This window comes from Medicago truncatula, chromosome 4, assembly GCF_003473485.1.
Source record: "Medicago truncatula cultivar Jemalong A17 chromosome 4, MtrunA17r5.0-ANR, whole genome shotgun sequence".
Classification (NCBI taxonomy): domain Eukaryota; kingdom Viridiplantae; phylum Streptophyta; class Magnoliopsida; order Fabales; family Fabaceae; genus Medicago; species Medicago truncatula.
Genome location: NC_053045.1, coordinates 45,893,587 through 45,965,675, shown reverse-complemented (window position 1 = coordinate 45,965,675; position 72,089 = coordinate 45,893,587). Strand labels below are relative to the sequence as shown.

At 31.3% G+C, this 72,089-nt stretch overlaps 9 protein-coding genes, 1 non-coding gene and 1 pseudogene across 10 annotated transcripts; 4 read left to right on the top strand and 7 right to left on the bottom strand.

Annotated features, from left to right (window-relative positions):
* Positions 1 to 479: 479 nt before the first annotated feature.
* Positions 480 to 2,406, top strand: LOC25493353 (tetrahydrocannabinolic acid synthase). The gene has a single exon (XM_013601835.3). It carries the CDS (start codon positions 553 to 555, stop codon positions 2,176 to 2,178), a length of 1,626 nt encoding a protein of 541 aa, XP_013457289.3. The 5' UTR covers positions 480 to 552; the 3' UTR covers positions 2,179 to 2,406.
* A 570-nt stretch (positions 2,407 to 2,976) lies between these two features.
* On the bottom strand, positions 2,977 to 5,520 carry LOC25493352 (tetrahydrocannabinolic acid synthase). Its single transcript, XM_013601834.3, has one exon. The coding sequence runs from the start codon at positions 5,215 to 5,217 to the stop codon at positions 3,580 to 3,582; it is 1,638 nt and encodes a 545-aa protein (XP_013457288.1). The 5' UTR covers positions 5,218 to 5,520; the 3' UTR covers positions 2,977 to 3,579.
* Positions 5,521 to 11,159: 5,639 nt separating this feature from the next.
* On the bottom strand, positions 11,160 to 11,319 carry LOC112421425 (U1 spliceosomal RNA). Its single transcript, XR_003011758.1, has one exon. It is a non-coding gene; the product is annotated as a U1 spliceosomal RNA (small nuclear RNA).
* Positions 11,320 to 15,045: 3,726 nt separating this feature from the next.
* Positions 15,046 to 15,861, top strand: LOC25493351 (uncharacterized). The gene has a single exon (XM_013601833.3). It carries the CDS (start codon positions 15,178 to 15,180, stop codon positions 15,580 to 15,582), a length of 405 nt encoding a protein of 134 aa, XP_013457287.1. The 5' UTR covers positions 15,046 to 15,177; the 3' UTR covers positions 15,583 to 15,861.
* A 4,540-nt stretch (positions 15,862 to 20,401) lies between these two features.
* LOC25493350 (E3 ubiquitin-protein ligase SINA-like 10) lies at positions 20,402 to 23,401 on the bottom strand. The gene is made up of 2 exons (XM_013601832.3): positions 22,947 to 23,401; positions 20,402 to 21,335 (listed from the first exon to the last, which is right to left on the bottom strand). The coding sequence occupies exons 1-2, from the start codon at positions 23,283 to 23,285 to the stop codon at positions 20,691 to 20,693; spliced, it is 984 nt and encodes a 327-aa protein (XP_013457286.1). The 5' UTR covers positions 23,286 to 23,401; the 3' UTR covers positions 20,402 to 20,690.
* Positions 23,402 to 24,684: 1,283 nt separating this feature from the next.
* LOC25493349 (DNA polymerase delta subunit 4) lies at positions 24,685 to 25,510 on the bottom strand. The gene is made up of 2 exons (XM_013601831.3): positions 25,285 to 25,510; positions 24,685 to 25,181 (listed from the first exon to the last, which is right to left on the bottom strand). Exons 1-2 carry the CDS (start codon positions 25,433 to 25,435, stop codon positions 24,988 to 24,990), a joined length of 345 nt encoding a protein of 114 aa, XP_013457285.1. The 5' UTR covers positions 25,436 to 25,510; the 3' UTR covers positions 24,685 to 24,987.
* A 2,996-nt stretch (positions 25,511 to 28,506) lies between these two features.
* On the top strand, positions 28,507 to 30,427 carry LOC25493348 (LRR receptor-like serine/threonine-protein kinase FLS2). The gene is made up of 2 exons (XM_013601830.1): positions 28,507 to 29,767; positions 30,069 to 30,427. Exons 1-2 carry the CDS (start codon positions 28,507 to 28,509, stop codon positions 30,425 to 30,427), a joined length of 1,620 nt encoding a protein of 539 aa, XP_013457284.1.
* Positions 30,428 to 33,304: 2,877 nt separating this feature from the next.
* On the bottom strand, positions 33,305 to 33,592 carry LOC25493347 (DNA polymerase delta subunit 4). The gene has a single exon (XM_013601829.2). The coding sequence runs from the start codon at positions 33,590 to 33,592 to the stop codon at positions 33,305 to 33,307; it is 288 nt and encodes a 95-aa protein (XP_013457283.1).
* Positions 33,593 to 41,450: 7,858 nt separating this feature from the next.
* Positions 41,451 to 48,387, top strand: LOC25493345 (alpha N-terminal protein methyltransferase 1). The gene is made up of 8 exons (XM_013601827.3): positions 41,451 to 41,698; positions 41,799 to 41,943; positions 42,019 to 42,077; positions 43,633 to 43,752; positions 44,444 to 44,545; positions 45,351 to 45,405; positions 46,721 to 46,818; positions 48,063 to 48,387. Exons 1-8 carry the CDS (start codon positions 41,477 to 41,479, stop codon positions 48,189 to 48,191), a joined length of 930 nt encoding a protein of 309 aa, XP_013457281.2. The 5' UTR covers positions 41,451 to 41,476; the 3' UTR covers positions 48,192 to 48,387.
* A 748-nt stretch (positions 48,388 to 49,135) lies between these two features.
* Positions 49,136 to 50,340, bottom strand: LOC25493344 (polygalacturonase inhibitor 2-like; annotated as a pseudogene).
* Positions 50,341 to 68,434: 18,094 nt separating this feature from the next.
* Positions 68,435 to 69,786, bottom strand: LOC25493342 (polygalacturonase inhibitor 2). The gene has a single exon (XM_013601824.3). It carries the CDS (start codon positions 69,727 to 69,729, stop codon positions 68,704 to 68,706), a length of 1,026 nt encoding a protein of 341 aa, XP_013457278.1. The 5' UTR covers positions 69,730 to 69,786; the 3' UTR covers positions 68,435 to 68,703.
* Between the last annotated feature and the right edge of the window lie 2,303 nt (positions 69,787 to 72,089).

The window sequence follows — 72,089 nt, the reverse complement described above, 5'->3', positions numbered from 1 at the left end:
GAATTATTTCTAAAAATAAATTATGAACGGTTTCAAAAAATAAAAACAATTTTATGAACTATTTTCCGATAAAAATTATTACTTTTTTAGTATTCAATATTTTTATTATTTTTACGTAATATTTTTTTCATAAATGAATCTATGCAATTCTATTACTGTTAGACACCATAAGGCAAATACCAACAATTGAACACCAGACTCATTAAACAAGTAACCATTCTTCAATCTTGGCCATTCAATTATTTAATAATATATTAATGGTGAAAAACTCATTTGTGTATGATACACAAAAAGTTTCACTTGTGCATTCTAAATGCCACCCAAATTAAAACCTAATCACAAATGATTTGGTTACAACTAAGTTTCAAAAAAATTATTTTCCAATTTGAAGTAAAGTTGATAACGAACTCATACCCTGCCCGACTTGTCTACCATATTAGATTTAATTAGCACGCTTTAATTTAATTAATCTATTATCCACACTACTACTAGAGAGAAATTATTTTATAAATTAATTTTCTAGCAGCATATGCATAACATAACCAACAAAAAATGATTCCTCTAAGATCATATTTGATTATTGTACTAATTGCTGTTTTCTTTTCATTCACATATTCTGCAATTGATACTACTAAACATGAAGAAAATTTCCTACAATGTCTCTATAGTTATTCACATAACTCAACTTCAATGTCTAAACTTGTGTACACCAAAACCAATTCCTCTTACTCATCAATACTCCAATTTACCACTCAAAATCTCAGATTTGCATCCAAAACAACACCGAAACCTCTTGTCATTATCACACCTAAACATATTTCCCAAATTCAAACAACCATAATCTGTTCCCAAAGACATGACCTGCAGATTCGAATCCGAAGCGGCGGCCACGACTTCGAGGGTCGGTCCTATGTTTCTGAAGTCCCATTTGTCATCATTGATTTCACATACTTCAGAGAAATTACAATAGATGTAGAAAAAAGAACTGCTTGGGTTCAATCTGGTGCAACACTTGGTGAACTTTACTACACAATTAGCCGAAAAAGCCGAAATCTTGGTTTTCCTGCCGGTGCTTGTCCTACTGTAGGTGTTGGTGGACACTTCAGTGGTGGTGGCTATGGAAACTTGGTGCGTAAATTCGGTCTTGCAGCTGATAATATTATTGATGCTCACATAATTGATGTGAAGGGTAGGTTTCTTGACAGAGAAGCAATGGGTGAGGATTTTTTTTGGGCTATTAGAGGAGGTGGAGGAGCAAGTTTTGGAGTCATAATTTCATGGAAGGTTAAACTTGTTCAAGTTCCATCAAGTGTGTCAGTGTTCAATGTGCCAAAAACATTGGATCAAAATGCAACAAAGCTTGTTCACAAGTGGCAGTTTGTGACAAGTACAATTGATGAAAACATAGCCATTTATGTTATCTTGCAAAGGGTAAATTTAAGTAAAAAAGGTAAGTCAAATTCAACAGTACAAGCTTTATTTCAAGCCTTGTTTCTTGGAAGTGTAGATAAACTCATTCCCTTGATGAAAGAAAAGTTTCCAGAACTTGGTTTGGTTAGAGAAGATTGTATTGAGATGAGTTGGATTGAATCGGTTCTTTACCTTTATGGATTTCCGAAAGGCGAATCACCTGAAATGTTGCTCAACAGAACACAAGCTGCAAAGGATATTTTCAAAGTAAAGTCTGATTTTGTGAGAATTCCCATTTCTGAAATTGGATTAGAAAGAATGTGGCGTATGTTTCATGAAGATGGTGCCAAAGATTCAATGGTGTATTTTTTTCCTTATGGTGGCATAATGAATAATATTTCAGAGTCTAAAATTCCATTTCCACATAGATATGGAAATTTATACCAAATTTTGTACTCGGTTCATTGGCATCAAGAAAGTGATGAGGTGGAAAAAATTAAAATGAATTGGATTAGAAAACTGTATAGTTTTATGGAACCTTTTGTTTCAAAGTCACCAAGAGCTGCATATATCAATTATAGAGATCTTGATATTGGGGTGAATAATAACAATGGATACACAAGCTACAAGCAAGCTAGTATTTGGGGTGTTAAGTACTTCAAGAACAACTTCAAAAGATTGGTAAAAGTGAAGACCAAAGTTGATCCTCTAAACTTCTTCAGAAATGAACAAAGTATACCTTCACATTTGTCCAAGGGACACAGATAGAATTCCTTGAAGCATCTAAGTTCATAATAGAGTAATGTAATATGCTTCGTTATTTCTCTTTTATGTGGTGAGTTTAATTCAAATTAGTTAAGAATAATAGTTTTCTTGTAGCGCAAGTAACTGTGTCGATAGAGTTAGTTTTCTGTTATAACAACTAGTTTGTTCGTGTTTTATTTCTGTTATGTACTTGAGCAATTATAGCTCTTTCAAGTGTTGAATAAATTGATGATGTCGATAAGAAAATTACAACTTAGTGATTCATTGAATATGACCGTGCATCCTATTTCTCCTTCATAAAACTCTCTAAAATTTTCTCCCTTTTTCTAATCTTCTTCATCTCTGGTGACAAAACCAGAAAGTGAAAAACAAGTGTGTCTGTGTGTAAGTGTAAAAGTGATTGATTGTGCTCTAACATTTTATATGTGTATTTTTTTTAATAAATAGAAGTTTAGGCAGTTTGTTTAGTTTTGAGTTTGTCATACAACCGCGTGTCCAACAGTGTGACCATCCCAATCAGTATTACCAACCGAGAACGATCATCTACGGCTCAAGATGATTCCTAAATCATGGGAATCATCTTGACCATCCATCTTATAATAGTTATACAAAATATTTAGAAATGAAGGAAATTTTTAATTTTTTATTAGTCTGTCCAAATAAACATATTTAGAAATGTAGGCAAATCAATTTAATCATTTGAAATGCCTACAATTTTAAACTCTCTAAAATTTTCAATTACACCATCCAAACATACTCTATGGGATACGATCAAACAGCAATAGACTAACAAAATCTATATTCAGGTAAACTCAATCTATTTCTTATGAAAGCATTTAAAATAGTCGGAGGAATGCTATCCCATCGATGATAAATGTCCATTTGCAGGCCAAGATTGGCAAGCCTATCAACACATTGATTTACTTCTCTGAAATTGTGAGATATAATAAATTGCGTACTACTAGTAATAGTGATATAAATGAGCCAACTGTTTCTTAAGTTCCAAGGAACTATAGAGCGAGATTTGAAGGCCATAGTCACCAATTGTAAGTATGTTTCAATCCACAGACAATGTCAACATTTTTTGTGAGCAAACTCAATTGCTAGCATAACACCCACCAATTCAGCATAGAAAGCATTATTGACATCTAGATTGCAAGCAAACTCAATTACTAGCATAACACCCATGGATTTTATTTTTTTGCTGTGTTACATCTTTTGTTTTACGGAAATTGATTCCTCAATTTTATTTTCCGCGGTCCATACCCGCACGCTCACCCACCTAAAACGTACTAAACGTTTTTGTGTAGCATTTTTGTGCCAAACTTTTATTTTTTAAAAACAATACAGAAATAAAAGAAAAATAAAAAAGCATATTGCATTATTCTATTATGACCTTATCTGCTACAAGGATTTCTTTATGTCCCTTGAACACATGAGAGAAGGTATACTCTGTTCATTTCTGAAGAAGTTTAGAGGATCAACTTTAGTCTTCACTTTTATCAATCTTTTGAAGTTGTTCTTAAAGTATTTAACACCCCAAACACTAGCTTGCTTGTAGCTTGTGTATCCATTAATATTATTCACCCCAATATCAAGATCTCTATAGTTAATATATGCAGCTCTTGGAGACTTTGAAACAAAAGGTTCCATATAACTGTACAATTTTCCAATCCAATTCATTTTCATTTTTTCTACCTCATCACTTTCTTGATGCCAATGAACTGAGTAATAAATTTGATATAAATTTCCATGTCTGTGTGGAAATGGAATTTCAGACTCTGAAATATTATCCATTATGCCACCATAAGGAAAACATATCACCATGGCATCTTTGGCACCATCTTCATGAAACATAGGCCATATTCCTTCTAATCCAACTTCAGGAATGGGAATTTTGACAAAATCAGATTTTACTTTGTAAATATCCTTTGCAGCAAGTGTTCTGTTGAGCAACGTTTCAAGTGGTTCGTCTTTCGGAAACCCGTAAAGGTAAAGAACTGATTCAACCCAACTCATCTCAACACAATCTTCTCTAACCAAACCAAGCTCAGGAAACTTCTCTTGCATCAAGTGTATGAGCTTATCTACTCCTCCAAGAAACAAGGCTTGAAATATAGCTTGTACTGTTGATTTTGACTTCCCCTTTATACTTGAATTTACCCTTTGTAAGATAACAGTAATTTCTAAGTTTTCATCAATTCTACTTGTCAAAAACTGCCACTTGTGAATAAGCTTTGTTGCATTGTGTTCCAATGTTTTTGGAACATTGAAGACTGTCACAATTGATGGAACTTGAACAAGTTTAATCTTCCATGAAATTATGACTCCAAAACTTGCTCCTCCACCACCTCTAATAGCCCAAAACAAATCTTCACCCATTGCTTCTCTGTCAAGAAACCTACCCTTCACATCAATTATGTGAGCATCAATTATATTATCAGCTGCAAGCCCGAATTTACGAACCAAGGTTCCATAGCCACCGCCACTGATGTGTCCACCAACACCTATAGTAGGACATTCACCACCCGGAAAACCAAGATTTTGGTTTTTTCGGTAAATTGTGTAGTAAAGTTCACCAATTGTTGCACCAGATTGAACCCAAGCTGTCCTGTTTTCTACATCTACTTCAATTTCTCTGAAGTTTGTGAGATCAAGGATGATAAATGGGACTTCAGAAACATAGGACCGACCCTCAAAATCATGGCCACCGCTTCGGATTCGAATCTGCAGGTTGTGGATTTGTGAACAGATTATGGTTGTTTGAATTTGGGAAATCTGTTTAGGTGTGATAATGAAAAGAGGTTTAGGTGTTGTGTTGGATGCAAATCTGAGATTTTGAGTTGTAAATTTGAGTATCGATGAGTAAGAGGAATTGGTTTTGGTGTACACAACTTCAGAGATTGAAGTTGAGTTATGTGAATAACTATAGAGACATTCAAGGAAATTTTCTTCATGTGTACTAGTATCAATTGAAGAAGATGTATATGAAAATAAGAGAGCAATTAGTAGAATAGTAAAATATGAGTTTAGAGGCATCATTTTTTTGTTTATGATGTTGTGTATATGATGCTGCAAATTTATAAACGATTTTGTAGTTTGTACTGTACTAGTAGGAGTGTAGGGAAATAGATTGACTGAAGTGTGCTAAATCAACTATAGTAAACTAGTCAGGCAAAATTTATAAGAAGTGAAGTTGCTAAAGTGGCATAAAGAAAGTGGACGACATCAATTATTTTGGGATCATACGTTTCATCCATGTTGTCATCTATAAGAAACATGTTTTAATCCTTAAAAACATGTTTTAGTTCGTAAAGACGACTAACTCAACTGACAATATTGATAATATAGAGTTGGACACCTTCACTCGGAACATTACAATATAAACATGTTTCCTATTTCAGCTATTGCTAGTGCAAATAAAAAAAATATGTTTCATATTCCATATTTTTTTCTTTCTTTCTAAACGTACATGTTTCATATTTTATATTAGTTATTATTGTTGAAACATCGTAATCCAATCCAATCAAATTCAGAAAAAAGGAAATAAATGTGTTTGTGATGTTTGATAATTTTGTCCGCCTCTTTAATCAACATCACTATACATAGTACGACAACGGTGTTATAATAAGAGACAAATGGGTAATTAACTGCAATTATTTTACCATCATATGTTTCATATTTCATGTTATCATCTATAAGAAACATGTTTTATTCAACAATGTCTAGCTTAATTGGCAATGCAATTATATTTTAGTTTGACATTGTCAGTCAGGTTCTTACTGTTATGTACGTGAGTTTTAGATGACACATATCCCTTCATTTATAGAAACAAACATGTTTCATATTTAAGAAGTTAAATTAAGCCACTCAAAATTAACATCAGAGAGAATCAAATTCAAAATCTCGAGAAAGAATACACTCTAAAGTCTCAAAGTCAATACCACTAAACAAACCTAAGTGAGTTAAAAGGCATCATTTTTAGTCGGTTATGTTCTGCGAATGATGCTACAAATTTGTAAAAGAATTTCTTTTTTTGGTAGGATTATAAAAGAATTTCTAGTTGTGGGGAATAGATAGATTAACTAAAGTGTGCTAATTAAATCTACTATGGGAGACAAGTTAGGCAAGAGTGGGTGTGAGTTGTTTTCAACTTTAATTCAAATAAAAAATAAATTTCTTTTAACTTAATTGTAACCAAATCAAATCACTTGTGGTTTAGTTTTTTATTGGGTTAGGTTAGTAACAACATATTGTTCATTGTGAGTGGACATTGTTATTTTGCTTTAAAGAGCTAATAATTGTGTGATTGTGGCCATGATGATGATGTTCATATCCAGGAGCTGATACCGTATATTTTTGGGGCCAAAGGTTTTCATGTCCTATAGTGAAACGTGTTTCTGTACTTGAGAACTAAAATCCTTTTTATAATGTATTTTTGTCCGTGATCACGCAACTACCAAATATGCACGTACATATTTGGTAGTATCTTTTTGTTTCTGTTTCTATAATTTGATTTGTAGTTCACGTTTGTCAAAGAAAAATTTTGCGGTCTTGCTTTGTGCAGATTAGCTAATGAACAAGAAATTAAAAGAAGGACCTTCAAAAAAGAAATATTGAAAGAAGCAGAAGATGAAGAAGAATTAAGACGAAGGAAGAATATTAGAACCCTAATTTGGAGATGAAAAGAGAAAATGAGATTTGCTCAATCCTAATGACTCAAAATTAATGTCACTTAGACTAAGTTAAGAGAGAACCATATAAAATAGTAACTAGTGTATTTATCCGGCGTTGCCCGGGTTAGACTTTGGCCCCGTTTGGATAAACAGCTTATATAGATGCTTAAAGCATTAGGGCTTATAACATTAGAACTTACATCATAAGCTCTTATACTTGATAAGCTATTTATGTTTGAATATGTACACTAAAAAGTACTTACATAAATTGAAGTGTTTGGATGTGACATTACATAAGCAATTATCAAAATCTTAAATATTTTTAATTTAACGAAAAAATCAAAGAATCGAACCACAATTATCAAGATTTTTTTTGATAAAATTAATCAAGATGTAAAAAACAATATTATAATATATTAATTATAATTATATATATAGTATAATCAATATTCGTCCTTAAAAAAATATCAATATTCATATAAGACAAAATTAACATTCGAGGTGTAAATAAATAGTCTAAACATCATTATACACAAGTATAATAATATATGATAAGCTTTCTTTTAAAAAAAAGTATAATAATATAAATATAAACTTGAGAAATTATGATTGTAAACTTACCATATATATAGATATTAATGTACAGTTTGTTACCAAAAAAAGACAAATTAAGTTTGTTTTTTTTATTCAGTTTCATTTTGTTACGTAACAAAAAAATAATAAAAATCATCCTTAAAAAAAATCTTAGTTACGTGTGTTACTTTAGTAAGATAAGTATATAGCAATTTTGTTACTCATGCACAATCAAAGATAACTAACATTATAATTAAAATATATGTTTTTTTTTTTCTAAAAACAAAAAAATAAAATAAAAATATATGTTTTGAAAAAGTGGATCCAGAGAGAATCGATGGAGGTTACATAAATTCATAAGCTCCTTGTTAAGCCGGAGAGTAAGCTGAAAATTTAGGCTTATTAAAATATGGCATAAGCAGCTTATGAAACTATGATAAGCTATTTTTATTTATTTACCCAAACACCTTTAAAAAGGCTTATGGGAGTAGATAAGCCCACATAAGCTCAAAATAAGTCAATCCAAACGGGGCCATATTCAAGAAGATAAAAAAAATTATATGAAAGATATCCGCAAATAAAATTTATCACGGCTTGGAATAGGATGAATATCTTAATAAATACATACAAATATAATAAAATATATCATATTATAAATACTCGTAAATTTATTGATGCACATACCGATAAAATTAATTGGATTTAGTAAAAATATTAACACATATATAATAAAATAAACTTTTAGGAATTTGTGTTATTTCTGTTGAAATATTTCTGTTACATAAAATATTAAAAATTCAATGAAAAAGTTAAGTAAAATATATAATAGATAAGATCAAAAGTTTGTTGAGATATTTATGCCAAATCAAATATTGGTTTTAAAAAATAGAAAAAATAATAAAAATATTGCGAATAAACGTGGAAGTAACACATGGCATAAAAAACATTTTATACTATTGATTGTATGAATGATTGATTGATGATTTATAGTTGAAAGGTATCGTATGTAATTTGTTGAGATATTTATGTTACATAAAATATTAGGAATTCAATAAAAAAAGTTAAGTAAAATATTTAATAGATAAGATCAAAAGTTTGTTGAGATATTTATGCCAAATCAAATATTGGTTTTAAAAAATAGTCCCTCCAGGGACTATTTTCAAAAATAAAAATTTTTGCAGGGGCCTTTTTTAAAAACAAAATATTTTGCAGGGACCAAAAACTACAAAATTGATTCAGTTATAATGTGTCACGTATGCAAATCATCACAAAAGTGGGATCAGGGACTATTTTCAAAAACAAAAAATTTTGCAGGGACCAAAAACAATTTTTTTTTTACAGGGACTAAAACCAAAACGAGGCATATTTGCAGGGACTAAAACCATATTTTAACCTTTTTATAAATAGTTTCTTAATTATAAATCCTTAAAGACATCTGTTTTCTAGACCATTTTATGAAGCATGCAATTTATCTTTATTATGAAGCATGTTCCACACTAACCTACCAAGCAAAACTAAATGAGTAAGCCTAACTTCACAAATACCTAGGCCACCAAAGCGTTTAGGAACTATAACCATATTCCAATTAACATGATTACAAGATCGAAAGAGCCCATTGCCCCCCAAAGGAAAATCTTTGTCATCTTATCTAACATGATCTTATCTAACCTGTTGTAAATATAAGTAGGAAGATCGTGAAGTTGCATGGTATAAACGAGAATTGCTGTTGTGATAGACTACCAGGGCCGTTCCTAGAGTTTTACAGGCCTTGGATATAGTATGAAAAAAGGGCCCTTTGTATTACATAATAATTTTTTTTTCTTCTGATAAATGATGAATGAGACATGTATTGGTTATAGTGGTTGACATCCCAGCTATGCTGGCACCCCAAGTCACTATAATACGATATTTTGACATCCAAGCTATGCTGGCACCCCAAAATATTGTGTGTCAAATACACCTCATCCTATATATTATTAATAAAAAGGAAAAACAAAACAAAAAAGTTGGGGGGGCCGAACCTAACCCAACAAAGTTAAGTAAAATTATAGGTATGGATAACAACCTATCTATAGAGAAAACAACTCTAATAAAACTATGACACATAGATATAAACCATCATTGAGAATATACAATAGTTGCACAAAATATCCAAAAAACTTCTCTTTTACTCGTGAAGTTAAAAGTTGTTTTTTCGATCTTTTTGAGATGCAAAATCATTTATAATGACATCAACATCAATATTCTTCAACATTTCCTTCTCAATTGACAAAGTAGCCAAACTGTTCAATCTATCTTGTGACATTGATGACCTCAAGTAGGTTTTAATCAACTTCAATTTTGAAAAACTTCTCTCTGCTGATGCTACAGTCATGGGCACCGTCAATAAAACTCTGTAAACAATTGCTACATTTGGATAACAATCTGCAAGTCTGACAAATTTAAGAATATCCAAGGCATTCATTATTTCAGTCGGCAAAGTGCATTGTAACACTTTTAATTATGAGAAAAGATCGTGAACATCGACATTTGATAAATCGCCATGAGAAAAAGTTGAGTGAAATTTAACACAACATTCGTTCAACTCATTATCATCCAAAAACATTAACTTTTGTGAATCATACAAAAATCACGTGTACTGTCCTACTAGTGTAGTCTATCGGTACAAACAATTAATTAAAAAAAATATCAAAAATTGATATTCAAGTTCAACGTGTACTGTGTTTTATGTACAGTACGTGAACTCTTGATTTTGAATAAATCATGCTATATGGAAAAATAAAAAATTCAACTGGAAAAAACATAAATCATTCAATTAGAATTTTAAAATTCAACACCTGAAGCAATTAGATAATTGAAAACAATGATTATCAAAGAGAATTGGAATAAGAAAAAAAAACATAATTAGAATTCAACACTTGAAGCAATTAGAGAATTGAAACAATATTATCAAATAGAATTGGAATAAGAAAGAAAAAAAAAACACCTAAAACAATTCACATGGAGAGAATGACTGACTTTGGAACCTTTTAGTTTTTCTTTTTAGGTTTCCTTTTTCATCTGTCTTTCTAATTGCTCAAAAGAAATTTTTGTTTGTGTGTTAGTTGAGCCCTTTCCATTATTTTTCTCTTTATTGGGCCTTTCCACGTTTTTTTTTCTTTCTATTTTATTCCTAATGGACCGAGAAAATGATTCAGATTTAGGCCTGCTGGTATGAATTACTATACGCACCCCACTTTTTCCTTAGCTTTGCTATATACACCCCCCTATAAAAAAATTTAGGGCCCCCTACGGGCATGGCCCCTAGGCCGTCGCACTCGCGGCCTATGCCTAGGGCCGGCCCTGTAGACTACACTAAGCAGGCTCGTCCTGCTTTATTCAAGATATTTTCTTTCGAAATTCCGAATTATAAGTCGTTTTACAATACAAATGAAGCATTAATGTTATTTTTTTTCTATTCTCTTCTTTAAAATACCCTTAATTATTTATTATTTTATCTTCTTTCAATTCTTTAATTTATCATTTATTAAGGACAATTTTGTAAAACAACTCATAATATGTATTTTCCATGCAAAATTAACTACATTTCTTAATAGATGTGAAATGTCCAAAATATCATATAATTTGGAACGAAGAGAGTAATAAATTAGATGTTCTATTTTCAAAAAATAAAAAGATTCAGATGATACCAAAGGTACACCAATTTTTCCCTTCTAACCCTCACTTAATTTTTTTAAGCGGGCCGCGCGCACGCAGGCCTCCACAACAACAAATTATAATGTAGGTTGTTCTACTTGAGAACACCTTAGATACAAGCCCCTCCTAAATGCAATGGAGGTCACCAACCTAGACCATGGACCTCTTGGTCGTTCATTGACCTCATCCAAGTAACTTACCTTCGCTTAATTTTGGTTCAGTTTCCTACATTATGAACTCATTCAATCTAGGAATTTGACCGTAGACAATATTTAATTTGAAAGAAACAATTGTAGAACTCATTCAATCTAAGAATGTGACCGTAGATAATATTTAATTTGAAAGAAACAATTGTATATCGAATCTTAATGTCTAAGCGAAATATGTTTTATTTATTTTTTATTAAATATGTTTTTAGTCGCTATAAAATTATCAAGTTTCGTTTCTGTAGCCATAAAAAATTGCATTTTTAGTCCCGACAAAATAATCATGTAATCAATTTTTGTAGCCATGCAAGCATGTAGAAACAAAACATGTTTAATCATTCTTCAACTATAAATATTTTTGAATAATTTTATGCAATTATATTTAAAATGAGTAAATTAAATTACACTCTCCTCCCCTAAGAGAATCTAGAATTACACTTGTTTCTCCTCTTATGTTAAAATATACATTATCTTTCCTTGAAAAATAAAAGTTATACACTTATACTCCCATCCTATATGAGATGTTTGAATTACAACACACTCTCTTGATAATTAAATATGCACTACACTTTAATCTATTTTAACATAAATAAATATTTTTATGATAAATCCTCAACAATAATTAAAAAAATTTAAAATGCAATGAATTAAATATAAGTTTTTTAAATGTCAAATGCTCAAGATAAAAGCAACGAAAATCCGTTTTTTTTTTTCTAGAGAAACGAAAATCATAATTTAAAAATCAAATTTTAAATTCATTTTTGTGGAGAAATTTTTATAATGTTTTAAACATATCTATAAAAAATCATTCAAAAATAAATGTTAACTTAATAACAAGGACTAAAACTGCTTGCAAAATAATTTTCAAAGGACTAATAAGTGCGACTTTTTTCATGGGAACAAAAACTGAAAGACTTAAATATGTCTTCAAATCTCATGGGTTTTAATTTTAGTCCCTTGAAAAATACCTTTTTCTTTTTGTTTTAGTCATTGGAAATATAAAATATTTTGTTTTGCTCTTTGATATTTTGTTTAAGTTCCTATAAAATCTATTTATATTAAAATTGCTTCCTATGATATTCATTTTAATCCTTATTTTAAGAGATTAAAATCAAATATTATATATATTACGAGGATGAAATCCAAATTGAACCAATTTTGCAAGGGTTAAAATAAAACAACAAAAACCAAAAGTGTAAAAAATCAGTTATATATATATATAAATGTTTGATATTTGTATGAATTAGTTCCATTTTAAACCAAAATGAAACTTGATAATTTTGTCGGAAGCTTTATTTTATTTTTCATTGACTTTTTTGAAGTTATTTGGGAGTTGTCTCAATCTAAGATAGATAGATAGAGAAGATATAAATTAACCTTTTATTTTACACTATGACATATACTACTACTACATGCTTGCTTAACGAAGGAGTAAGCTTGAGAGCTTCTTTAAGTGATTGGTCCCATTCTTCAGCTGAATTGTGAGCAAAATCTCTCAAGTGTCAACACAGAGATTAGACACGTCATGCTCAAATTTCGCATAAAGCTCCATTTGCATGCATAAATTAGCCACGAATTAGATATAGTTGCCGATTCAATATTCTCCTTCTAAGATTGAACACGTGAAACTTGTCCCCACCTCGGTGAAGAAAATTCCAGAATTATTTATTATGTATCTGTTGCTGCTGGAGTTGAATTATTAATATAAACAGTTCTCTGTCTATGATAAGGTAGATATCAATGAAAAGGTTGGAATTATCTCCCTCGTTTATCTGTTTCCCTTTTTTTATGGATGCATAATATTTATTAGGTGTTGGTATAATAGTAAAATTTAAAATTAAAGATATCATATCTTTTATGAAAGAAATGATTTGCAACCTAGTTATGAAAATGCAAAAGAAATGATTTTCCGAGAATGATTTAGATTTGAAAAGATCTTCAAACTAAATTAATTTAGGGTTAAATGCATTTTTGGTAGCTAAATTACATGTTATTACTGTTGAATCTTGCTTGTTTGGTTGCACATCAGATGGTCCAAGCACATTTTCACCTTGCTCTTATCGTGATTTTTAATAAGCTACAAAACCAAATATTTCTGCATTGTCATCATTTTTCATCATTAGTTTTTGCAAACGTGTTGCAAGACCAAACATACGATAAGAGTAATTTTTTCATGTTAAAATTGTAAAAATCTTACTATCAATCTAATTAAAAAAAATTCCTCTTTTAGCTTTCATCAAAAGTTATTTTTTGAATAACTTTAATTATTAACAAATTTAAAACAAAAATATAAGAAACAAACAACTCAAATTATAATAAGGGCATTTTTTCTTCTTCTAAGGCTCTCAAAATTTCCGGGCCGTCCCTGCTGCTTAATATCCTCATTCCTCTTAGATAGTAGATATAACTGTTTTATAAGATATCAGTGTTAATAAGAAACTAAGACAAGGAAAGATGAGAGGAAGAAGGAGGTTGTGGCTCCAATAATACCAATAAGAATTCTAAATATTGAGCAAGTTTACTAACTTGGATATAATCTCAAATCAAAATTATTTTAATACACATAAATGAAAGAGAAAAAAAATACACAGAAAAGAATTAACTGATGTCATTACATTTTTTTTATTTGTGATTGTGTCCAAAAGCAATATGCATAAGGATTACTATGCTTGTGTCAAATAGTTAAGTAGCAAACACAATGAGATTGAGAGATCGATCTCCACTCTTAGAATAATATTAACAATTAATACTAACAATATTAAGGTAGGAGGGGTTGTATAGTTCAACTAATTTTGATCTAAGGGTAAGTTGAGAGGAAAGGAGTATGGGAACCCGGGTCAGACCTAATGGGAGTAAAAATATTAATTTAAAAATTAATTACTAATATTTATTGTTTAAAAAAAATAACACTATTCATATTTGATTTGTTGTTTAAAAAGTCAAAGAAAAAAAACTAAAGCATCCTTATATATTGACCTTACATATTGGGTCTGTTTGGTAAGACTAGAAAACGAATTTATAGCAAATAGTTTATAAGTTCGTTTGACCAAAAAAAATTTGTTTGTTAACGTTTTTTCATCACGAACTTATAATTTATTTCACGAGTTTATAAACTATTTTTCAGACGCTATTCCAAATAGCATTTGAGTTTATAGCTTATCATTTCTTCTTTCAATTTTGCCCTCATTGTTTTATAGGGACGGTTTAATTTCATCAATTCGTATATGGACAGATAAATGCACGTAAATGAATTCAGCAACGTGAATGACACTAATTTAACCATCATTATATATATAAAATAAAAAAAACAAGACATCAATTCTTTCTTTTTTTGTAGAAAAACATCAATTCTTTTATTTAATAGACGTTTTCAACATATTCTTCGGTGAATGTATCTCCTAAGTGATTTTTTCCCCAAGTTTTTTTTTTTTTTTTTTTGGTACATTTGCCCAAGTTTATTTCCCAAGAGATAAATATGAATTCAACGTGCATGACATATAATTAACTATTTTATTAATCGTGTATGTACTATTTTATAAAATAATATTATAACATATTTAAATGGTCGAATCACATTGAATGCTTTGGAAAAGAAACATATAGAATTGAATAATAACAACAACAAAAAATATCAAAAACCCGTAAAAACAAAAATCAAAGAAAAGTATGTTTTCTAGTTCGCTTTATTTTCTTATCTATATATAGTATATGCGATCCATAGTATTATCCACCAGACTGGTTAGAGAAATATATATTCCAATTCCTATATATCTCATCTCTCCAAAAATTAATATATATATTCCGATTCCTAGAAACCAAAAAAGTCTTGAGTGTTTGTGAGAGAAAAGTTAATGGCTACGGTAGTGAACGAGAGTAGGGATTTAGAATTGAAGAAAGGATGGATGGAAAACTCTTTGTCCTCTATATCAACTCCACCTCTTCAGCTTTTGGCCTTAGTTGGTATAGTTGTGTTCTTATTGTGGATTTCATCATATATGAACATGCAATCAACTAGCACAAACCTCAACTTGTTCCTCTTGTTTTTGACACTTCTCATTACACTCATCTCTCTATTTGGACGATACATGGCTCCAGCATCAAATTCAAATGTTATAGAAGGTGGAGATGATGGGGTTCAATCCACTTGGGGATCAGTTGCTTTGCTTGTGTTTCTTTTGGTTTTCATATCAAACAGACTTCATCCCATGTTTGTTGTTACAATCGTTTTTCTTTATATGTATGTATTATCTGTTTAAGTGCGTGTTTGAAAAAAATCAAGGTGAGTTTAACGAAATCACAGTAAAATTATGATTTTGTTGAAGTTCTAAAGTATAGTTTTTGTTAGAATCATTGTTGTTTACTATGATTTCGTCAAATTCATTGATAACATGTGACGCAAGTTTATCAGTATTCTCCTATTTTAAAACCTTGTTTGTATATGTTGGTTATTATTATGCAAGTAGTAGCTATCTTTTTCCTCAAATAAGAGTACATTATAATGAAGTGGTTTAATAATATTCTGTTCATTAATACCACCTTAATGTTCATCACAAACTTTTCTTTTGTTTTATGTTTGTATTTCTTGTTATATATATCTTGTGGGTACTAAACTACTAATTCAGTAATTTAAAGAAATAGAATTAGAATCTTCACTAAAAAAACATATTGACTCCCTTCCTTTTTAAATGTTTCTCCTCTTCTAATTTTATTCTCTAAAAAATAGAGGTTGCAAAGTATATACATCGACACCCGTCCAGAGGGGACCATTCACCTCAATATTGAAAAAATGGGAAAGTTTTACCAATAGGCTCATATATAGCTTTGGAATTTTTAGATCAACAGGTTTACAATAAAAATAATTGCTAGATGAGTTGATCCATTTCGATAATTAAGTACATCATCTAAACTTGTCAAAACTTTAGGGTTAAATCGTTTTTTTAACGTCAAAGAGAATATATTTAACTAGGCCTTGACTAGGGTGGGATACAGCAACATAACCGATCTATAGTGGACCACAGTTATTTATTTTTAGATTAATCTATTTTTAAAATAATATCATAAACTTTTAGACATATAGTGGATAGAGTTTAAGTAAAGATTGACCAGAGATAATAGATTGAATTATAGCTGATTTGTGGAGCTTGTGTTTGATATGCAAAAGATGGTAAAATGATTCATTTATATAAATAAATCTATACCTTAACAATCGAAAACATATATAAATCTAATTTATTCATTATGACAACAAAAGAACTAATGAATTAAGTTCAATATTAAGTACTCCCTTCGATCGTATTTATAAGATAAAGTTGATTTTTTAGATACATTGAATAATGTATGTATTTAGTCAAAAATCTAAACCAAATACATAAATTATTTTATATATCTGAAAAATAAATTATCTCTTGTAAATAAGACGGAGGGAGTACTTAAGATGATCATGTGACGGTGAGTTGTGACAACTATCAAAAGTCAACGGTGTAAATAAATAGACACATAATGGATTAGTGGGCTATGATAAGGAGCTGTATTATATCTAGTTTCATTGGTTAATGAAAAAGAAGGATTTGGTAAGATAAATTAATTTTGAAACTTATTATATACTATAGATTACGGCCACGTATAGATAAAACAAATGACGAGTAAACTATTAAATTGATCTTTATTTTTGAAGTCACTTTCATTATTTTTCGACTTTATTAATATTTTAAGTTAATTTTTGTCTTTGTTAAAAGTTTTTAATTAGATCTCTCTTCATGTGACAAAACATAATGAAAAAGATTTAATTGATAAATTTTTGACAAAAACAATGACTTCTTTGAAATATGAGAAATGTTAATGAGTATCTCCGGTGCATTTTTTAAGGTTTTTAAATGGTAATTTTATATGAAAACTTGTGTATTTAATGTATCTATTTAACTTTTTTAGATAATAATTTTTTTAGTAATTTAGAATCTTTAAAGAAGACACTCTTTATCTTTAACAAGACCTTTGAAATATTAACCAAATATAGACTTATTTAAGTGTGTCTTACAAAGCTGAGTTGATGAGCGGAAACAAACGGGTTAGAAGGAATGAAGAGAAACATGGCTTGAGCAGTACTGGTCTTGATATCATAAAGCAATCTTACTCTTTCAACACCTGAGGAAGCATAGAGCTTGTAACTAATATATTGTTTTGGGTCCAAGGCATGTACCAAATGATTGACACGATCATTGTGAATTACCAAAAGTTTTTCCTTGAACTGACCTACTAAAACCATTTGTTTCAGTGTAATATTTTATACACTTTCAGACATATGGAGCTTGTGTTTGATGTCCGTTCAATATTCAGTCGATTGGTAACTAGGATGGTCATGTGACATCCATTGTTGGTTCATTCCATAATGGATTAATGGGTAATGATAGATAGGGAACTCTTTATATCTTGTTTCATTTAAGTGTTTAATGAGACAGTAGGATTTGATAAATTAATTTTCAAATTTATCATATACATATTTATATCAAGGCTAGAATATAAAACTAATAAAAATAAAATCATCAAAATAAACTTTGTTTTCCAAATAGATAGCATTAATTACTTTTATTGAAAGATATAAGAGTAATTGATAAAGGGTATAATTGATAAATCGTACCCTTAAAATACCAAAAAGACTGTTAAATAGGAACGAAAAATTCACCCCTAAAAACACACTTAAAAAGGAACGGATGGAGTAGTTAATTGATTAAATATGTAATTTTAAGCATTAATATAAAAGAATTCCTATTTCCACCTTCCTCACTTCTCTAGCACCCTCAAATTTGACGAAAATACCCATGTTCGGATTTTATAATCCAAACCATTTTCACAAGTTTCAATTTATATAATCTGACTTCCCTAAAAATTCAGAAAAACCTGCAATTTGACCTAGTTCATCCAAATCTTGTTTCAACATGATTCAAAAAATAAAATCAGATTGTCTTATACTCCCTCCGTTCCTTTTTAAATGTTGTGAATTTTTCGTTCCTATTTAACCGTCTTTTCGATATTTTAAAGGCACGATTTGTCAATTTCTCTTATATTTTTCAATAAAATTAATTAATATTATCTATTTGGAAACTAAAGTTTTTTTTTTAAAACAAAGTTTGCTTATTTTTATTTTTAAAACAAAGTTTGTTTCTTGTTATTTTTATCTTCAAATTTAAATAAAATTTTGTTACAAACAATGGTTTTACGAAGAGTTAAAATTATATAAATAAGATGGATAGAAATTGTTAAAAATTTCAAGTGCAAAGTAAAAAAACAGATTTGAGAGAAGAAAAATAAAAGACTCCATGAATGTTCAAAATGAATTTTTTTTTCCCTTTCTTTAGCCATGTAACCAAAAAAAAAAAGAATGTTCAAAATGAAGAAAAAGTGGAAGACTCGTTAGAATTGCCGATGAGAGGTGAAGATGGAGCAATAGTTGAAGACTCATTTGACAAGATGACAATGAAGAAGAGGTTTCATCAATATAATTTTTATACTGACTGAAAATAATTAAAAAAAATGTGCATAATATTTAGAAAATTGACAATTGTTTATTACGAGAGAGATAATGCGCAAAAAAAATAAGAATTTGTTGGAGAAAAAGTTAATACTAACTCATAAGTGTTTGTTACGAGAGAAATATAACATATTAAATTAAAAAGGTGTGTGCAAAAAAAAAATAGAAATTTATTGGTTGATTAAAATGAAAGTACAATAAGAAGAAAATGTGCAAAAATACACATTGCTATTTTTATGTTAATTTTTTAAAAAAACACTTAAAAAGAAACGGAGGGAGTAATTTTTTAATTTCATTTTAGTCTCATAACTATTATTTCTTAGAGTATATTTTAGCTCCTCAGATTTGCTTCGTTTAAAGAAGAATTTGTTACTACACACTAGGGCTGGACAGAATATTGAAAACCGGCCGAACCGGATGGACCGAAGCATGGCGGTTCGGGTTGAGCGGTTAAACCGGTTGGTTGGTCCAGTTGAAATGGTTTGGTGTGACTAATCATGGTCGGTTACGGGTTGTAATATCCAACCCACGGAAAACCGTTTCCGACCGATCCAGCCCACGTAACTAATGTCCAGCCCAAAGTCCAGTTGAACCCACATATATAAACATAAGTTAGAGAACTGAAACCCTAGTTTTTCTTTCTTGTTTGTTTTTCCTCTGCTGCGGCTGCTGTTCTTCTCCATCCATACATCAGAAATGATTCCTTTCCTTCAAATCAAACATCATCCAAAAACACACAAATCTCGAATCATAAATCACAAAATCATTATTTTCTTCCATTTTCCATAAAAAATTTAAAACAAAAATCACAAATTAACAATGTTAATCCTGCCTTAAGAAATATATTCTACTACACTCTGTATTACGTTCTTATTTTATCTTTTGTTGCTCTACTGATCATAGGTTTTAGAGATTAGGCTTGAGCCAAACTCCATGGTATAGATATACACTTGTTTTCAAGCGTTTCCAGAAGTTTTATAGATATAGACATGTCTTGGTATCTATGTTGTATTTTAGCTTTCACACTCAACTAGGATTATTCTTTTGGTTTTCGTCAACTAGATCTCTTTTCTAAGTACTACCTACTGTTTAATCCTTGTTGTGCAGCATCAAAATTATTCTTTTGGTTTTCATCAACTATGATATATTGTGGCACAAAGACCGCTCTTGATTTTTACCGAATTAACCGAACCAAACCACACATTTCACCGGCTTAACCGTCTACACCGAACCGACTAAACCGATGCCTAAGTTGGTCGGAAATGGTTTAGGGATATGCAACCGTTGGTTTAAACGGTTTCAAGTTTTGGAACCGATTTTGATTTCGAACCTAACCGACCCACACATACAAATGACAACAACTTTCTTGACAGCTGTCAACTCCAATTGTGCTCCCATGTAGTAATAGTTAGATATGATAAAATCCTAAATTAAGTGAATGTATTGAAGCAAGTCTTAAAGAAGTGTACACAACTTGATCCTCCGTAACTCCTTACAATATGACTGTAGAAACACTTTGTAACCAACAATTGCACCGTTTTAACGGGATATGTATATAAAAAAGCACATAAATAAACTAAAATAATTGTCACTGAGGCTCCAACAAATTTAAGTTTTTAACATACTACATATTTATAGGATAATTTTGAAACCATAATCCCAAACATTAACAAAAGCATTTTTCATCTCCTACTCAATGAAGGCACCTTTCTTGAGAACAGTCAAATTCAATTGTGCCCACATGGAGTAGTAAATAGTTCAATATGATAAACTCCTAAATGAAGTAAATACATATAGCAATCAACTAAGTTGTAGACTGCTTCAATCTTTAACGAAGGGTTAGTGAGACTTTATACGAATATCCAATTTGAGTTGTCCAAAACCAAAATGATCTGAAGGTATCACAAGAAATCCAGCTGTAGGAGCATCACCATTATTGTCTTGAATGGTCTTCGTAGAAGATTGCAATATTAATGTGCTCCCTTGAGACCTAGCCAAGACATCATAATGAGTATCTGTAATTGCTTTGGGGCCCATGCAACTAATATGGACCATATTTCCGTGTTGAACAATGTGGTTGTGAACAATAAACAATCTTGCGTCATTTTGATCTAGAAGAACGATTTGTTTCTGTCGGGTATTTAAGGAGACAGAAATAAATTTGTCATAGGTAAACTGTATTCCAAAGCCTGCATGTCTGTGGCTGAAGTGGAGAGCTAACTCCTTGGATGAGGCAAGAAAACCGCAGCCTGTATGTGGGCATTTACATGGTATATATATGCATTCCTTCTCGTGGCTACTTTTCATACTGCAACTAAACATATCTTTGCAGCCATATTTTGCATTTGGGCATGATATTTTAATAGATTCCAGCAACTTCTCCACAGCCCGACAACGATTGTACCCAATGGGCATTGAACACATAGGACATTTGTTCCTAAGTTCGCCACAACATTTAGAGCAAGCAATATGCCCATTCTCACACTGAATTGTCATTTAATCACAAAGAAAGTTATCAAATTAGATCTCTCATTACATGGGGCATCAAACCAAACAATAAAAAAAAGTACCCTTGAAAGGCTTGCATGTTGAAGTAGCCAGATAGAAAACCAAAGGAACATACAAAAAAAAGTGGCAAATAATCAAAGAGAGCTCCCTCCCTTTCTTTTGAAGGGAAGGGAGGAGGTAAATTCCTCCTCCTTCTCTTATTGATTACCTTTAAATTACAGCAACCACATAAAACATTATCAATGAACAATGACATTCTTTCTTTCTTTCTTTTTTGAAAAATTGACATGAATCATAATGTGAGGTCACCATCATACTATTGTACTTCAAAAGAAAACATCAATTCAAATTTAAACATTAAAACAAACAACAAACCATGTGATCAACAACTCTGAGCACAAGGAATGCATAAAGTAGAAATTTTAGTAAGTATTGAAGATAAAAAATCATCTTCACAGCGAATTCAACTACAGTCACACATCAGTAAAGAACGGCTTATTAAAAAAAAAAAAATCTAGCAATTAAGACTGTTTTCCATTGTAATTATATGAGCTCAAGTCGTTAAGAGTTTATCGCAAAACATCAGCTATATGGTTATGAGACCCTAAATCATTTACCTATATCGCCCATGACAAAGTTAATTTTGTATTTTGTTTAAATTTGAGTTGCAAGTTTGCCATAGAAATTAATTCATGGTAACGATGAAGACTACTGACTACCATTCAACAAACTACAGTGTATCTCAACCTATTTGTTGATGCAGGTGAATATATTAAAAACAATAGTGCTAAGAAATAGCATTATGCAGCTAGAACCTTTAGAACTCAGAATAGAGTATCAGATCTATGTAGCAAATAGCAATTGATTTTGATTCACAAATTAACACTCATAAACAGAACTTTGAATTCGAGGTTTATATTCAACAAAATCGTTCCTTTTGAACCTTCAAAATACAGAAAGAAATGTGTCTATATAAACACCTATGCCAACAAATTGACCCTCTCTCAGCCACATTTCAGGCATAAGTATAACAACTTACTCAATTAAGTTCATTACATTAAGGGTAGTCCAAAACACCACACAGGCCCACATTGGATGTTACATCCTTCCACATTGATTTTACAGTAAAAAGTTGATTGGATATGGGTGTGGGTGTGGGTGTGTGGTGTTTTGGACTTGACTGTGTAATTTTTCAGCCACGCTTAAACCATGGCCTTTAAAAGGGGAGTCCAAAACACCACACACCTACATCCAATGAACTTTTTACAGTAAAATCACAAAAGTAGACCTGCCATAACAATTTATCCTCGAATCTCAAGGCATTGGGTTTGGGTTCATGGATTGGTTGTGTGTTACAGCGGTTGAATTCATCAATCCGCCAGAGCTGATTACAATTGACTTGCTATGGATGTGAAATTTCTGAAATCCTTTTCAAAAGGAAACTTCTTCACCCAAATTCCAACTCACAATAAAATCACTAACCTAAATCTTCCATCACAAATCAAATAATTCATACAAAAACAAAAAATCACAGCAAAAAAATTCAAGATTTCTAGTCAAAACAGAACACCCAGAAGAGAAACTAACCTGATAAATAGGAACTGCCAACGGTTCAGAGCAAATGAAGCAATCAAGAACATCAGGATCAGAAATGATAGCAGAAACCTTCTTACTCAGATCATTATTCTGTTGTCCCGCGTTGGATCCAACCGAATTTCTTTCATTTGCATCATTTTCTAGGGTTTCAATTGGGGGATTTTCCATTTCAAACCCTTCTTGAGGTTGTTGATTTTCTTCTTCTTCTTCTTCTTCTCTTGTAGTTGTTGCTGCTGCGACTTCTTCACCGGCGTCGACCCTTCGACGCTTCTGATTTGGGTTGCTAGGTCCTTCACCGTCGTCGCAGCCACCAACGGAAAATGTCACCATCGGTGGTTGTTTCTCGTAGGTATCAAATATTTATTATTTCGATAAAACTGCTATGGTTTTAATTTTAACATAAAAAGATGCTGCTGGTTTTGATGTGATAAATTTACCTATGTACTTTTAGAACTACTTCTATTAATTATTTCCATATAGTAGTACATTACTATTGATTATTTTTGTAAGGTAAGAATAATGTCATTGACCCGAATTCATATCTAAAAACTAATAATTTTTCAAAAAAAAACCAAGTCGGTTCAAGGGGACTGCCATTAAAATAAAGGACCCGAATTCACGCGTAATGTTTATGTTAAATATTATTTTCAACGTATATTATTAATTATATTAAATTTTTATTTTAAAAAGTTCTTGCACTAATGCGGTTGAGTCAAATTAAAGGAATTGACTCTCACAATCTTACGAATCAAATTTTCGAACTATAACTAGGAACGATATCCATATTTGATGATCGACATGCCTCCAATTCCTTTATTGAAGAAATGTTATATCCATATTTGGCGAATTGTTGCTCCAGTTAAGACTTTATTGAAGAAATGTTATATCCATATTTGATGATCGACATGCCTCCAATTCCTCACTGTAGAAACTGTAGAAATGATCTACAGTGAGGAAGCAACAATTTTTTATGACATAGTTTGATTCAACTGGAGCTTTTATTTCTCTCAATCTCCGGTTAATTCAAATGGGTGAAATGTGTTCGTTTAGAGTGTCCCTAAGGATAGTTTTGTTAAAATCAATGGTGATAGTTTTGTTACTGATCATGGAGCCCTAACAACTTCGGAATGGTAATGGTATTTGACTTTGAGCTCATCAAGGTGGAGTTTGATTCTCTATCAGCACTGTCCTTATTTCTAATGGCTTTGATTTACACCAGCCATGTTATCCAGATTAGGGATCTCCTCGAGCAGTTGTCTTCTTGGTCTGTTATTCATGTGCATTGGAAAGTTAATAAAGTTGTTGATTGTTTTGCCAAGTTTGGTCTTAACATTTCTTCTAGTGCTGGGATTTTTATTCAATTTCTGTTTTGACTTCTTTTAGTTTTGCGTGTCTGAACCTGTGGTGTCATCACCTCAAATACAAAGAATTGGCTTAAGGACTAGCAGTTCCGTTAGATGATGATTCATTTATACTATATGCTTAAGCTTGTATAAGCAAGAAAAATTGGTGAATCTACAACAAGATATAAACCCCAGTTTTCAGAATTGCTTAATCATAGTTAGTCTCTTTTTACTGTATTTCCTCTTTTATATTGTACATCAAAAAAGTGGTACCTTATACCATAATACCCAATAAGCTAGTAAAATGATGTTTGTTGCAAAATACTAAAAACACTTAATGATGTAAATGCAATAAGCTAGTAAGTTCGAACCAGATTCTAGTTAAGTTCATATGCATTGGAGGGCCATTTATATTCCTCTTTTTCAATTTCATTTCTTGTCAATAATCATGAAATACAAGTATCCGACTTCGAATTTACTCCCTCAAACAGCATGTATCAATTGCACAATTAACAGCATAAGAACAGAACAGAACAGAACAACAAGATATCGAGTCACATAAGAAAACATACTACTACTACTACCAGGGAAAGGGGACACAGCAAGAAAGTGATTTTCCCTAAGCAAAACCTAAACAAACAAACAAGTCAGAAGAAGCTACAACAAGATTATTACATTTAAGCAGCGTTCTAAATGCGAGTGTCCCAAAGTGATTCTTGCTGAACTTTACCACTCTTCAAGAGTTCCGCGATTTCCTCCGGAGGGTTCAAACCAAGCTTCACAGCACGCTCCAAGCGTGCCAGCCTCGTCATCCCCATACAAGGCCCATACTTCATGTTCATGTCAAATTGTCGAAGCACAGCCTCGCTGCCGTTGTGTTCATCTGTAGTAACCGCAACCAAATCATATTAGAAAAATAAAATATATGAAATTAATAAAAGATGAAGGTGATTGGGGGTGAGAAAACCCTAGAAATCAAATTGAACCTTGGAGATCTGGGTTGGTGTTGAGGGATGGTGAAGTGGAGGCGTGAGTTGGAGGTTTTATGGACTTGGATGATTTGGCGGTGGTGGTGAGATTGGTGTTTTTCTTCTGCTTGTAGAAGCCCTTCATATTCCCAGATACCGATGAAGACATTCTCTCTCTCTCTCTCTCTCTCCTTTCGAATTTTGAATTTGAAGAAAATGGTTGAAATTCTCGGGTTGTCTAAAGCACCACTGACCCCACCTTTAAATAACCACGTATTTTTTCCTTTTCAATTTCAATAAAAAGACCACAAGGTTGGTTTATTTAATTATTTTAGTATCATTTCATATTTAAATTGCCATAAAATCATGATAAATGATATCTGTACAATAATTTTTTGATAAATTTCTCTCTTATATTTAAATTATGTTTTATTCGCTCTTTTTTTTTTTTTCCTTCTCTATAGTTTTTGACTGGTCAAATGAGAGAAAAACAAAATTGACATAAAAGTTATTCGAAAGAGTTGTACAAACTCTAAAATCATACAATCATACATCGAGCAAGATTATTATTACATAAAATAAATAGCAATATTTGGTATAATTTTTTTTTTACCAAGTACTACTTCAAATTTTCAAAATGGTGGGGTCGGAGTCGGACATCTCAATTTATTTAAGCTAAGTTATAATGAATTAGAGATCTTGGTTTAAACCCAAACAAAAAGGTAAAAAGTAAACCTAACAAATAAATACTAATATTTATCGTAAAAAAAGTTTTTTTCCTTCAAAATAGTATAAGAGCATAAATATAATTGGGCACGTATGTAAATACAAATTACAACATATGAGTTGTTCAGAGGAGCTACTTCGATGGAGCTCCAAGAACATTCTAAGACTCAAACGATAATACATTGTTCAAGCTCATTAAGTTATGATCCAAAGTCTTTCATTGGATGTCGGGTACGAGTACGACTGTGCATGAACAAGGTTTCAACACATCCGTACAAGGAACATGAAACTGAGACTCGTTTTTAGACACATTAATTATTCGTACATGACACGTAGAATCAGGGCATACATAACTTATGTCACTTTGTTGCGTGGCAGGTCATGATAAGCTTGAACGGAACCACAACAAGTTTATATGCATAGCCGAATTTGGCATGGTTGGTGTGAGTTGAATAATCAAGCTAATGTTGAGTGAGATCTTGTAGATGATGTGATTTGGCATGACTTGAAAATTCAAACCAAACCAATGTTGAGTGAGGAAGAGGTGAGCTAGCATGATTTGAACAGTCAAGCCAATGCTGAGTTGGGCGATGTGAGCTGGCATGACTTGCATAGTTAAATCTGAGTTGGATCTTGCTAGCCAATCAAGTTAAGATATTACAAGCCACATGGTATGATCGTCCATACCAATCCACAATGCATCAAACGTCAAATCTATTATGGCATTTAGACGTTTGTTCTTTATTCAATTGACCTATACCAGTCCACATTTTGCCAAAGATCAAACTTGTTAATGCATATATATTTGTTCTTTATTCGGTCGGCGTATATCAATCCACTAATAATCATTAATGAAATGAATGTTTTATTCAAAATTATTGTTATAAGTTTTTTAATATTACTATTTTTTGGAACAATTTTAATATTATTATTTAGTTATCGTTATAATGATATTTTTTCAATTATTATCATATATATAATTAGTAGAGAAATGCTAGCAACACACATTTTAACACATTGTCTTTGATTTGTTAAAATTCACATGAGACCCAACAAATTTATATGGAACCCACATAATTTGGGGACTCATGTGAATTTTAACCAATCAAAGAAAATGTGTTGAAAAATATGCGTTGATGACCTTCCTCGTAATTAATTAGTATCCTACATTTATAATGATTAAAACAAAGTAAAATAATGAAAATAAAAAAGGTTATATATTCAGTTCAATTTCTATTTTTTTTTACTAAACCATTTCCACCCCTCTATCAAAAAGGTTTTATAATATTTATAACTTGAAGTCACGGGGGGGGTGGGGGGTTGTCAAAGACTAATTTCTATGAGTTATCAAAATATTAATATTAATTCTCTTATATTGATTTAAGTCCAGACTTAAATCTCACCTAATATTACTTATTTGAAGCAGCGTTAGCAAAAAATATACTATACTGCTAATTTTTTTTGAAAGAATACTACTACTAATTGAGTAAATAGTCAATTTTTCCCTTGAAATTGTAGGTTTCGTCAATTATTCTTCTAAAATTAACAAAACTTCAATTACCCTCATGAAATTGCATAACGTTAATCAATTTACCACTCCGTCAAATTTTTCTGTTAACTGTTTACGGTTATGATCAAATACCCCCTGAAATTTTGCACTTATGTGCAAAATGCCCTCTAAACTTAAAAATTTATATTTTTTTATCCTTGACTAAAAATATATTAAAGGTAAACAAATTAACAATTATTGATCATATAAATATGTATGTAATGTATGTTTATGGAGCTATTGGTCATATAAATCTTTATAGAAGATATGTTACTCTCATGTGTTTTAAATATATACATATATAGAAGTTTTTTTTTTTTTTACACAAGTTGGTAATTATGTTAGAGTATGTAGTCATAAAGTACACAAGTCTTTGATAATTGTGTGTCCATAAAGAAAATGCATATGTTTATATCTGCAGAAGGAAGAAGAAACAAGACTTGTTGATAAATATGAAATATAAATGAAAAGACTCCACATGACAAAACCATGATTTCTTTGGCATATATTCATTCATTTTTTTGTGAATAGAATATTTATGACAATAGGTACAATATACTACTTGAAGAACTAAATGTATGATTTTTGATAAGAAAAAAATCTAAATTTTTAAGTTTATGGGACATTTTGCGCATAAGTGCAAAATTTCAGGGGGTATTTGATCATAACCGTAAACAGTTAACAAAAAAATTTGACGGAGGGGTAAATTGATTAACGTTATGCAATTTCAGGGTGATAATTGAAGTTTTGTTAATTTCGGGGGGTAATTGACGATACTTACAATTTCAGGGGGGAAATTGACTATTTAATCACTACTAATTTGTTTAGTCCTTACAGTTCTGTATTGGGTTACGGTTGCAACAAGTGACAATAATGACAGTTATTCCACATCATCACTAAATTAGTTTCCTTTACCAGTTGTTGTTCTGAAATCATCCATCCTAGATAGTAACACATTCATAATCATGGCTACCACCATTTCATCAACTTGCTTCATCTTTGTTCCTATAATTTTATCATCGTTGTTATGTCCTAAAACAACATTATGTGCAACTGTCCTAGAAGACCTCAAAAACTTACACAAACCACCAGATTTCAACACTACCATTTTCAACAACTGTCTCAAAAACCCTTCTCTCAGATACTGCACTTCCTCCCCCATGGTTGACCTTGATGAAATATTCAAACACACTATTGTTGCTAGTCATCTATGCAATGAATCTAACAACCCCAATTGTGTTGAATCATTTCCTAAAATTGATCTTCGTAACCGGCCAAACATTGCATCTCTTTACTTGTCTTTCACTTTCTTTTGGAAATATTGTCCTTTGAGTATTCAATCCATTGATTTCTCCAACAATTCTATAAAGGGTGGTTTTCCAAATGATGTTCTTTATTGCACACAAATTCAGTCTCTTGATTTAGGTATCAATGAGTTTTCTGGTGAAATTCCAATTCAAAGTTTCTCTTCACTAACTAACCTCACTTTTCTTAACCTTTCTTATAACTGTTTCTCAGAGAGTGAAATTTCTGATTCACAATTCTTCAAAAAGTTTAATGCTTCTAGTTTTCTTCATTCTGGTGCTCTTGTTGATCACAAAAAGTTTACTATAAAAGCTATCATTTTATTGGTTGGTTTTCCTATTCTTGTCATTTTGATGGTAATTTTCTTGGGATGGCTTTGTTTTCAAAGACCTGATTTTCTGCCAAGAATACTTCAAAGTAGTAGAGGATATACATTTACACCAGCAATTCTTGAGGCTGCAACTTGTGGTTTTTCGAACAAAAATTTGGTTGGTAAGAGTGATATTGTCCATATCTACAAAGGGGTGTTAAGAGATGCAACTGAAGTGAAAATTGAGATGTATTGGGATGATATATCAAGGGATAGCTATCATAAATTTGTTGAGGAATGCAAGATTCTGTCTGAGTTAAATCACAAGAATCTTGTTAAGGTTTTAGGATGGTGTAAAGGTAGAAAATTCAGGGCTATTATAACAGAATGGACAGAAGAAGAAAATGTTGAAATGTGGCTATCAGGGGCAAGTCCATCATGGAATCATAGAGTGAAAGTTTTGATGGGAGTTGTTGAATGCATGCTATATCTTCATGAGGAGTGGCCTGAAGTTGATTACGATCTCAAGACAAGTAGTGTTTTGTTATCTGATAAACTAGAACCATTGATTTCAAGGTTTCAAGTTGGAGAAAGAAACAACAGTAGAAGAAGTAAGAATCTCTATCACTTTATTAATTTATAATGGCAATATCATGTTTTGGTGCGCACAATTTCTTTCAAATAGTTGAGAGTCGCACGTTAGATTAAGGCAGATTACCCTCCACACTTCAAATATACACATAATGTCAAAAACAAAAAATATGAATAGGAATGTGCGCGTCTTTCTGCTAGTAATAGACAATTACCATGCGCAATCAAGATTTCTTCCAAAATGATATTTTTTCTTTTTTCCTTTTCCTTGTTTTTATGTCTTATATCGTTATTGAATTAATTACTTTTATTATATTATAGAGGTGTGTAAGTTTGGAGTATTTCTGCTGGAGATGATACTAAACAAGAGCGTTCAAGAGGACTTTGATGGAGATGATGCCGGTTTTATTAGCTACATGAGAACTCTTCGTCTTTCAGAAATGCAACAAATGGTTGATGAGAGAATAAATGTTACTGAAACAACTTTGCATCAAGTTAAACAGGCTTTATCCCTAGGATTAATGTGCATAGACCAATCAAGCAAAGAGCAACCAAGCTTGGCACAAATATTTAATATTGTATCAAAGGCATACAAGTCTAACCTTGTTTTGCCATCTGCAAATCATAAAACATTTCATGGAGATAAAGTTATGGGACACAAGCATTTTCAGTTTAGATAAGTCACAATATTAAAGGAAATTTTTCCTTAGATTTAATCTTTAGAACTACCATTAGCTCTGTTCTGACTTCTGATAATTTATTTTGATTATACTTCATTCACTATCGTAGTAGTTTTAAGCATGTATTGTATAGTTGTACTAATTTAGTATATTTGTTGGCTAACTTTTAGCTACACTTAGTGACATATATTTGAATTTGGATCATTTGTAGTTTGTTGCAGATGTTCCAAATCACCTAAATTTGTAGTCAAATGGATGTATCATGTACCCGATAAGAAGGTGCTCAATGGTATAAAATGGGTATACCCTATATATGAGTGTCCATGTATCACTACTAAAACAAATGGATCAAGAATATGTGTTTTTTTCAATGAAGGTTTATTATCTTTTAAAAAGTTGGCTTAATTGATCTGCCGGTCCCTTAATTTATTTCTTTTATTCAATTTGGTCATATAAGTCTTAACTTTCTCAAACACGTCCCTTAACTGATTTCTTTTATTCAATTTGGTCCAATTTTGATAATTTTAATCCCCTAAAAAAAGAGACCGTTGGATTACGGAGGTCTATCAGATTTTATAGTGTATCATCAACACCTAATTTATTTACTTTCTTCTTCTTCTTCCATCATCTTCATCTCCATCCATTCATCCTTCATCAATAAAACCCAGGACAAAAAAATTTAAACCAATTATTTAATCACTACACCACCATCATTGTCATCTTCATTTATCATCATCAACACACTCCAACAACCTTCATCACCTCCCATATCGAAGATCAACAAATTCTTCTCACCAATACTCGTCACTTTTTTGTGAAGAAAATTCCAGACAGCCATCCACAATCCATATTCAAACCGTTTTATATTCCCATCAAAATCTATTTCAATTCCATTTACCCACTCACACTCATCATCAACTCCACCGCTTTCTTCCCCCAAACTCAAACCCTCCTTGCTCCTGTCAGATCTGGAACCAAATAATAACAACAAGTCCGGTGATGACGCGAAAAAAACGACGTTTTAAGGCTTTTCACGGATGACTCCTACCTTTTTGAGTTTGGTTTCGAATGTAACGATTCATTTTGAGCTGGTAATGGATGTCGTGAAATGGAGCTGTTCATGCAGAAAACTGAGTTTGATTTTTGTGTTTGATTGTCGTGAAATGGAGCTCTTTGATTTGAGAGGTTATGAAGGTTGTTGTTTATGTGTTGTTGTTTCTGGAATTTTTATTGAGGTTTTGCTTCTTTATGGATTTTTGATTTTTGTGTTTCTTCTCCTTTTGTGGTGTGTTTATGTTCCAAGGGTGGTTTTGTGAGCTTGTGTTCTGTTTTGTTTGGGATCTTGCCTTGCTGGTGTTCTTTAGCTATGGGAAAGGGTTTTTTTTTTTTTTTGTACCATTTGGATTGGATTGGGGAATTTGGGATTGCAGAGATGAGGATTGATGATGAATCTAGAGAATGGAATTGGAAGAGTGTGATTTGGAATTGAATCTTGGTTTTTTATGAAGATGATTGAAGGATGAATGAAGATGAAGATGAAGATGATGGAAGAAGAAGAAAGTAAATAAATTAGGTGTTGATGATACACTATAAAATCTGATAGACCTCCGTAATTCAACGGTCTTTTTTTTTATGGGATTAAAATTATCAAAATTGGACCAAATTGAATAAAAGAAATCAGTTAAGGGACGTGTTTGAGAAAGTTAAGACTTATAGGACCAAATTGAATAAAAGAAATAAATTAAGGGACCGGCAGATCAATTAAGCCTAAAAAATTTCAGTAAATGTGTACATTACTTGCTCTACAAGTAATTATTAAAAACTAACTAACTTGCACAAAAATAGCTAACAACATTAACTAACAATTTTAGCTACTTATAATCTCAACTAACTTGAACTTATCTCAGCTAACTTGAATTAAAAATTAACAGTGCAGAGTAAAATTTTCCTAGTTGCAATGATAAGTTATATCCAAATTGACACAAGAAAAATAGATTTAGGCCCAAATTGCTTAGAAGTAACAGTTCCCCAAGAAAAAATTGTAAATCTAATAAACAAGATTAGTCATGTATTTCTTCATTCCTTATTCAAAAAAAAAAAAAAATGTATTTCTTCATTCCTGTATTATGCAACAAAAAAGTGGTACCTTACACCACAAAACCCAATAAGCAAGTAAAATCTTGTTCGTTGCAAAATAAAAACACTACTAATGTGCATAAACTCATCAAATCGTGATCGTTACAAAATATATTAATAATGATCATGCAATAAGCTAGTTAAATTCGAATCAAATTCTAGCTAAGACTCACAAACTCAGTCTTTATTGATTTAGTCATAAGGTGTGATACTTTTTCCATGCAAGGGTTGATTTTATATCTTCTTGTTTTATGATCTATAAACATGTGTATGCATGTATCAATTAAAACCATTTGAACATTGTAGTTCAATTTCCGTGACTGCATACATGAGACTCTAAAAGATTCGAAAATATGTTTTCCCAATTTACATCATTGATTCAATATGGTGAAAAAAAGAAAAGGGTGAATAGAGTCAACAATTTTTATGATCAAATTTAATCAATTCACTATTGTTTCTTTGTTACTTGCTTCCCAAGAAACTACTAAACGATGCACAAAAACAAACACACTAACAGAAAATGATTTTTCAAAACACATATATAGAAGTTTCTATCATATCAACCAGCAACATTCACTTAAGAGCCAATTAACATTTGATAAAACTTGTAAAACAAAACACACTAACAGAAACTGATTTTCCCTAAGAAAAATCTAAACAAAAAGGTCCATAAAGAAACAAGATTATATTATAACTAACAGCAAGAAACAAGATTATATATTATACTAACATCTAAGCCTTCTAAACGCGTTTGTTCCATAGGCCTTCTTGCTGATCATTACCACTCTTCAAGATCAGTTCCTTAATTTCCTGCGGAGGATTCATATCCCACTTCTTTGCACGCTCCCATCGTTCCAGCCTCGTCAGCCCAATGCTAGGCCCATAATCCATGTTCAGGTCGAATTGTCGCAGCACCGACTCGCTGTTGTTTTGTTCATCTGTAACCCCACCATTCACATTCCCAGTAACTGATGAAGAAGAAGACATATTCTTACTCTCTTTCTCTTTCACATTTCCAGATGAAGACATTTTCTCTCTCTCTTTCTTGAACCTTTCCCTTTTTGAAAACTGTTTGAATGAAACTCTCGAGTGGTGTAGATAAGTGACTTACCTAGCCACCTTTAAATAGACATACACAGCACACAAGCTTGGTTTATTTATTTTATTATTTGTATCATCATTTTCCTTTTTACATTTTTGTGGGATAAATAATTGACCATTTTTTTATCATTGTAATTGATTGATTTTTTTTATAAAACTGAAATATATTAATTTTATGTAAAAAATGTTTTTTGACAGCTGAGATATGTGTATAAAGAAAATATGATTAAACTTGAAGAATTGTCCGATGAAAATTAGTAATACTAAACAAAGATCGATACTTTTGGAAAGAGTAATGTTAAAAACAATTATTGAGTTAATATTTTTTTTCTTTCTTAATAGTTAAAAACAATAGATAAAAAAAAAAAAAAAGTGAGAGTAAAAAAACAATATGAGTATGAGAGACTTGTCTAAAAGTAATCATAAAATGGTGTTGTACAAATATTATTTCTGTTTCAAAAATGGACTAAGGGCTCATTATGCCGTAGTAGTGGTATGCGGTAAATTTCTATTAGATCAACTTTGTCTAAACGAATCAACCACTATAATCACTTGGCTCTTGAAAACTCTGGTTTGTTTTAATTTTTAATTTTTTTTAGTTTTGATTCTCATTAATCACTTTTTGATATTCTTAATTTATGCTTTGTTTTGTGCAGTTTTTTGCGTTTTGTGTTTGATTATTGGTGAGACTGTTGCGGCGATTGTTGAGTTCATGCCTGTTTGCATTGTGGTCGTTTGATTTGGATTTCATTGCTGAAACAGTGTCGTTGAGGGCAATGTGTTTGCCAATCAATTGTGATCAAATGCTTTGTTTTGAACATGGTTAGATAAAGATGAGAAAAACAGAAGACGGTGGTGGTATGCGGTAGAATCTTAGTGATTGGCTGCTTGCGATGGCATCGTTTTGAGATCAATGCTTCCTTACTTGTTTTGTGTTTCCATTAAAAACTCTTTGATCTGATCCATTTTTAGAGTGGAGTGTTAATAAGTCTATGAACGACAACAAGATTGTGCAGATATTGAAACTTTTTGTTGTGCTACTCTTAGATAGCATCACTATTTTTCCCTCACCTTGATGCCTCTGCTCTTATTTTTAGCTTGATAGTATGTTTATTACTTTTCCAGTGACTTTTTATTTCCTTTTCAATTAGTTTTCTTCATAAGTGAAAATCAACACACAAACAAGATTGAAGATAAACAATAGAGATGCATATAAGTTTTATTTGAGATAATAGTTCTCTACACCTTGAAAACAATATTTATTAAAATGAAAAAGATGTATTATCGATCAGTTATCAAACGGAAAGCATATAGGATCCCCATGTTGTTGAATTCTACATGGTCCTGACTTGAATATATTCCAATTGCAATCATCGCAATTACTTTTACGTAAATTACTGGCATGGTAAATATTAAAACTATGTGTCTCACCATTCCATCCAAAGGAGCAAGGGCTGTCGAAAAGAACTTTCTCATTGAAACTGAAACCATAGTTATCACCAGGATGCAGAGGATGGACTCCGAAATCATCATCCATAGTTTTGCAATGAACAATTAAGTCCAAACTTCCTTCCAAAGAGTTATGAATATTCACATGTATTCCATGAATATTGTGCAGTGATAACAAAATCAACGCACATAGCAAAATAATTTTTTGGATAAATAGAGACATTGCACCTTTGGTTATTAATCTTTTCTTTGGAAGTGAATAATATTGGATATATGTAGGAAGAAAAAACATATGTATTTATAGAAGATTTTGAGGAAAAAATACATAAAACTTCATAAATGTAATAATATTTTAAATATTTGGGTTGACCTAGTGATATTAGCTTGAGATCTCCGATAATAAATTTTTTTTAAAGAAAACATTCAAATACTTAGTCAACTAAATGTAAATTTAAATAGATTCAAAGTCTTGTGTAATTAAATTAATTCGTACAACCATCCCATTTAAATAATATTCTATATATATCACATTGCTAAAAAAAAAATCAAATTGTTATAAAAAATTTCTAAAAAGTCAAATGTATTTGGTCAAACATTAAGATAAAAAGTATTGGAAAAAGTAACATTTATTGAGTGTTTTGGTTTATGTAAAATATCAAAAAGTGACAATTAAAAAGGAACGGAGGTAGTATAAAACATACACAAAATAAAATGTATTTGACTCAAATCTTACATAATTATAGTACATAATACCTTTATCTTTATTATATTAAATTTATTTGGTCAAACATTAAGACATAAAACACACAAAATAAAATGTACTACCTCCATCCCTAATTATATGACCCTTTTGGAAAAATAACTGGAATTAAGATAGTGGATATTTATATTAAATATTTTTGTAATTACTATTGTTTTTACAATTTTATCCTTTAAGAAAGAGGATTGGTTTATGTTTTCAACATGTTATTTATTGGTGATTGAAGAAAAAGATGTATAATAAATAGGGGCATGTATGTAAAGAAATAATTAATGTAGTTGGAAATAGCAAAGGGGTCTTATAAAAAGGAACAAAAAAAATTCTCAAAAGGGTCTTATAATTAGGGAGGGAGTTACTATTTGATTCAAATCTTACTAAACTATACGGCATATCTCTATTATAATAAAACATAATTACAGTACATACCTTTATCTTTATTATATTAAATTTATTTGGTCAAACATTAAGACATAAAACATACACAAAGTAAAATGTATTTGAATCAAATCTGACTTAATTATAGGACATATCTTTATTATAATAAAGATTTTAATAAGTTTGCCCCAATATTAATTCCGCCTGTTTTGGCGGTTCTAATTGAATTTTTATGAAAAAAAAGTTGTTTGGAAGGAATAGTACCAAATATCATATGACAACATTTCATAACTTTAACCACCAAGTCACTTCTATTTTAGTTGAAATATTATTGCTTTCAAAATAGATATTAGATAGTACACGGTAACAAAACCTTTTAAGCCACTAATACCATAGCAGTTCCTTGTCGGGTAGCAGTTTTTTTTCATTATTAGTGATTTTTTTGTTAAATATGTTTTTGGTCTATATAAATATTTAAATTTTTCGTTTTAGATTTTCTAAAATTTTCTTTCAACTTTTAGTCTTTATAAAATTTTCAATCACTACTTTTGTTCCCTATTTTTTAGTAACTTTTTTAATGAAATATGTAGAATATTCCAAAAATCTTTCCCCAAAAATATTAGAATTTTTTAACAAAACATAAATTAAATATGAATTATTAACCGTCAAAAATATAAAAATTCATATTAAAATCATGTGTTGTTAAAAAAAAATTATTTTTTTGGGAGAGATTTTTATAATATTATGAATTTTTCTGCAAAATTTTATTCAAAAATATGAGTTTACTTTAAAGGGGGGACCAAATGTGAATATGGAAAATATTTGAGGGACTAAAAGTTGAAGGAAATTTTAGAGGGACTAAAATGAAAAATCGATATATTTATAGGGACCAAAAACATATTTAACCTTTTTTTTTAGGGTTAAATATGTTTTTGGTTCCTACATTTTACGCAATTTTGAGAATAGTCCCTACATTTCAATAAATGTTTTTAAAATCCCTACATTTTTCCTCCGTTAGCGTAAATAGTCCCTGTTGTCAAATTTCTAACGTGATGTCAATGTTGGCGGTTCAATCTCGCAGGAAAACGACGGGGAACTTCACCACGATCTTTCTCCGCAGTGTCGTAGATGCAGATCGCCGGTGTTTGTTACATTTCCAGTGAAATATGTTGGTTTAGTGGGGAAGATTTGGAGGCCGAAAGCGATGATGTTATCGTTGAAAGTGCTTGTTGTTGCAGGTGTGGAAGGTGATGTGGTGGAGATTTGGTGGGGTGGGGTTGAACTTGTTATGATGGCTTGTGTTTCATCAACATGGCAGTGACGGCAGAGACCAATTGCACTAACGAAGGAAAAATGTAGGGATTTTAAAATTTTTTATTGAAATGTAAGGACTATTCTCAAAATTGCGTAAAATGTAGGGACCAAAGACATATTTAACCTTTTTTTTTTATGACAGTTTTTTTTTACATTATTTTTTATTTCAGTTACCACATAAAAGTTCATTTTGATTTTTTTTCCTTTCAATTACCACATACCAATTCCTTTTCATTTTTATTGGTTTAGTTGTTGCTTTTTGCCGTCCTTTCATAGCATAATACTGAATGTATCTCTGCAAGTAAAAATACAGTCAATTTAATACTTATATACAAAATTATACAAAACCTGTGCATCAGGGTTAGTCATGTATTTCTTCATTCCTGTATTATGCAACAAAAAAGTGGTACCTTACACCACAAAACCCAATAAGCAAGTAAAATCTTGTTCGTTGCAAAATAAAAACACTACTAATGTGCATAAACTCATCAAATCGTGATCGTTACAAAATATATTAAATTCTAACCAAATTCTAGATAAGACTCACAAACACAGTCTTTATTGATTTAGTCATAAGGTGTGATACTTTTTTCATGCAAGTTGATTTTATATCTTCTTGTTTTATGATCTATAAAGATGTGTATGTATCATTGTATCAATTAAAACCATTTGAACATTGTGGTTCAATTTCCATGACTGCACACATGAGACTTACTACAAGATTCGAAAATATGTTTTCCCAATTTACACCATTGATTCAAGATAGTGAAAAAAAGAAACGAGTGAATAGAGTCAACGATTTTCATGATCAAATTTAATCAATTCATTATTGTTTCTTTCTTACTTGCTTCCCAAGAAACTACCGGTAATCCAGCTATATCTTCTTCAACATATGAAAGAAACTACTAAACGATGCAAAAAAACAAACACACATTTTAGATATATCAAATCCAAAACACATATATAGAAACTGATTTTCCCTAAGGCTTTGTTTGCGAGTTTTGAGAGGAAGGAAAGGAAAGGGGGTCTGTTTGGTTCAACGGAGGGAAGGGGAGGGGAGGGGTTTTAATGGAGGGGAGGGAAAGGGAGGAAAGGGAAGGGGAGATATATCAATTAAATATATGTTTGGTTCAAATGATGGGAGGGAAGGGGAGGGAATGAATTTTAATTAAATATGTGTTTGGTTCATAAAGGGAGGGGAGAGATTTTAAAACCAAATTACTTTTTTATCCTTCTAACCTTAAAACAATATCATGATTTTTATATTATTCACTTCATAAAAATTTAAATATAAAAACTCGTAACCAAAAACTCCATAAATAATCAAACACAAAAGTTCTAATAAAATATTAGGTATTCATAAATATTAGAGCACTTCTAAAATAATATAGTACAATATAAAAATATTTATAAAAATTTATTGTTAGAAATTATTTTTAAAATATATTTATAAAAAAATCTTCTACAAATTTTATTAATTATGTTTTAATATAATACAATTAAAAACTATAAAATAAATATATCAAAATAAAAAAAATAAAAGCAACGTTAGTCAAAAAAGTGAATTCACATAAAAAAAAATTAGAAGACAAGAATATGCAGTTCACGATAAAAAAAAATAAAAAATTACATTGGCATGTTACAAAAAATATGGTAATAAACAATACGTTGAAAACACTTAAATTTTTAATAAGAACGGTTTTGTCATTTAAAAATAAACATGAGGATAATTATGTCAATGTAATTAAAATTGCATTAACTCATCTCTCTTTCCCTCTCCTCCCCTCCAAAAAACTCCAATTTGAGGGGGAGCAATAAATGAACTTATGAGGGATTTTGCTCCCCTTCCTCTCCCTCCCCTCCCCTTCTAAAAATTGAACCAAACACAAAATTTTTAAAATATTTCCTCCCTTCCCCTCCCCTCCACTTCAAAACCCGCGAACCAAACGGACCCTAAGGAGGGGAAGGGAAGGAAAGGGAGGGAAGAGAGAAAGGAGGGAAAACCTTCCCCTTGTTTGGGAGTTAAAAAGCCAATAAGGTAAGGAGATAGATGACTTATGTTATAATTTTACTATTTTACCCTTTTTCCTCTTAAAATCAATACATTGTTATACTTCGTAATTTAACTTCTAATTTATTCAAAACAACTTATCTCATGAAAAACAAATTATTACGATCTATTTTTAAAAAACAACTTATTTATAAAAAAAAGCTTATAACAATCACTTTTTAAAAACAACTTATTTATACAAAACAACTTATTACGGCCTCTTTTTAAAAATCAGCTTATCTTATGAAAAACAAATTATTACGATCTTTTTTTAAAAAACAACTTATTCAAAACAGCTTATTTATACAAAACAACTTATTATGACCTCTTTTAAAAAAAACAGCTTATTCAAAACAGCTTATACGATATTTTTTTCAAAGACAACTTATCCAAACAGCTTATGTATACAAAACAGCTTATTACGACCTCTTTTCAAAAAACAACTTGTTCAAAACAACTTATTTATACAAAACAACTTATTACGATCTCTTTTTCAAAAACAACTTATTTATGCAAAACAGCTTAATACGATCTCTTTTTCAAAAACCGCTTATTCAAAACATCTTATTTATACAAAACAGCTTATTACGACCTCCTTTCCAAAAATCGCTTATTCAAAACAACTTATTTATACAAACCAGCTTAATATGACCTCATTTTCAAAAACAGCTTATTCAAAATAACTTATTTATACAAAAAAACTTAATAACTTATTTATAGTATCAGAATGCTTGCGTGTACCACCTTCGCTTTCAACACCTACAGAACATTGCTTCCGCTCGCCCAATCTTTTTGATCTCTTCAAAACAATACACATATAATTATTATAGTAATAAAAAACAACAATATTTGGAATATGTTTTAGACCGGAAGAGACTCAACTCTCTAGTCCAAAATCCTTTAGTAAAGCAAAGGCCAAGTAAGACACCCGAAACATTTAAAGACTACATCTGCCAGCAAAAGGCCGCAAAGCATCGAATAAGATGCTCGATGCCAATCTGAGCTCTTCAAGCAATTGAACAGATGGTTGGTCCTCGAACCATAAGGGTATGATCGTCAAATGTGCATGTTCTTGTACTTATTGGAATACTATAAATATAGCACCCCTACCTTAAATACAGGAATACAATTTTCATTCTTAGATATTCTTCAAAACACCTTGAGACCTTACTAATTTATGTGTTGGAGTGTATTTAAAGGTACACCAGCCCTCGTCGGTGAAGAACAATCAAGAACATTGTCAACAACCATTGTTGTGTCGTAGCACGACTTTGAGCCGCCTCTTTCTGATCTTGTACGATGTAAATTGTTCGACCTTTGAAATAAGTCATCAATAGTTATGGTCCGATGCAAAAAAACACTAATCAATTCATATTTTTTAATAGGTTTGGGTGATCGGGATTAAAGTCCAATAAATTTGAAGGGTTTTTGAGCTGACTGAGGGGATCGTAGAACAATCACCATTGAATAGTCCAAATTTCATAGACAAATAGTAAATTGACAATGATATTAAATCAACGTGAATAAATAAATTATTTGAATGATAATTTATGGTTTGGAAAACAAAACTTATGAATTCGCAAAAATAATAACCTATTTTGATGGAGTGAGCTTACATTTTATTTTTTGAAGTTTAATTAGTCTAGAATGACATGTCTTTCACTCTTGTTTGTATAAAACAAAATAAATTTCAAATTATTAAATTATTAATACCTAATTAATACCTAGAAGGTTGAGAAAAAACCATTTTAATTTTTTTCTGGTCCAAAAACACATTTTAAAGTAAAAAGAAAAACATTTTAATTCACATAATAGAAATATTTTTGTAGAGGAATAATTTTATTTTTGTTGTTAACTTTGAGTTATGTTGTGTTGTTGTTGGGTTCCACTTCCTTGTCACTGTACTTACAAAATCTCTGTCTCCACTTTCCCCTCAAAAATCCACAAAACAACAGCCTTCATGGACGCCGGCGGCTCAGATTCCAATGGCCGCGAGTACAAAACCGCCGACGAGATGTGGAAAGAACAAACCGGCGACCCTAACAAGAAAACCCTCTGGTACCGCCAAGGTGTCTCCTACTGGGAGGTACTAATTCACAATAATCACTTTTTCTTATTCAATTAACCTCAAGAATAATCACTTTTCTCATTTTAAACTTTTTTTTTTTTTTTTTTTGTATGAGCAGGGTGTTAATGCAACTGTGGATGGTGTATTAGGAGGGTATGCAGATGTTAATGAACCTGATATTACTTGCAGTGATGATTTCTTGAAGATTATCTTATCCGAACGTTTTAATGCCGATGCTAAAACTCAACCACTCGTTGCTCTTGGTACTTTTTTTCGCTTTATTTTTTATTTTTTATTATTCTTGGAATATTAACTGATTTGTGAATTCTTGAATTCAGATTGTGGTTCTGGCATTGGTAGGGTTACCAAAAATCTATTAATAAGACACTTTAATGAGGTTTGTTACATTTACCTTTGTGTGCATATATTTTAGGCTGCTTTTAACGGATTATAGTAAAAGTGATTTTGATGTTCAATAATTATGGATGGAGACGTTGAAAGAGCTATTTAAAATCATTTTCTCTAAAAGATAATCAAAATAGCCTTTTCATTTTATGCATAAAAATCAATTGATGCTTATTTTGAGTAGTTGGTATTGGTGCCACTGCCATAATTCTAGAGTTTATGTAGTATCTATCTTTTGAGTATTTTCAATGCCAAGAATATTTGCTTACTGTTAGAGTTTGTATATAACGAGGTCTGAGAGATTGAGAGAGAAAGAGAGCTAACGGATTCGGTTTGTTGAGCTATCTAGTCTGACTAATTAACAGAAGTTAAGCTTCAGTTCATAGACTGAACAAGGATACATTCTATCCTAAAAGTTATTTCTCTCTTCTGAGATAATGTTAACTGTTTATATTTGAAGGTGATGTAAGTTGCCATATTTGAGTGACTGCAAAGGAGAGAAGATAAACTAAATGTAGATGTTTCTTACTATTTAATTTGCAGCGGTTGTAAAACTGAAATATAATGAATTTTAGAAGCAATTTGTGTTGAAGGTGGTGGGTTGAAACTTTTTTTTTTTATCATATAATAGCACTTTATTGGTGGCAGTGGAACTAGTCTTGTTATGGTTGATGATCTCTTTACTGCACACCCTGGTTTGGGGCTCAAACTAATTGTGGGGAATTCTCAAAAGCTTTTTTTGTTTGTTTAAAAATTTCTCGGTGAGAATCTTCTGTTGCTACCAACCTCTGGTACTGAAAATGTTAGTAATCAGTTGTTAGATTAATATTTACTCCTTCGTCCGGGTTTGAACCTTGGACCTCCAACTCCTTAACCCTTAGCTCAAACCAGTTGAGCTACCTGACCCCCCCCCCCCCCCCCCACCCCATATGTGTATTAACTATCAATGCAATATACTTAGCAGCTTCCAGAATATCAAGCAATTATTTTATTCGGAAGGAAAATGGTAGAGGAGATAAGCAGAGATTTTAATATTGCAAAGCATATAAAATTAGCAGCAGTAATTTTTAACATGGCGTGAGTTATAGGGGTTTGTGTTGAGCTTTTATGGGGCTATTTCACAAGAACTTAAGATAACCTGTACACAGGGCATGTTGACCTGGAACCTTTAATGTCAAGCCTAATAAATTTAAAATATTTAGCCTTTGTCCGGGTTGAGCATTTTAGTGCCATGACCTTGTTCCATTAATAAATACTAGTATTTAGCACCAACTAGTATCTAGCATGGATAGTAATGTGTTTTGTCTCTTTGTTTCTCTCTTCCTTTGCTACTCTTTTTTCGTATAATTTTTTTTCTTACAATGTACTGTTCAAGATGCAGTCTAGCTTTCATTTGTTTTGTTATCATCAATGTCTTTTGTATGCGAACTCTCTTTCCTGTGTTGATAATTTTTTTTATTTAAACTCAATTTGGAACTCTTACATGCTTGATATTTTTTAAGTTAATTAATCATCTTTTATTATTTCTTATTTGCTTTAAAATCCAGGTTGATCTTCTTGAGCCAGTATCACATTTCTTAGAGGCTGCACGTGAAACGTTGACCTCTGGAGAATATACAAATTCAGATATGCACAAAGCAGTTAATTTTTATTGTGTGCCTCTTCAGGTGTGTGTACTTCACCTTGACATAAATGGCAGTATTTTATTTGCATCCGGTTTGATAAACGAGAACTTGAGATAATTTCGAATGTAAAATAGAAGTATTTCTTGTGTGGTCACAAGCCCAACACATCACTTTTGGGCACACCCGCCTAAAAAGATACATGTAATAAGAAAACTTACAATAGATCGTTTATCTTCCTCCAAAACCAATATTGTCGGCATACTTAACAAATCTCAGTACTTCCACTTTATTTGAGTGATATACTATATGGTGGACCGGCCAGGCGGCAACTGAATTTCCAAAATGATGCCATATAAAGCAACAAATTTTGAATGCCTTAAAAGACCCAACACTATTTAGAGGCTCCGGTCTCTTTCACGCGGAGACCTCATCCATTGCAGTGCTTTTTACAGTTCCTTTAAAATTTGTTCTTCATTTTATTTTTCTCTTGATTTAAAGGAGTGCTTCTTAGAAACTTGTTAGAGCAAAAACACTTCAGAATTTTTTTAAAATAAAATAAGGAGAATTTTATTAAAATTTATTAAAATTTGTTAGAGCAATAACTATCGGATCTTTGATTGGTGTTTTTTTGGGCTATGTTATTCTGCTTTCTTTCAGTACTGTTAATTTCAGTATTCCTTTTGATATTTTCTCCAGTGAAGTTATTGAGCACCTCTTTGTTTTCTTGATGTAGGATTTTACACCAGATGTTGGAAGATATGACGTTATATGGATTCAATGGTGTATTGGCCATCTCACTGATGATGATTTTATTACATTTTTCAAGAGGGCAAAGGTATGTTTTCATTTATTTGATTAATATTTATGACTATGCATATCAGGGTATTCATTAATTGAGAGTGGAGAAATACATTTAATACAATTAATTTTGGATATAAGAATAATCAGCAGAATTAAGGATTTACTAAAGGCTTCAGCAGAAGAGCTTTATCTACCAATATTTGAAAATTGAAAGACAATTGCATCTTGATGATGTAATCCATTTTATTGATTATCTAAGGTTTTATATGATTGAATTGTTTTTGTTCACATTTACCAAATTACCATATATGTGATGGTGCTTAGTGCTTGCTAACTTGCAAGTCTTGCATAATTCCAGTGAATGATATTTCATTATAAGAATTCAGCAACCATTTATACAAACATGTATAACATATCCAACTTTTCATTATTAGGAATCTTTTGGTTTTTAGACGATCAGAAAGCTGTCACTTACTCGCACTAAATGTTCGAAAGCTAAATGGATTAGGTCATAGGAGAAACTGTACCTCTTACTATTTGGGTGTACAGAAATATTTGTTATTTTGGAAGTTTGTATTTAATTAAGCTTAGCACCTCTAAGGATTGATAATATGTAGTATTTATTGGTTATTCTTAAGTATTAGCCATGTCATGGTTTTTGTTCAATTTAAACTATCATAACTCTCAATTGATGGGCAAAGTCAATTCTTTCTTTCCTTCTGATCTGATTATTCAAAAAAGTATGCAAAATTTTCATACTGTTATTGTTATCTAACTTGAATTGAAGTTACAAAATATCTCACTTTTGTCCTTTTTTTCTTCTAATGACATTAATATAGGTTGGCCTCAAACCAGGTGGACTATTTGTCTTGAAAGAGAATATTGCCAGATCTGGTACTTCGCTCTTTGTTCATTTCTTTCTTTCCAATCACATTGAATGATTTACTTCTTTTATATCATTCAAGGCACTTTTGCGGAGCCTATATGTCCAACTTGACTGTATTTAGTCTTAAACTGTATTCATTCACTCATGCTGCTCCTCAAACATCCAGTGTGCCAACCAGAGTGATGAAGAATAAAGTTTTAATACATTGAAGTTGGAGCAACAGTTTCATGTTTAGAAATGAATGTTAAGATGTTAGGACAGTGCCACAAGATAAACTTCCTCGGGATTAGACCAGTTAAAGAGAAACCACAGATCGAAAACTAATTAGTGTTTCTGATTTTAAAATTTTAATTAAGCTGTGGGGGAAAATCATGTTTGTTTTAATGATTATTTACCAAGTATTTGATCATAAACTTTTTTTTTTATAGAACATATTAAAACCGCTTTTTACTGGTATCAAGCACAGTAGTAGAGGAGCACTGGTTTTGCAGAGCCATGAGTTTTTGCAGTCTGTTTTGTGGAGCATTGTCTAGTTACTTTTCCTTTTTAAGTTTGAGTTTGTGGGTGGCGTTGTCAATTGTAATATCCAGAGGATACAACAACACCCAAGCCTTATCCCACTAAGTAGGATCGGCTACATGGATCAAACAGCGATATAGTGTTCTGTCATATATCATCTCTATAATATCCAGAGGATATCTCATAATACGATGATTATATCTTAGAATAGTTTAGTACTTTGTCTTTTGTATCACATCATCGTTATTAATATAATTTTATTATTTTAACTTTAAGTATCACTTTCCCTCTCTACTATGCCTAGCCCCTATTGTGTTGATTACCACTAAAGATATATTTAGTTAAATTATAGTTTACATAATTTATAACTGTAGGTGGCTGATAAAGATAAAAACTAAAGTTTGACTAAATAAATAAACTTTAGAATTTTTTGGTGATTCAAGATCAAGAGATGTGAAGGTATACTTAGAAAATGATGAATGCTAGCAATAAACACTTGACACACATTTTCCAAAACACTATTATAGACCAAATGTGGGTCACTTCCTATTTTGTAGGATCAATTCCTTAATTGATGAGATCAACATGAATTCCACCCAATGATAAAATGTGTTTTGAAAAAAGTGTGTTGTTAATGTTTCTCTTATTGATTAGCGATGGAGTAAACAATAAAACTAGAAATGTTTATATATTTGGAGTTAAATCTGTAATTTACTCCATTAACCATATTGGCTTCCATTCTTCTCAATTTGTCTTATCTGTGCATCTTCCTGTAAGTTGAACTTTATTGTTTGTTCCTTGCAGGATTTGTGCTTGACAATGAAGACCGGAGCGTTACAAGATCTGATCCATACTTCAGAGAACTCTTTTCTAGGTGTGGCTTGCATGTTTACAAATCAAAGGTAATTTACTGTCTTTTCATTTAAAAGATTAAAAATGCCGGACAAGGATCAACCTACCATAGCTGAACACTAGGATTCTTTATGATGTCTCTGGCATTCTAATTTTCTTAATCATTAGAAATAAAATAGTACGCCGCTTCCTGGAGATGTTTTTATTTTTAATTTATTATGGTGATACTCTACTTTTGTTCAGTATAATCAACAACTTTGTTGGATTTTTTTAATAAATCTTCCGCCCATGATGGTACATATACATCTTTAATCTTCTCTCTCCAAATATAAAAATATAATGATATAGGAAGATATATATCTTAAAGTGTTTGGATTCAGAGTGGGGAATGGGTTGGAAATGATTTTGCCACCAATTTTCGGTTAACCAGACGTTATGAAAAGCATTTTGTGAGGTTAAAAAATTTACATCAAATTTTTACAATGGAAAAAGGAAAGTTTTCTTTTAATAGGAACATGGGAAATTATATTTTCTCATGCCAATGTTATTGTGTACTTAATCAGCATAGGTTACTTTTCTTTGATGTCCTTCATTTGTATAGTAATGCTTGCTTTTATTGTCTGAACAATGTATTTGATTTCCCCCTCATTATTATTGGGAATCATCTTCTGTCATACATAGACTCATAGTACACTTTTTACCAATCGTTTTCAGTTTCGGTGATTATGATTTTGAATCTGTAATTTTGTTCTATTTGATGTTTTTATTTTTAACTATATAGGTGGGACTCTACTTTTGATTAGTATCATCATCAACAACTTTGTTGAATTTTTCTTCCATGCACAATAATACAATACTTCTTTAATCTTCTTCCAAATCTATTAATATACTGATTTAGGAAGATCTTTATTTTAGTGTATTTAGAATTTAGAGGGGGGAACATAGAAATGATTTTGCCACCAATTTTTGGTGAACCAGATGTTATAAAATAGTAGTATTTTGTGTTAGGTTGAAAATTTGACAATGAATCTTGCATTAATTAACTTTTTACAATGGAAAAAGGGAAAGTTACTTTTTACTGTCTGTGCAGCATGTTGTTCTATTTTAAACTATATTTCCCAATGCCCATGCCCTTTCATTTTATATAGTACTGTTTGTTTTTATTATTTGAACAATTTATTTGATTGGCCCCTCATTATTATGGGAATCTCTTCTGTCATAGACTTATGGGTTGTTACCAATCCTTTTCAGTTTCATTAATTCTGATTTTGAAGCTGTTTTTGTATTCTATCAGGATCAGAAAGGATTCCCACAGGACTTATTTGCTGTGAAGATGTATGCATTAACCACCGAAGCTCCAAAGAAGACGCATCGCACTAGATCTAAAACGCAATCTAATAGACCTAGGACAATCGTGTATTGATCAACTTGTCTTATCCATTTTCTGATGTTGTAATCTTTTAGTTTATTTATAAATGTTGAGAGCTATTTATCCCCACTCCTTGTTTCTGAAAAATATATCATTTTTGTTTTAAAACTTTTGCATGTGTACTCTCGGAGTGAATTTAGAGGCGGGAAAGAATTGCTTTCTAAAAGTTATCATGTTGTATTCTAGTTTAGTTTACGGTGCCGTTTAATTTGGGAAAGGCTAGTTTTTCCCCACCATGGGAAAGGTTTTTTTGACCGTTAGATCAAATGAGGAACACATTTTAATCATACTCTCTCACTACTAGATTTTTCCACACTTTCTTCTACCATCATTCTCTCTTCGATTGTGGAAGAAAACAATTGTGGAATGTAAATCTGGTGATGGACATTCTTGAGAGGAACTTCTATTCCTTTTGTGGAAGATACGTTGCCGACGGTGCTATCTTGCAGTGTGGTGGTTATACATCACCGGAAACTTTCCAGCAACAACCATGGTGGTGCGGTGATGGTAAAAATGGTTGCTGAAAGATATCATATTGGTTTGATACACACATTTAATGCGCCATTGGAATATGGAAGAGGAAATTTGAATTTCAAACCAATGTGGTTGAACCGTGCAAGTCAAATAACAATAAATGCAATCAACCCAGCATTAACATCTAGCATTGATGTGTGTAATCAAGCGTTAAAAAGCAATCAATGGCTGATATGTTCCAGGCGCCCAAATAGATTGATCTAACGGCCATAATAGTTTGGCGCCTAAAAATCTAGGTTTAGGTTTTGTAAAGTCATTAGCATAGGATTAGATATAAGTATGATTTATAGAGACATAATATGATGCACAGAGGGATTAGTAATTAATTAGCTATCCAAATGACATCAAACATAATATACTTCTCTTATATGGATTTGAACTTAAATAAACTAAGACAGCCATCATTAAAACCGTTCACATAGTTTTGTCATCAGATTCAGATCAAGTCTTGCAAGGTGGAAGAGGAGGGGCAGACAAGCATTTGTTATGAGCGTAACAAGACTCATCAAAGCTTTGTAGTTTTCCACGTTGTGGAATTTTACCACACAGATTATTGTAGCTCACATTAAACTCCTTCAAAAGCTCCAGCTTCGCAAATCCCACAGGTAGCGTACCGTAGATTCTATTGTTACTCAAATCCACCGACTCCAAATTCTTGGACAGCCCAACCTTCCCGATATCAAAAGACAGCAAGTTCCTATGCAACCATATTACATTATTTTCTTTCTTGGACCCGAATAACACGGAAGCATCACCTTCCAACTTGTTCCCTGACAAGTCCAATAACGCCAAGTTCAGCTTTGCTAAAGACGCCGGAATATTCCCGGAGAGGCGGTTTCGCGAAAGAGACAGCCACGAAAAGGATTTTGGGAATGAGCCGTAGGACTCCGGTATTGTACCTTTGAGTTGGTTGCCGTCCAAAGTGATTTCTGTAAGGTTAGGGAGAGAGGAGAGTGTAGTGGGGAGGGGACCAGTTAGTTTGTTGTTGTAGAAGTCGATGCGTAAGAGCGTTTTGATCTGTGAGAGGGTGTTTGGTATCTCGCCGGAGATGTTGGTGTATCTGAGGGTGAGGTACTTAAGTTTTGAGTTTGAAGATGGACGGTGGGAGGATAGTGCCGACAAGGTTGGGGATGTGGGAGAGAGAGAGTAAGGTAAGGAAAGGGAGGTTAGCGATGGAGGGTGGAATTGGAACAGGTTTAGGTAGGTCAAGGTTCTCGAGATCAAGGTTTTCTACTCGGTTGGTTTGTGTGTCTGAGTTGCATGAGACACCTTTCCATTTGTTGTTGCAGCAGTCTGTGTTTGGATCCCATGAAGAGAGTTGGCTAGGGTTGCCAAATTCTTTTTTGATTTGGAGTAGGGTTCTTTTGTCATCTGGGTTGCAGTTTTCTGAGTGTGAAGGAATGAAGTGATTTGTGGTTAGGATTATGAGTAGAAGGTATATGCATGAGGTGAAGTTCATGGTTGATGGTATCATGTGTTTCAATTACTTGTTGCTACTCATTGAGCTTACTTGGGATACGTATATATAGGCAGATATGGTAGTTTTAGGGTGTGGAATACAATGCCTTAATTTGTCCACAATATAGAGAATGCTTTGCTGACCTTAGATATAAATCTTATAAAATCAAGGGCTGAGATTTAAGGTGGACAGCCTATTAGCAGTAATACGTACATAATTGACTAGTAGTACAAATTGTTCTGCTTGTAGTAATGAATTAGAGTAATGTTACTTTCATGAAGGTAAATAGTTACATGTCACATAGTGCTGAAATTCGTTCCCCTCTCATGCCTTGCAAGTCTTGCATAATTGCAGTGAATGATATTTCATTATAAAGAATTCAGCAACCATTGTTAGGACAATCGTGTATTGATCAACTTGTCTTATGGGTTTTGAATATTCGTCTAAAACCCATTTTCTGATGTTGTAATCTTTTAGTTTTTTTTAGGGAGCTTTTACAGTGCAGTCAGGAAACTAATTTTTTTGAAAAAGTTAATTTTGATCTTAATGTTCGATTTATTTTTAAATTGTTGATTGCTGATTAATGATCAATAGTAATTCATCTAGGGCTTATTGATGTGTTTAGCCCTTGCAATTAGGCGGCATTTAAAAATTCGTCCCTGTAATTGCTAATCCTGGCATTTTAACCCTGCAATTGTTAATCGTTTAAAATTTGGTCCTTTGACCAAATTAATCACTGCCACGTCACTAATTTGATGATGTGGCAATCACTGTCACACATGAAATTCCAATTTTGCCCTTAAGAAGAGGACAAAATATTGAAGAAAGAATTGGAAACCCAGGGGTAAATTTGGAATTTCATGTGGCGTGGCAGTGATTAAGTGGGGAGAGAGACGAAATTTTAAACGATTAACAATTGCAGGGTTAAAATGCCAGGATTAGCAATTACAGGGACGAATTTTTAAATGCCGCCTAATTGCAAGGGCTGAACACATCAATAAGCCATTCATCTAGTAATATTTGCAACATCTTGGACTTACATGTACTATTTTATTGTTGGCATTTTTAACGTGCAAACATAGTTGATGATATTATGTGATAGTCTTAAGCGTTACACTTTCTGGGATGTTACACTTAAAACAAGGTATAATAAAATTAAATTAAGTGTAGTCTTGTTAATCTGATGAATTGATAATATTATGGGGACTGAACTTTTGATGGCACCGTACAAACAGTGGGGTGCTATTCACTACACTTTTGATGTTATAGTGTTGACTTCACCAGAAAAGTCATTCTCATGATTTCACCATAGAATTTTCCTTTTTAATGTTGTGAACTATTTTAAAAATCATGTGTCTACAAGCAAGTGGAGTAACTATTTATTAGCTTTTTCCAAATTTTCCTTTCTTGATGTGGTTTGGTTTCTAAAACTCGTAAGGGTATGGTTCTGATAACCCGCAAGGGTCTGGTTACTAACGTATTGGACTCATCCCTCGATCTGAATTCTTACGTGTAGGTTTGAAGCTGGTTGTGTTTGGTGACCTGATTGCTTAGACTCTCTGATGTTTCCAGGTCTGTTGAGATCTGCAGGTTTCAAGTTGTCTCGTTCGCCTACACTCTGGTATTTGGTGCTCGAAAGAGCTTTTATGCTTGCTGCTTAGTTCAGGGAGCTGTTGGCACTTGGATTTTGTTACCGTGTTGACGGTCGATCCATTCGCCTTTTTTAAACCTTAATTATTATTGACAGAGATTTACTTCTCATATTTTTTTGTAACTTGGTTTCACGCCCGTAGGCGGGTTCTCTGGGTTGCGCCTGTGGTTAGTAGATTTTTGTTACGATATATTAAGGTTGATCCACTAGGTCTGTTTTATATCGATGTATTCCCTTTTGGGTTGTACCTGGGTCAGGTTTCATGTCCCCCCAATCTTTGTATCACTCTTTTCATTTATTTATTTTTTCCTTTTGATTAAAAAAAAACAAAAAACTGTATTAGTATTTTCCTATTCAGCCCTTTTTCCATGTTTGTTTTTTCACATTTTCCTTGTCCATGGTGTCTTCATTCACGTGCATCTCTACAATGCAACGTTGCTTTTCCTCCTTTGGTCCCCCACTAGTAATAGAGGAGTGTTCTTTGATGCATTTTTACTTATCTTTGATTTTTGAATTGTTCTTCCAAATTATGTATTTTGTTTGTTAATAAATTAAATTCAACAAGCTACCATACAATGGGCATTACGGTAATTTGTATTATTTTGTCTAGTGCATAATGTCAAGTTGGTGAGGTTTAGCATGGGAAAGGATATTTGTTTTCCATCATGGGAAAGTTGTTTTTGTCCATTAGATTAAGTAAATAACATATATTTATCATAGTTTGTCCACACCATATCTTTCTTTTTCAAACATTGTCTTCAACGGGTTCGGTTATGGTGCATACGGAAATCCTTATGCACCCTGCATAAATTCAGAAATAGTTTATGTGAGTTGTACTCCAAAACCATTAGATGTACTTAATGGTTTCCAGCAGGTGAAAAAAACTAAGGACCTAGAGCCATTGTCATCATTCAGTTTTGGACTGACACAATTGGAGGAGGAGGAAAGAAATGGTTTCTGTGAGTTGTACTCCAAAACCATTTTGTTGTGGAAATGGTTTTTGTGAGTTGTACTCCAAAACCATTAGATGTACTTAATGGTTTTCTTTGATCCAGCAAGGTATAATTGAAAACAGAACCGCTGAAAATCAGTACTCTATAAAGGTACGATGAGCTTCGCCGATGAAATTGGAAACAGAACCACCGGAAAACAGAATCGGAGGAGTTGGAAAACATAATCAGAGGAGTTGGAAACAGAATTGGAAACATAATCGCCGGAGGTGGAGAGATGAGAGGGGGCGGTGAGGTTGAGATTTTCGGAGAAGAAACAGAAATCAGAGGCGTGTGTGCGATCAGATTGTGAAAGTGTGAAGGAAATCAAATGGTTGTGAAGTGTTTATGCATGGTGCATAAGGAAATGACTTATGCACCATAACTTTCCCCGTCTTCAACCTCAATGAGATTGTTCCCTAAAAAAAACCTCCATGAGATTGCAATTGACGGCAGCTTTTTCCCCCTCTCCCAACTGTTTCTAAAATAAGACTTATTCAAAATAATACTCCCTCCGTTCCTTTATAACTGTCACTTTTACATAATTTTTTTGTTTCCAATTAACTGTCACTTTCAAAGTTCAATGTAACTTTAAATGTTGTTTTTCCTATAAAGCCCTTAGTAATTTATTGGAGAGAGAAAAGTATATGAAATATGATATTAAATAATCAATGATATTATAGGCAAAACATAAGTTATTGTATCAAAAGTAGTGAAATACATTTAGTGTCTTGGTTTGTGTAAAAAGTCAAAATGTGACAATTAAAAAGGAACGGAGGTAGTATTATTTACTGATTTATTTAAATCGTTTTAAAAAAAAAAACATCAAAATAAAATTATTCAGAACCATATCTGAGTATTTTTATGAACAAGGTTTAGGTATTTCTTCATCTTCCAACTTCAAATAAATCCACCTCAACAATAAGAAGTGGAAGTCTGTGTTTAAGGGAGAAGGATATGCACTTTTAAGATTGCAGTATATAGTTTTACGTTGTAAAAATTGTTAAAGAAATTGTAAAGTATGAATTTCATTTATGAACACAAACCAAAACTAATCTTCAATTTATAGAAAAATAATGACCCATTTGTCACTAAAAATTGTAGTAAAAAAATAGTTAAGAAAAATACACTAAGCTGTTTGTGAGATTTCTGTGATTCAAATTGTTGGAATAGTATTGTTAAAAAAAATGTTGTTGGAATAACTTTTCCATGGTGGGAAACAATTATCCTTTCCCATGCTAAATCCCACCTGTCAAGTTAGGTTAAATATAATTTTTTTGTTAAACTAGTTACAAACACGTGCTTCACACGGGTTCAATAACGTATTCGATAAAAAAAATCTTCGAAAGAAGAGATGTTAAAACGACGGAACATTGTGATTCATCATAAAATATGTATGGGCTGATTAAGGGAGCATATAATCAATTTATGATATTAGGAATTGACATAATATTTAGGATGAAAACAATTGGAACCAATAAAGGAACCAATGATGTGTGAATTTACATATTATGCAAAATAATAAAAAAAAAAGTGTTGTTGTTATAGAGTTACCAAAAAATGATTGATACCCATATTTACATCAAATGAAATCAAGCAAAGAAGTAGCATCGGTGAGTGAAGATAATCTTGTCTAGGATTAGAGTTAAGGTGATATGTTGAAAGTGCGGATCATGAACACCAAATCTTTATTTGGGAGCGACTTGAACGTGCATATTTTTAGGTGGCTTCTCTAGATCAAAAATTAACTTATCACCTACCTCTAACATATGTTCTCGGCAAAATTTGAACCATTGGCCGCCTAAGTATTTTTTGTAACTTGCTCTCTTTACTGTTATCAAGCGACACTTATACCTTTTTTTGAGCTTGTTTGTCGATGAGTGTGATTGTTTTCCGTGTTCCTTTTAAAAATGTCATTGATATCTCATTTGAAAAGTGCTAGGTACAAAACAAATTGCAGTGTTAATTAGAAGGGGAACTTCTACGGTGCACTCACAAAATGAGGTGTATCGATACTCTTTCTTCATAATTTTATAAATTAACGATCATTTTTTATGAAATAAATAACTATTTGTCAATATTTATATTGTATAGAACATCATTTCATAAGAAAAAACATCATTTCATTGTTTATAAGAATCATAGTAATTTTTTTACATATTATCGTAAAATATAATCAAAGTTATCAATTATGAGTGCTAAAAGTTCAAAAAAAATTAATTTTATTTCGTTAACACTTTTGATGAATAAGATTTAGTTATTATAAATATAAATGATAGAAAATAATATTTTTCTTCAAAAAAATAACTCATTTAACCATTGATTTAAAAAGTGAGTGTACCGGTACATTCAAATATATCGGGTGTACCATAGAACTTGTCAATTAGAAGTTATATATATGTACATTTTTAAAACATTTACCAAAGCATTATAAAGATTTGCTGTAGGAAAAGAGCATGTTTTATTTTGTTCAAGAGATTAGGAAAACAACATTATAATTAACATGATACTAATTGGAACCAATGAAGGAACCAACAATGAACAGATTAACGTTACATAATAGTTAGGTTTATAAAAGAGATTGCAAGTTTCATAGGCTAACCAAAAAGGAATTTTTGCCAATATTTACATCAGACAAAATGAAAAGAACAAATGACATCCCTAAGTTAAGATAGTTTACGACTACAGTACAGAGAGATACGTCAAAATAGTAGAAGTTCAAATAGTTCAACAACAAAGATCTACTTTGGAACAACTCGAATTTGCAAGTTCTTCTGTGACTTTTCGAGATCAAAGATGAGCTTACCACCTTCTTCCATCACTCGTTATCTGCAGAAATTGAATCGCTGCCCATCCAAGTATTTTTCATAGCTTGCTCTATCGGCGGTAATGAGGTGACAGTTATATTGTCTCTGTATCTGGTCATCAATGAGAGTGATTTTTTTGCACTTTCCGTTCAGAATTGTTCTTGACACCTCGTTTGGAAAATGTTATACAGGAAAATAACTGCAATATCAGTCTAATGCATATTTACATGGATAAAAATATTTGGTATCATTAAATGACAGCATGAATAAAAATATTTGTGAGGTTGTGATGATTAAACAATATTGAAATTAAATATATAAGTCATAAAAAGATAATAAAATTCTTTTGAAAAAAAGGTAATAAAATTAAATGAAACGGTTCTAAGAAATAAAATAAAGTTAAATGAAAAGAAAACATATTGAAATATAATATTAAAAAATAAAATAAAAGGTTTCCAGCATAAGTTGAAAAGAGGTGCTTGTGAAATATATTGTCGAGTACCGGTGCATCCAACTGTATTTGGGTTACATTAACATATGATGTAGTTTTCACTATAATATCCGCTAGATAGCTATTTGGCAAACAAGTTGGACTCTCTTCTATCTTGTGAATTTTCTTTATATATAAGTGTCAAGAGTCGAATTTTTGACCACGTACTTAATTTGATAAAATTTCTGACTACTTGGAAGAGTCAAATGCTTATATGCGATATCGATCATTGTCTAATAGAATTTCCTATTCTTCTTTGTTTCATTAGTATTCCATATTATTTATTTCATTTGAGATTTGCACACTTTTTATAATGCAAAATAGAATGTTATTAAAATATCTTTATACTCTAGTTTTGATTTGATAAAATAGAATAGGTTTTTGACACACACAAGTACACATGCATCATATATCATATATATTTACGTTTTTCTCTATTAAATATTGAAGTTTTGTTCTAAGACCTTTGATATAAATGAAATTTGAATCTTTTATTTCCTGGGTTTCTCTAAAATCTGTTCACATGGTAGATTTACAGATTTGAGTGCCATTCTTTTATAAGTTTATGCTAAAATGAGCATTAAATTTTTTAGAAACACATGAACAATTGGTTGAGAATAAGGGTAAGACTGAAGTAGATTATTTTTACAATTAGACTGAAGGAAAAATCAACACATTCCTGTTTAATTTGGATAAAAAAAGTGTTGATTTTATGATAAATAAGTAAATAGTGAGAGTGAGATAGCCAGAAGAAGAATGAATATAGAGGGATTTGAGAAGTCTGATATGGTTGGTGTTTGTCTTTGATGAAAGTCAATGAAACGAAGACAAAAGAGAAATAATCAAGTGTATTTGGTTTAGCGTGTGTTTAATCAATTTAATGGTTATAAAAGGTCATGCACTTATTTCTATTGATTGCCAATAGAGTTTTCACTTTGCTATAAGCTAGCATGATAGCTGATAATCTAGCTGATAATTTAGTTGATAGTTAAAAAGTTAGTTTATAGTTGATGGCTGAAAGGTGATAGCTTATAGCTGATAAAGTTCACTTATTAAAATTAATGTGTTTGGTAAAGTTGATGGTTGAAGTTGCTAGTAAATATAAAATGACATAAAAGTACATATCTATTTTATTTATTTATAAACAATTTCACTTAATATATTTATTTTTAAATATTTTAATTATTTTCATCTTTAAAATGGTAAATGTGGTATTAAATTAAATTGTGATTTTTGTGTAATTAAACATTTTAACTTTGATATAATATATCTTTTTTAAAAGAACTTTCATATAATATATCTTTTTATTTTTTGAAAATTATATAGTTTTATTTGAAATTATAAATAGTATATAAACTAATAAAATGCAAGAGGATCTATATATAAAAGGAAAAAAGAAAGTGCATGGCTGTTCAGCAAAGAAGAAGAAACAAATGGCAGTTACTTTGATAACGTGGGTTTAGTGCTCACTTGTTTAAAAATAATAATAATAATAAATAAATAAAGGTTAAAAATGGAAGAAAATATAAAAAGCTAAAAGTTAAAAGTTAAAAAGCTACTTGAATTAGTTTCTTAAAAAACGCTATAAATTAGTAAGAAAAACTTTTTACCAAACACATCTCATTCTATCAAAACAAACTTATAAACTAGTCCAACAAGCTATAAGCTAACTTTTTTATGTTACCACAGCCTTAAAGAAAAATATTATGCTCATGCCATGTGATCTTATGTTTTTAACTAAAAACCAACATAGGACGTTTATATTTGGATTCCTGACATTATAGTACTGCTTGTTTTTATTGTCTAAACAATGTAATTGATTGACCCATATTATGGGAATTTCTTCTGTCATAGACTTATGGGTTGTTACCAATCCTTTTCAGTTTCATTTGCTTCTTGCTTTGAAGCTTCTTTTTTTTATTCTATCAGGAATAAAGAAAGGATTTCGAGCGGGACTTATCGTTGCATGCATTAACTAGTACGGGTTCACCAGAGAAGATGCATTGCATTGCACTAGATCTAAAACTAAAGTACAATCTAATATATCTATGTATTGCGTAAAAAAAAGTACCATCAAGTATTGATCAACTTGTTTGGTGAGTTTTCAATATTTGTCAAAAATCCATTTTCTCATGTTGTATTCTTTTTGTTATTTTATAAATGCTGAGAAAATTCTAGAGAGAAGAAAATATAAAAGTCATAAACAGTAAAAATATATCATGTTAATTTAAAATAATTAAATGTATAATATTTGTAAGAGTCAAAATATTGAAACTCCAACCACTTGATTAAGGTGATCGATTCCCTTACTCCTTTTAATAACCAAATGTTCATATGTGATGGTTATCTTATAGAACTTCCTTTATTTTGCCATTCTTTTGAATGCACACACTAATTATTGGATAAGTTATTATTAATCATCTGAAAATCAACCGTACTAAAATCCAAGCGAAAATTTGAGCATCGTTGGATCCTCCTCACTCATCTAAATGACTAAATCAAATTTATTTGTCAATGCCTTAAAGATGTCATTCAAATGACTCCATAATCCATTTCCTTTGACATACATTATAAACTATCCAACCCGTCTTTCCGCTCTTTTTATTGCGCTTACACGTGTAGATTAACGATATTATATAGAAATTTACGTGTAAATTACAAACGATGTTTCATATAAATAAAATTATAAGTATAGATATTTGTTACTTTTAAATATAACAAATTCAACAAACCATATTTATCTTTTTCAATGACAACAATAATATAATAAATTTAACAAAAATTCTTATCTTTTTTAATAACAACAACAATATAACATTATTCTCCAAAAAAAAAATATAACATTATTTATAGGAAAATTTGTTCAAGGGTATAATTGAAATAACAAAAAATTCAGCCCAAAATCTCATATTCTCTTTATATATAACTAGCGGAAAGACGAGCACGGTAGTGCCCGTTTGTCCGCTCTTTCTACTGCTCTAACGCATGTGATTATTTTATTATTTTGTTTGTATGATTTTGATTAGATTTTAAAATATTAATGAAAATTATTGATATATTGATTTATAAACAAAATATTGCCAAGGCATATAACAAAATTATTTATGAACTCAACATATTTTAGTTCGACTGCATATAAAATAAAGATAAAATAATGATCTTTTATTGTTTATTCTAATAGTAATTAGTAACATCGTAAGATAAAATACAAAATAATTTTCATTAGCTGTGTCCTCCATATCCTCATCTTGTATTTGTGCATCTTCAAAATTTTCATTAATTGTGTCATCCATATCCACATTTTGTATTTGTGCATCTCAAAAAATTTCATTAATTGTGTCTTCCATATCCACATCTTATATTTTTCATTAACTGTGTCCCCCATATCCTCATTTTGTATTTGTGCATCTCCAAAATTTTCATTAATTGTGTCTTCCATATCCACATCTTGTATTAGTGCATCTTCAAAAATTTCATCAACTTCTACATTATCTGCAACCAAAGTGATATTATAATTTATGACATAACAAATGTAAATATTTGATATATTCTACCAAAGCATTGGAGTTACCATATTTTGGTTCTTAATATTCTTGTTCATCATGTTCTGATTCATTATCATGAGTTCCTTGAAAAGTTGATGCATTATTAAGATCTGGTAGTTAAAATAAATATATAAGAATATTTATGACAAAAAAAAAGGCTGACAATATAAAAATAAATAATAGTAATTATTAAATATGTGTAAAAATATATAATTTTGTTTTCATCACTAACCAAGTGTTAGGTCATCAATATGTATGGTACTTAATTCTGCTTCGTTGTCATGGGTTCCTTGGAAGTGTATATTTAAAAAATTCATATCTGTGAAAATTTGATAGGGCACGTTGGCTCAACGATATCATTAGTGCATGATATTTCAACTTCATTTCCTTTTTCTTTTTCTTTTCGGCATTTATAATTTTCTCGTCTTTGAAGGAGTCGTTGTTGTGTTTGCTCGTTGTCCATTCTCTGTTTTCTTTTCCTTTCATATTTTGTCCTTACTTTCTGGTGATCCTCCCTCGATAGTTGACTTTTTCTATTTCCCATTTTTCTAATAAGAACCATCAAAATTAAAAGATTAATGATTTATAATGAAAGAGATTTTCGTTGTTTATTTTGTAGGGGTAATAATGAAAGAGTTAGTACAAGTACCATGCATATATTTAATTTTTTTAACAAAAGAAGACATGAATTTTTAACATTTTTTATCAATGTATGACTGTGATATTTGTTCAAATAGCGACATTCATCATTGCTCCATTTAGGTGTACTCTATTTATCCAATTTCAAGTCATAGATATGTGACATGTCGCTAAAATAAATTTAAGTGTTAAGATTAAATAGAATGTGGGAGCTAATGTAAATGTGAGATTGTTCCGGGGCTATGCTACAACATCAACAGTGAAGGAAGACCATTTTAAAATATTGGAGGTCCTTATCAATGGTGGGGTGTCACAACTTGCATGTGAAGAGGACAACCATTGCTTACTAAACTAACTAAAAAAAAAAAAAAAAAAACTAGAGTGGGGAAACAAAGATCACATAGAAAATATTAAGGAGTTGAGTGATAGAGTTTTCAATGTCATCATCGGCACCTACGTTGCTGAAGCTATATTGCCTGTATTAAACAAAATAATGATTTATTTAATAATTTTTAAAAAAATAACAACGGTTCTATTTATATAAAAAAAAAAAAATCATACTATCATAGTTTGTATAAGCAATTATACCAGCAAAGTCAAATAATCCTTGAAATTAATCGCAAACAATTTGAATCATAATCACTTATAAACCAGCAAAGTCAAATAATTCATAAAATTAATCGACTTTGATTAGTTGTAACATGAAAGAAAAAGAAAAAAAACTTACAGATTAATTCTGAATTTTGATACAATGCGGGAACGAACTATGAACTGTGAGAACCCTACTTACTAATATTTATTTAATATAGTGCTAAAAAATCTTTTTTCTAAAATATTTTGAGTCCTAATCTTTTTTTAGATGATTTAAAACCCAATCTTTAACAATGTTTTTTGCTCACGTTTGTTACTAATCTTTTTTTAGAGGATTTAAAGTCCAATCACATTATTTTTTCTGACGTTTGTTACTAATCTGTTTTTTATAGGATTTAAAGTCCAACCTTTTTGCTCATGTTTGTTACTAATTTTTTTTTTAGAGGATTTAAAGTCCAATCTTTAACAATATTTTTTGCTCACATTTGTTACTAATATTTATTTTAGAGGATTTAAAGTTCAATCTTTAACATTATTTTTTTTCTCATGTTAGTTAGTAATATTTTTTTTAGAGGATTTAAAGTCCAATCTTTAACAATATTTTTTGCTCACGTTTGTTACTAATCTTTTTTTAGATGATTCAAAGTTCAATCTTTACCATTATTTTTTGCTCACGTTTGTTATAATTGACCAATGGCTAAGGAAAAGTAACTTATATTAATAAAATAAAATAAAAAAATAATATGGAAATACTGTTTTTTTGTGTAAGGGATATGAAAATACTTGGCAATCTTTGTCGGTTGTATTGAGGGGAACAACACACATGTACAACATTTTTTTTAGGGGAACACAAATGTACAACATTAAAGCGGCTGATAAAAAAGTAATATGAATTTTTGTTCTATGCTAGTTTTTTGTGAGTTTGATCTGTGGTTACAGAGGTAAAATAGGGTTAACGGGGATGATTAGTGACATGGATTAGTAATCCATGTGTTATTTTATAATTGACTAACAGTAAGAACAGTTCATAAGGAATTGTGCGTAAGTTTTCTCCTTAAATTAAATTTATTGTTATATATTTGTTACATGTGTTATTTGTATTTAAAATAAAATTAAAATTTAAAATTAAGGGTATTTTTGAAAAGAAAATTCCAACCCAAAAGTGTGTTGAAAGGGACAGTTTTCTTTATATATAGTATAGATATATATGTTACAATACTATACAAATAATTATAATAAATAATTATATTTATTGAAGAAAAAAAATCAATTTTTAATTTGTATTTTAATTTCTAGAAACAAACGACTAAACCCTAAAAACCATCTTGTAAAGCATGGAAGTAGGGATGGCAATTGGACCCAGACCCAATGGGTACTCGCAAAAAATACCTATAATGGGTAGGGTAAAACCCCGTTTTTATGGGTATGGGCACGGGTACGGGTAATACCCACAAAATTAAATGGATATGGGCACGAGTAAGGGTACTATACTGCCCAGACCCGCAACCCCGCATACACATATTTATATAATATCATAAATTATTTATTTATTTTTTATGTATAATTAATTTATTTATTTAACTATTTAAGCCTAAACCTAAACTTAAACCAAACAACTGTTTAATACAATAACAACTCCATCATGCCGGTGTATGATTTTTTAGGGATATTTTGGATGTTTTCTATTTGACTAAACACCACGATTCATATTATTTTATGAGTTAATTTTAAAAAATTGGGATCGTAGTTTTATTTCATTTGTGATGTTTTTTTTTTTGTTTTTTCATAGTTAAAGTTCAGATAATGGATGCGGGTATGGGCACTTAGGTACCCATAAGGTATGGGGAAGGAGACTAAAGTTGTTGCCCACGTGGGTACGGGTACGAGTATTTTTTTATAAATGCGGGTATGGAGACGGACACTGTAGTACCCTACCCATTGCCATCCCTATATGGAAGGCCTCCAATTTATAAAATTATAATAAATAATTATATTTATTGAAAAAAAATCAATTTTTAATTTGTATTCTAATTTCTAGAAACAAACTTCTAAACCCTAAAAACCATCTTGTAAAGCATGGAAGGCCTTCAATTTATAAAAATACTTTCAGGGGTCATGTTATATCCAACATATCGGACTTTCAATAAGTATTGTTCAAAAGTTAAACATTGTGTTGTAGCCAGATCAAAGGTGGGTTAGTGTGAATATGTAATCAAAATTTGATGAACTTAGATTTTCAATATTATGATTATCTAGACAGCAAACTCCAATACCAAAACCTATAGATATTTTTTTTTGCTATTAAAAAAAACCTATAGATTATTTAACCACAAAATAATGTACCATGTCGTAACGGTAATTTGCATTGTGAAAGTTGACATCACCTAGCATCTGTGATATCTTTTCGTCAAGTTTCTCCTCTGATCATAGATTAAACCAGCTTGTAGTTGACTTGGCAGAATATACAATAATTAAATGACAAAAAAGAAATTAAATAGAAGTATATAACACATAGGTATTATTGATTAAACTAAAACTTTAAAACCTGTTGTCACCACCTTCTACCATTATTGGATGGTCCTTCTCTTGATTTTGCTCAATCGCTCCCACCCGTTGGTACTTCCATCGGTCTTTATTATAAGAAACATATCACTTTTCAATGAATCTAGAAAGCAAATAGTTTCTTATAGATCGCTTAATAAAAAGTGATAAGTTTTTTATAATAGAGACCAAAGGAAAAAAAAATTCTTTCAAGTTTGTCTCCTAGATTTATTTATGCTTTTACTCTCCTCAGTGGTACTTATAGGGTTTGGGGCCAATGTTTGTTTCATTGGTAACTTGGGGCCAAAAGTTCGGAATTCTGCTCTTTACTCAACAGTTTTTGCTCATTCTCAACTGAACTGATCAAAATACCCTTACGCATGTTAACTCACGCTAGTGTTAAATCAGCGTGACTTAATTCACGCTGCGTGAGTTAACTCATGCAGAGATTTACACTGAGATTTACACTAGCGTGAGTTAACTCCGTAATAGTGCATACTTTTATCTATCAGGCTTTTCAGGTTTCATTCCCAACTCTACTGATATCCTCTTGGCAGAATTCACAACTATTTACCATGGGTTGAGTAATGCTATTGAAATGGGCATGGATGATTTGGTATGTAATTCTGACTCTCTACTCTACATCAATCTCATCTTTGTTAACATGTCGCTGTTTCATACCTATGCTGTGTTAATTCAAGATATTAAGGACATGTTAGACAACCGTAATTACTCCCACTGGCATACTCTCAGAGAGAGGGAAACCAAATATGCTGACTACCTGGCTAAACTAGGAGCTTCCTCAGATGTGAAGATCATCACCCACTCCTCGCCTCAAGTCAACCTCCTTCCCTTGCTAAGGATCGACGCATGGGGAATTTTCTTTTTTAGGCCCTAGTTTTCTTTTCTTTTTTATGTTCTTTTTATTCTTTTTTTTAGCCTTGTAACAAAAATAAAAGATGCTAGAAATAAAAGTTTAATATATATTGCAATAGTCTCACTCGATGAAAATGACGGAAAAAAATATACACAATAAATGAGTAAATAGTCAATTTTCCCCCTGAAATTGTAAGTTTCATCAATTATCCCCCTGAAATTAACAAAATTTCAATTACCCCCCTGAAATTTCACAACGTTAGTCAATTTACCCCCTCCGTCAAATTTTTCTGTTAGTGAACATGACGTTTTGCAAATACCCCCCTGAAGTTTTGCACTTATGTGCAAAATGCCCCCCAAACTTAAAAATTTATATTATTTTTTTCTTAAAAACAAACAATTAATAGTTAAATATTAAAACTAACTATTAATTTTGGAATTTGGAAAAACTACATGCATATATACATCAAAATAGGTTCCAAAATGGGAAAAAATATGTATTTTTTAAAGTGACAATAATAGGATGATTTGTGGATTAATATTGGGGGTTGTGTAGTTTAAATGGTTTGAGCAAATTGTTGAAGGAGTTGGAGGAGTTAAAAGACTAAGGTAGTGAAGGAGAAAATATAAATTTAAATCCGATTATTAATTTGTTTATAAACCTCTAAAAATAATAATTTGTCTATTAGAAATAACCATTATTGTCACTTTAAAAATACACATTTTTCCCTATTTTGATGTATATATCTATGTAGTTTTTCCAAACTCCAAAATTAATAGTTAGCTTTAATATTTAACTATTAATTGTTTGTTTTTAAGAAAAAAATAATATAAATTTTTAAGTTTGGGGGGCATTTTGCACATAAGTGCAAAACTTCAGGGGGTATTTGCAAAACGTCATGTTCACTAACAGAAAAATTTGACGGAGGGGGTAAATTGACTAATGTTGTGAAATTTCAGGGGGTAATTGATGAAACTTACAATTTCAGGGGGGAAATTGACTATTTACTCAAATAAATAAATCATAAAAGTTTGAAAAATTTACTATTCTTTTTCTACTACACATACAACCCTCCTAAAATTTACTATTCTTTGTCCCCTTGAGTTTGACTCAGTTGGCAGGGACATTCATTGTTATATGCAGGGTCTGGGGTTCGAACCCCAGACACCCCACTTATTCACCTTAAAAAGGATGAATTCTAGCCACTAAACTGCTTGACAAAAATAAAATAAAAAATTTCACACGCTTACATAAGGGATTGTACATATGACATCTGTTTAAGTAAGTCATACAACAGTTTTTTTTTTTTTTTTTTTTTCATTATGGAATTGAAAGGTTAAAAAAATCTTGAAAGGTTGGCACTCAAAGTAAGCACACAATAAAACATTAAAAGGGTTCATAAAAAGACATAAAACCAGAAAAGGGGTGCTCCCTTTCAGTTTTTTTATAACAACTTTTATAGCGGAAAGAAGATTGATGAGAGAAATGATCTTGCAAGAATTACCTTTGTACAATTATGTACAAAGTGTAACCTAGACATATGAAATAAAAGGCAATTATTTTGTAACATGACAATGGATGTCAATTAATATGTAATGGAAAAGAGCTGTGCTATTTGAACATCTATATATGTGATAATTTTTGTTACAACCAAAATTTTACAAAGAAAATGAGGTATTGACACAAAAATCAAAGCAATAGAGAGAGAAAGTAAAAAGATAATGTGAGTATGAGAGAAAGTTGTCACAAAAGTTGTAAAAAATGGTTGTTCAAATATCATTTCTCAATGGAAATACATAAGACCATCCACAACAGAGCACCCCATATTGGGTGTTTAAATGGGTCATCTATGTCCACATCATTAATTTTACGATAATACTTAATAAGCACCAATTTTCTTCAACCCAGCATCTCAAAAGAAATTATAAAATATGTCCCACAAAAACTTTGTATCATTTCATTTCAACAAAATTTATTCATTTTACAAAAACTTATTAAATGAGACCCAAAAAAATGAAGAGAGAGAGTGCTTCCGTAGCCACCCTCCTCGATTAGCAACCATATATTATACTCCACAATGAGGATGTCTATTTAATGTGGTGCTAAATAGAAGAAGCATCCACCATTGTGGATGGTCTAAGAGATATGTAGGAGGGCGAAATTGAAAAGAGGTGGCCAAAAATAGAGGGCAAAATCATATCGACTATCGTATATACGTGACAATTTTCTTCTGCATATATAAGCGCATATAAAATCATCAATGAATGCGGTGTAAATATTTAATGGTGTTTTAAATATAAAATGAAAATTTATTTAACAAAAACACTACATTAATGTTGATATTTTAAAAATAGTCATGAGTTTTCAAAATTTTATTATATCAACTTTCTCTTATATATATGTGTGTGCGCGCGCGTAAAAATTTGTTAATACAAGCAACGAGTGCGATGCATATTAAAAATCTGCAACGAATGCGATGCATATTAGATCCATAATAATATATGAGGCACAAGGATTAGTAATTTATAATCCAAAATTACATCAACACACGGCACTTCTCTTATACGGATTTTAACTTAAACCGCCATTTTTATTTAAAACTAAATAAAACAGGTCACATGGTTTTGTCATATTCAATTCAAGTCTTGCAAGGTGGAAGAGGAGAGCCACACAAACACCTATTATGAGCATAAACAAGACTTATCAAAGCTTTGCAGTTTTCCACCTACTGGAATCTCCCCACACAAATTATTATTGCTCACATTAAACTCCTTCAAAAGTTTCAGCTTCGTCCCTATGTTTTGTTTCGTTACTAGTTTAAGTCTTTTCTGTTAACGTTTTTTTTAGAGAAACTAATAAAAAAGACTAAAACTAATAACAAAGCAAAACATAGGGGACCAAATTGATACAAATTATAGTTAAGGGACCAAATTGAAACAATCATTTTAATTAAGGGATCAGGTGATTGAATAAACCAGAATTCTATTGTGACTTAAAACTTAATGACACTTGAGTTAAACTATTTCATTACAATCTATATCTAGAACTAGAACAACAACTATGTTCCACATATGGCGCACTTTCCACCAAAACAACTATTTCATGAACACCTTATCCATTTATTCTACACTTTGGATAGGCTCTACGTTTCCACCTTCTTTCCTTGTTTTGTATGAAGATGCTTCATATCCGAGTTGTAAAATGGATGGATAAAGATATAGGGGGTGTTTGTTTCAAGGTTAAGAATGATATTCCCATGAATACATGGTTACGGAATGATTATACCCATGTTTGTTATGAGGTTGAGAAAAAATATTCATGGGTATAAAGGTTCCTTGGAATGGAGTAACTTCCCATAACTTCCATTATTCCTATGAATTTATTCCCATGTAAAGAGATGAGAATGTGCATTCCCATGATATTATACATATATTCTAAAAAAAAAATGTAACTTTCAATTTTTCCAGAAATATCAAGTTATTTGCCAAACATTTTTTTTAACAAATACCCAAGAATCAAATTTTCATATTTTCATTCCCGGATAAATTATTCCTGAGATTAATTTGTGTTTCCCAAAAACAAACGTCCCCATAAACATCACCATATTATTTTTAGAGTAATGTCTCATGAACATCCATCTACTTCATTATACACTTCATATGGGACCCACATTCATACCTCGAAAAATAAAATAAGATGGTGTCCACCAAACATTGCTCTAGTTTTAATCAATAGTATTTGACTTTTTTTTTTTGGTTACATAGTATTTGACTTTTAAACACAAGCCAATTGCCTTTTTGACAAAACAAGTCAAATTGCTTTTGGTTACACTTCTATTTTCATTGAATTGCTGCTTGACTGTCTTATGTAACGACCATTATTTTCTCTTATTCTTTTTTTCTTTCATTATTGCTATTGATTATCAAAAGTCGCTATCTTTTTTTATCATCTAATTTAGCATCTAAAAATTTATCTCTTAAGACAAGTAAGTGAAATGTTTGGGGTTCAAATTTCAACTCATATATATATATTATGTCATATCCCTAACAACTAAATCAATATCACATAAACTCAAAAATCCTATTTAACACTTGGTATATTTCTTTAAAAAAGACACACAGTATATTTTTCCAATACATTTATTATTTGGAAAATGTTTTTGGGTACACCCCACTGAAAATGAGATGCATACACCTAGAGATAAAGGAAAATTAAATAATGTGATAGACTGATTATTTGATGGAACTAGAATGATAAAAAGTGGTGGTGTTCAAAATTCAAATATCATGCTCCTTATTCTTATGGATTGAAATTTAGGAAGGCCGGTATCTTTATTTAAAACTTATAAATAATAGGAGGATATAACTCTGTGATCCATTGAATTCAAGTCTTGCAGGCGGGAAGAGGAGAACCACACAAGCACTTGTTATGCTCATAACTAGTCTCATAAAACCGTACCAAGTTACCACCTTGTGGAATTTGACCACACAATTTATTGTAGCCTACATAGAAAAAATTCAGCAACTTCAGCTCCGTTAGTCCCTCCGGTAGTGTACCATAGATTTTATTGTTCCTCAAATCCAACTTACCCAAATTCTTCGGCAACTCAACTTTCCCAAAATCAAAAGCAAATGAATTCATCGCTAACACTAAATCAGAAGTCTGTTTCGTCGAGCCAAAGAACATTGAAGCATCACCCTTAAACGCGTTCCATGACAAGTCCAAAATCTGCAAATTCAGCTTCCCCAGAGACGCTGGAATCTTCCCGGAGAGACGGTTTCGCGACAGATCCAACCCTACAAAAGATTTCGGGAATGAGCCGTATGACTTCGGTATTGCTCCTGTTAGCTGGTTTCTATAGAAGAAGATTCCAGCGAGGTTAGGTAGAGTTGAGAGTGATGCGGGGAGGGGACCAGTGAGTTTGTTGTCGCTGATGTCGATGGTTACTAGGGTTTTGATCTCTGAGAGAGTGTTAGGTATCTCGCCGGAGATGTTGGTTTGGATGATGTAGATGGAATTGAGTTTGGTGAGGTTGGATATGGAGGGAGGGATAGTTCCGACGAGGTTGGGTGTGTTCATGAGAGTGAGGTATAAGAGGAAAGGGAGGTTGAATATGGAGGGTGGAATTGGAACAGGGTGAGGAAGGTCGAGGTCCTGGAGATCAAGGGTGCTGACACGGTAGGTTTGTTTGTCGCAAAAAACACCATACCATGTTCCGTTGCAGCAGTCGGTAGTTGAATCCCATGAAGAGAGTTTGGTTGGGTTGCCAAATTGTTTTTTGATTTGAAAGAGGGTTTTTTTGTCATGTGGATTGCATTGTTCTGAGAGTGAAGGAATGAAAAGATGTGTGGTTAGGATTAGGAGGAGAAGTAATATGCATGAGGGAAACTTCATTGTTGATGATATCATGTCAATGTGATTCAATTACTTGTTGGTGGGACTGGGATGGATATTTTATAGGCTTGTATTGTATGTGTAGTAGCTATGAGAATAAGAGGTTGCGTTACTGAATATCTTTTGTGACAGCTAGTATATTTTATTGTCAAACATTTCTTGATATTCCAGTCAACTCACACGTTAATATGGTACAACGTTAATGCCATTGTCAACATAATAATTAATGGGTAGAGGTAGCTATGCTTGTTGGACTCAATGGAACCACAAAAAGTATCTCTAAGGAAATCAGGTTTTTGTTCTATTTATTGAAAATTAAAAAAGTATTCTTTTCGATGCTTTCAGTTTGCTTGCATCTACTTTTGTACGATAACAAAAATACCTACACTTGTGACATATCTCGTTATCTTGTTTTGAATTATAATTTGAGTTGCCTTGCAACCATAGATATCAAGAGCATATACATCTAAGACACCTTATTAACAGGTATAAATTGTGACATATCTCGTTATCTTGTTTGGAATTATAATTTGAGTTACCTTGCAACCATAGATATTAAGAGCATATACCTTGCAACCATAGATATCAAGAGCATATACATCTAAGACACCTTCATTATTGACAGGTATAAATAGATTTCATTTAATATTTTATATTATTGGTCTTGCTAACAAATGTCTGGTTAAAAAATCTATAAATAGAAGATTTGTTTTGAAAATATAAATTTTGATTTTTGATTAAGTAATTACATTACTTTTAATAAAAAGTTACTTGTTTTGATTGTTTAACTGATGTCATGAGGGCACCGTTTAGCATTCTCCTTGTATTATTTTACACTTCCTAATTATATTAGGATGGTTTTATATAAGCATTGTTGCCAGCAACTGTAAGCAAGTGTTTTTGGTTGAGATTTTTCATATCACTCAAATTGTGATAGATTGATTACTTATGCCATTCAGACCATTAGCAATATATTTGAATTGTGAAATCATTTGTGAAGCTCCGGTACTTCAAAATGGAAGACGTATTGTATCCCTTGCGGATCTTGCACCGATACATGTCTGATACTTTCCGATACGTATCAGAAGAGTATCCAAAGATTAAATTTTATTTTTTTAAAAAAATAATTATCCGATAATTCCCGATACATATCAGGAGAGTATCTGATGATTATTCTGCACCGATATCTGCCCCGATATTTCTCAATTAATTAACTAAAATAACTTAACTCTTGAGTACCGATGTGTTCTTTTCTTGATATATAGTATAGGACTAACAATGTTCCTTTTGGATATAATATAGCACTAATGGTGCTCTTTTTGGGATATATTGGGTATGTAATCGACTAATCACCGTTCTCATCTCGCCGTCACCACCACCATTCTTGGCCGCCATCTCTTCTATTTACCACCACCGCGATCTCAGAACCTAGAAATCAGAGGAAGAACAAGAAAACAGATCTAAGAAAGAGGGAGGGAGAGATCCGATCAGACAGAGGAGAGGAGGGGGAGAAGGTAAGGCGTGGAGAGAGAAAACAGAACTGAACTAATTGTTTTTTGACAAATTTTATGGTACACCCAACATTTTGAGTGTACCGGTACATCAAAGCATTAAATTAATAATTAAATTAGTTGTTTTTTTTTTAGAAAAAAGAATTATTTTCTATCATTGATAGTTATAATAATTAAATCTTATTTAACAAAAGCGTCGATGAAATAAAATTTACTTTTTTTGAATTTTTATTGCTCATAATGAAGAATATTGATTATTTTTTACGAGAAAATGTTAAAAATTTAATATAATCCTTATAAACAATGAAATGATGTTTTTTTCTCATGACATGATGTTTTCAAAAATATAAATATTGACAATAACTACTTATTTCATAAAATGATCGTTAATATATAAATTTATGAAGTAAAACTACCGTAGAAGTTCCCTTGTTTTTTTTGTTTTGTTTTTATTATTGTTTTTGTTGGACCAATCAAAATTTGCCAAGTCAAGAGTGGTTGGAAGGGTGTAGAATAGAAGGTGTGTCTATCTATAATTTTCCATTTGTAGTAATGTCCTACATGTTACTTTTCACGAAGATGGTTAATACATCATTTATACAATGAATCAAAAAATTTAAATGTTTCTTATAAATAGGACTAGAGGGAGTATCTCTTTTGGTTATAAAAAAAAAAAAAAAATATTACATAAAGATATTATGGGATACATATATTTTTAGAGTTGTGTTTTATGAAGATCAAAATATAGAGCAATTCTTGGGTGGTCGCAATGATTTGAACATTTCATTTGGTCACACATATAAAAAGAAAAGGTAGGAAAAATAGTAATTAAATAATGATTAATTTTCAAATGATTATAACATG

Coding starts and splice junctions, on each gene's coding strand:
- LOC25493353 (XM_013601835.3), top strand. CDS start 553: ATGATTCCTCTAAGATCATATTTGATTATTGTACTAATTGCTGTTTTC.
- LOC25493352 (XM_013601834.3), bottom strand. CDS start 5,217: ATGATGCCTCTAAACTCATATTTTACTATTCTACTAATTGCTCTCTTA.
- LOC25493351 (XM_013601833.3), top strand. CDS start 15,178: ATGGCTACGGTAGTGAACGAGAGTAGGGATTTAGAATTGAAGAAAGGA.
- LOC25493350 (XM_013601832.3), bottom strand. CDS start 23,285: ATGGTGACATTTTCCGTTGGTGGCTGCGACGACGGTGAAGGACCTAGC. Junction 21,336..22,946: donor TGGCAGTTCCTATTTATCAG/GTTAGTTTCTCT, acceptor ATGACAATTCAG/TGTGAGAATGGGCATATTGC.
- LOC25493349 (XM_013601831.3), bottom strand. CDS start 25,435: ATGTCTTCATCGGTATCTGGGAATATGAAGGGCTTCTACAAGCAGAAG. Junction 25,182..25,284: donor CACCAACCCAGATCTCCAAG/GTTCAATTTGAT, acceptor CGGTTACTACAG/ATGAACACAACGGCAGCGAG.
- LOC25493348 (XM_013601830.1), top strand. CDS start 28,507: ATGGCTACCACCATTTCATCAACTTGCTTCATCTTTGTTCCTATAATT. Junction 29,768..30,068: donor AAGAAACAACAGTAGAAGAA/GTAAGAATCTCT, acceptor ATTATATTATAG/AGGTGTGTAAGTTTGGAGTA.
- LOC25493347 (XM_013601829.2), bottom strand. CDS start 33,592: ATGTCTTCATCTGGAAATGTGAAAGAGAAAGAGAGTAAGAATATGTCT.
- LOC25493345 (XM_013601827.3), top strand. CDS start 41,477: ATGTTGTGTTGTTGTTGGGTTCCACTTCCTTGTCACTGTACTTACAAA. Junction 45,406..46,720: donor AGAGAATATTGCCAGATCTG/GTACTTCGCTCT, acceptor TGTTCCTTGCAG/GATTTGTGCTTGACAATGAA. Junction 46,819..48,062: donor TGCATGTTTACAAATCAAAG/GTAATTTACTGT, acceptor GTATTCTATCAG/GATCAGAAAGGATTCCCACA.
- LOC25493342 (XM_013601824.3), bottom strand. CDS start 69,729: ATGATATCATCAACAATGAAGTTTCCCTCATGCATATTACTTCTCCTC.